The following is a 72,089-nucleotide window of genomic DNA, read 5'->3' as shown; positions in this document are numbered from 1 at the left end:
CCATTTTATCTGAGGCATAGTACAAACTCTTTACTTGAAAAGGGAGATGGGCCGAGTAAATCATTTCATCAGAGTCCAAGTGATTTCAAACAGTGATAGAACTAGTTCTTTGCTAAAATGTGTATTTTTGTCAATGTTGTTGAAGATCTTTTGTAAAAAACAGAAAGCCATAGACGGATATAGCACAGTATGGTGGAAGAACCCAGGATAGAGACAGGAAACCCTTCTAGAGCCACTCTGATGCTTTTATTTTATTTTATTTTATTTTATTTTATTTATTTCATTATTTTATTTTACTTTATTTTGTTAAATATAATTTATTGTCAAATTTGTTTCCATACAACACCCAGTGCTCATCCCAACAAGTGCCTTCCTCAGTGCCCATCACCTACTTTCCCCTCTCCCCCCTAACCCCCAACCAACCCTCAGTTTGTTCTCAATATTTGAGTCTCTTATGGTTTGCCTCTTTCCCTCTCTGTAACTTTTTTCCCCTTCCCCTCCCCATGGTCTTCTGTTAAGTTTCTCAAGATCCACATATGAGTGAAAACATATGATCTCTGTCTTTCTCTGCCTGACTTATTTCACTTAACATAATACCCTCCAGTTCCATCCACGTTGCTGCAAATGGCATTATTTCATTCATTCTCATTGCCAAGTAGTATTCCATTGTAAATATAAACCACATCTTCTTTATCCATTAATCAGTTAATGGACATTTAAGCTCTTTCCATAATTTGGCTATTGTTGAAAGTGCTGCTATAAACATTGGGGTACATGTGCCCCTATGAATCAGCACTCTTGTATCCCTTGGGTAAATTATTAGCAGTGCTATTGCTGGGTCATATGGTATTTTTAATTTCTTGAGTAACCTCCACCCTGTTTTCCATAGTGGCTGGGCCAGTTTGGATTGCCACCAAAAGTGCAAGAGGGTTCCCTTTTCTCCACATCCTCGCCAGCAAATGACATATTGGATAAAGGGCTAGTATCCAAAATCTATGAAGAACTCACCAAACTCCACACCCGAAAAACAAATAATCCAGTGAAGAAATGGGCAGAAGACATGAATAGATACTTTTCTAAAGAAGACATCCAGATGGTATTTTTTAATGAACATAAGCATTACCCCTTATGCCATCTGTAATCTCTCTCCCCCACCCCCATCTCCAGGCAGCCACTGATCTGCTCCCTGTCACTACAGATTAGTTGTCTTTTCTACAAGAGTCTATAGATGAACTCATATAATATGTAATTTTTTTGTCTGATTTCTTTCACTCAGCATACTTACTTGGAGATTCATCATGTTGTGTGCATTAATAATTCATTCCTTTTTATTAACTCTTGAGAAATAGAGGCACACGAATGATTTAGATGATGTAAAGAATCCATTCAGGAAAGCTTGTTCCAGAACCTGGTGTAAGCTTTGTGGAGATTTGGCCACATTGCCCTTCTGCATGCACTACATTCCCCAACAGCAAACAGGCCAACAACTTCACACATGTTACTCAGCACATGCCACATGCCAGGCATGAATGTGACACTATGGGAAACAATGGTGAACAAGTCACCACTCTACTGTCAAGGAGTCTTTAGTCTGGTGAGAGAGAATAAGCCTTCATGGTGAGACATTCAGACTTGGTGAGATCTAGAAGTATCTCCTGGATAAAAGGAAGATTAAATTACTTTACCTTTAGTGATAAGTATGTTTTATGACATTTTTATATTTTTGCACTAAAAAATAATGTGTTAGTTACTACTGTTATATACCAGATTTCTCCCAAAATTTAGCAGCTTAAAACAACCAACATCTGTTATCAGGCAGTTTCTGTGGGTCTCAAATCCAGAGGCAGCTTCTTGGGTGGTCCTTGCTCAAGGTCTCTGAGGAGGCTGAAATCAGGCTGTCGTACACTGCTGTAGTCACAGGAGAAGTCTCAAGTGATGGAGGATCTGCTACCAGGCTCGCCTATGTCATTGTTGATGGTTCCACTCTTCACTGGTTACTGGTCAGAGATATTTAGTTCCTTGTCACAGGAGCCTCTGCATTGGCTGAGTGATCTCCTGGCCTGGATCTGGATCCCCGCAGAGTGTGATCTGCAGAAGCCACAATCTTTCAATAACCTAATATTGGAAGTGACATTCCATCGCTACTGTCATATTGCATTGGCTGCAGAGATTGGTCAGTAAAAAAAATTTACCCCCCTGGTAAAATGAGAAAAGGACAGCATAACAGTGTGAATATAGGACGAGGCCATCTTGGGAGCTAGCTAGCATGAGATAACTTTGAACAGATGTGTTTACTTAGTCATCATACTTGGTTCTGGGGTGTATTCTGTATGAATGGAAGTTTGATGTGATTAAATCTGCCAAGAACATTGAAATACCACAATGGGTTTGAATAGGACAGATTGCTGGTAAAAGAGGGAATATTGTTGCCATACCATCACATTCATCCCCATTTATTTACATGTCACGGATTTGTTTCACTAAGACGGTCCCCCCAGTTACCATGGCAACAGTTTTCAGAGGTAAATTTCACTCAAGCACAAATGCCTTGTGAGAAACAAAATTAAGGAGACTTGGAACAAAGAACAGAACAACTGTCTTTATTTTTACCAATGGACCTGGACAATTTAAAATTAAGCAAAGGAGGTCAAAGAGAGAGTCTCCAAAAGAGCTTCTTTTTAAAAATGTTACAGAAACATTAAAAAAATTAGAATTGTGATAGAAAATACTCAAAACTTCCACAGTAAATGACATACAGAAATGTGAAAAAGAGCCTCAAGTGGGGTGGGGAATGGAGGAGTGGAAATGGAGGGTGGCAATAAGGACTCCAGAGACCTAAGAAGGAACTGGTCTCAGTCATATCTCCTAAATTAATTCTCTCCAGAATTTGGTTCTGGTGAAGTCTGTGGTTTCAGCTAAGTCAGTTGACCTCTCAGTGTCATGGACACCTTCCTTCCATCTTCTTCCCAAAGCTGTGTTGGACAATGTGAAACACACATCTGAGGCTCCCAAATGAAGGGATCCTTCCCTTGCAGAACCCCCAAGTGCCTCCCAGTACCCCCACATGCCCCAAGTGCCCTTTCCCTGCCTGTTCATTCCAGGTCAAATGAAAAAAGATCAACGCAGGCCAGGCAAAGCAGACTCGTTGGGAAACAATCTTGCCATGTGTGGGGTAATAGAAAATACATACTGGTATCTGTCCACAGTTCCTGGCACACGGCTCCTGAAACCCTTGCAATTTCATAAGTGATAAGAGCTCAGGAGCATTTTTTGACCCTGGGTCCTGACACAGAGCTTTTGAAAACCTTGTGATTTCATAGGCAATAGGAGTGTCTTTTGTTCTAATGAGGCAACTCTGGGTGAGGTCCTGGATGAAGGCTGGCCACAGGAAAGACCAAGCCATGATTAGGAGCTTGGAATTTTCAGCTCCACTCCCATTCTCATGAGAAGGGAGAAGGACTAAGGGCTGAAAATGGAGGTAATAATTGATCATGCCTACATGAAGCCTCCACAAAAGTCCCAAAAGGATGGGGTCCAGAGAGCTTTCAGGTGGTTGAACACATCAACTCTTGGAGGGTGACACATCCCAACTCCATGGGGACAGAAGCTCCTACATTCTTGCCCCTCCCAGACCTTGCCCTATATATCTCCTTATCTGGATGCTCATCTGTATCCTTCATCGGATCCTGTAATAAACTGGTAAAAGTAAGTAAGTGTTCTCCTGGGTTCAGTGAGCCACTCTAGCAAATTAATCAAATCCAAGGAAGAGGGACTTTAGAACCTTCAATTTATAGCTGGCCAGTATGAAGCACAAGTGATAATCTGGGCTTTCAACTGGCATCTGAAGTTGGGGAGAGGGCAGTCTTGTGGGACTGAGCTCTTGACCTGCAGGATGTGATCTCCAAGCAGATAGTGTTAGTACTAACTTGAATTGTAGGACACTCAACTGGTTTTGCAGAGAATTGGTGGATCTGTGGGAACCCCACCCCCACAGTGTAATGGCTCTTAAAATCAATACACCATGCATAAATCTTGAAACATATGTCTCAGGAAATTGAGGTAGGAACTTCTTCTCACTGTCTGCCCAGCGCTTTCCTGGAGCAGTTGACTCCTCTGCCACCTCTGAATGATGTTCTGTTATCAAGTAAGAAAGGGTAACTAACAACGTCTGACATACACATTAAAATTTCCAGGTATCATTATGAGTTTGGAAATTTCTCCTTGTAATTCTGTATATTTTGAGCCTATGTTTGAAAAGCATGTAAATGTGCCACATTTACATATTTTTGGAGGTTTTTTTTTACCATTAACTAATGATTGTCTTTATCCATATTAGTGCTCTTTTTATATCCTATTTTTTTCTGATATTACTTCTTCTGTATCACCTCCTTCTTAGTAATGGTATTTTTTTGACTATTAAATTTTAGGTGTGTTTCTTATAACATCAATTAACTGGACTTTGTATTTTATCCAAGTTAAGAGTCTCTGTTTTAAAATAGATAAGTTTAATGTGTTTATATTGATTGAATTATGAATATACTTATACTTATTCTACCATCTTCTTTTGTATCTTCTATTTACTGTATTTTCCCTCCTCTTTCTTTGTTCTCCTTTCCTGTCTTCTTATGGGTTTTCTTTATTCCATTTTTCTTCCATAATCTTTATTTATTTTATTTATTTTCTTAAATGGGAAATCTCTTTCTTTTAATGAAATGCTGACAAATAAATATAGAAGGAATGATAGAATTAGTAAAAACCATTTTAAACCACCACAGCAGAGATTGAGGCAAGAAAAAATCCTCCATGGATGCTAAATCTGGAAAGGAAATTTTGATAAGGAATGGGTTATTTATATGGTCTCAAAGTGTCTCCCCACAAGTTACTTATTAATTACAAAAGGACAGATTTTAGGAAGATGGTGGTGTAGGAGGACGCTGGACTCACCACGTCCTGCTGATCACTCAGATTCCACCTACACCTGTCTAAATAACCCAGAAAACCACCAGAAGACTAGCAGAATGGATTCTCTGGAGCCAAGCACAGACAAGAGGCCCACTGAAGAGGGTAGGAAGGGCGGAGAGGCGCGCGCTACACGGACTGGAGGGAGGGAGCCGGGGCAGAGGGGCAGCCCACTGGCCAAGCAGAGGCCCCACATCTGGCTTGCAAAAGCAGAGGAGCCGGACAGAGTGTGTTCAGACAGCAAGCAGGACTTAACATCTGGAAGGTTATAAGCTAACAGCTCTGCTCAGAGAGCAGGAGGGCTGGAGGACAACGGGAAGGAGAGTTGTTGCGCCCTGGACACAGAGCTCAGCTTGGCGGGGAACAAAGGCACTCGCCAGCACCATCACCCTCACCCATCCCCCAGCGAAAATCCCAAAGGGAACCAGTTCCTGCCAGGGAACTTGCTTGCACCTCGCAAACACCCAATGCTGTGCTTCTGCGGATCCATCCCTCTGGTGACAGGTCTGACTCCCTCCTGGTGTCGCAGGGCCCCTCCTGAAGTGGATCACTGATGGATAAGCGAGTTGAGCCTGCCCCTCCTGCCCCTGTGCACCTTTCTGATCCACCCCAGCTAATACACCAGATCCCCAGCACCACAAGCCTGGCAGTGCGCAAGTAGCCCAGACGGGCCATGCCACCCCACAGTGAATCCTGCCCCTAGGAGAGGGGAAGAGAAGGTACACACCAGTCTGACTGTGGCCCCAGCGGTGGGCTGAGGGCAGACATCAGGTCTGACTGCAGCCCCGCCCACCAACGAGGGTTATTCAAGACAGCACAGGGGAAGTGCCCTGCAGTTCCACACCACTCTAGGGACTATCCAAAATGACCAAACAGAAGAATTCCCCTCAAAAGAATCTCCAGGAAATAACAACAGCTAACGAACTGATCAAAAAGGATTTAAACAATAATAACAGAAAGTGAATTTAGAATAATAGTCATAAAATTAATCGCTGGGCTTGAGAACAGTATAGAGGATAGCAGAGAATCTATGGCTACAGAGATCAAGGGACTAAGGAACAGTCAGGAGGAGCTAAAAAATGCTATAAATGAACTGCAGAATAAAATGGAGATGACCACAGCTCGGAAGGAAGAGGCAGAGGAGAGAATAGGTGAACTAGAAGATAAAATTATGGAAAAAGAGGAAGCTGAGAAAAAGATAAAAAAAATCCAGGAGCATGAGGGGAAAATTAGAGAACTAAGTAACGCACTAAAGAGAAATAATCTACGCATAATTGGTATTCCAGAGGAGGAAGAGAGAGGGAAAGGTGCTGAAGGTGTACTTGAAAAAATAATAGCTGAGAACTTCCCTGATCTGGGGAAGGAAAAGGCATTGAAATCCAAGAGGCACAGAGAATTCCCTTCAGACGTAACTTGAATCCATCTTCTGCATGCCATATCATAGTGAAACTGGCAAAATACAAGGATAAAGAGAAAATTCTGAAAGCAGCTAGGGATAAACATGCTCTAACAAATAAAGGCAGACCGATAAGACTTGTGACGGATCTCTCTACTGAAACTTGGCAGGCCAGAAAGGAATGGCAGGCAATCTTCAATGTGATGAACAGAAAAAATATGCAGCCGAGAATCCTTTATCCAGCAAGTCTGTCATTTAGAATAGAAGGAGAGATAAAGGTCTTCCTAAACAAACAAAAGCTGAAGGAATTCATCACCATTAAACCAGCCCTACAAGAGATCCTAAGGGAGATCCTGTGAGACAAAGTACCAGAGACATCGCTACAAGCATGAAACCTACAGACATCACAATGACTCTAAACCCATATATTTCTATAATAACACTGAATGTAAATGGACTAAATGCGCCAACCAAAAGATATAGAGTATCAGAATGGATAAAAAACACAAGACCCATCTATTTGCTGTCTACAAGAGACTCATTTTAGACCTGAGGACACCTTCAGATTGAAAGTGAGGGGATGGAGAACTATTTATCATGCTACTGGAAGTCAAAAGAAAGCTGGAGTAGCCATACTTAGACAAACTAGCCTTTAAAACCTGTAACAAAAGATGAAGAAGGGCATTACATAATAATTACAGGGTCTATCCATCAGGAAGAGCTAACAATTATAAATGTCTATGCACTGAATACAGGAGCCCCCAAATATATAAAACAATTACTCACAAACATAAGCAACCTTATTGATAGGAATGTGGTAATTGCAGGGGACCTTAACACTCCACTTACAGAAATGGATAGATCATCTAGACACACGGTCAATAAAGAAACAAGGGCCCTGAATGAGACATTGGATCAGATGGACTTGACAGATATATTTAGAACTCTGCATCCCAAAGCAACAGAATAGACTTTCTTCTCGAGTGCACATGGAACATTCTCCAAGATAGATCACATACTGGGTCACAAAACAGCCCTTCATAAGTATACAAGAATTGAGATCATACCATGCATACTTTCAGACCACAATGCTATGAAGCTTGAAATCAACCACAGGAAAAAGTCTGGAAAACCTCCAAAAGCATGGAGGTTAAAGAACACCCTACTAACGAATGAGTGGGTCAACCAGGCAATTAGAGAAGAAATTAAAAAATATATGGAAGCAAATGAAAATGAAAATACAACAATCCAAATGCTTTGGGATGCAGCGAAGGCAGTCCTGAGAGGAAAATACATTGCAATCCAGACCTATCTCAAGAAACAAGAAAAATCCCAAATACAAAATCTAACAGCACACCCAAAGGAAATAGAAGCAGAACAGCAAAGACAGCCTAAACCCAGCAGAGGAAGAGAAATAATAAAGATCAGAGCAGAAATAAACAATATAGAATCTAAAAAAACTGTAAAGCAGATCAATGAAACCAAGAGTTGGTTTTTTAAAAAAATAAACAAAATTGATAAACCTCTAGCCAGGCTTCTCAAAAAGAAAAGGGAGATGACCCAAATAGATAAAATCATGAATGAAAATGGAATTATTACAACCAATCCCTCAGAGATACAACCCATTATCAGGGAATATTATGAAAAATTATATGCCAACAAATTGGACAACCTGGAAGAAACGGACAAATTCCTAAATACCCACACACTTCCAAAACTCAATCATGAGGAAATAGAAAGCTTGAACAGACCCATAACCAGCAAAGAAATTGAATTGGTTATCAAAAATCTTCCAACAAATAAGAGTCCAGGACCTGATGGCTTCCCAGGGGAGTTCTACCAGACGCTTAAAGCAGAGATAATACCTATCCTTCTCAAGCTATTCCAAAAAATAGAAAGGGAAGGAAAACTTCCAGACTCATTCTATGAAGCCAGTATTACTTTGATTCCTAAACCAGACAGAGACCCAGTAAAAAAAGAGAACTACAGGCCAATATCCCTGATGAATATGGATGCAAAAATTCTCAATAAGATACTAGCAAATGGAATTCAACAGCATATAAAAAGAATTATTCACCATGATCAAGTGGGATTCATTCCTGAGATGCAGGGCTGGTTCAATATTCGCAAATCAATCAACATGATACATCACATTAATAAAAGAAAAGATAAGAACCATATGAGCCTGTCAATCAATGCAGAAAAGGCATTTGACAAAATTCAGCAACCTTTCTTAATAAAAACCCTTGAGAAAGTCGGGATAGAAGGAACATACTTAAACATCATAAAAGCCATTTATGAAAGGCCCACAGCTAACATCATCCTCAATGGGGAAAAACTGAGAGCTTTTTCCCTGAGATCAGGAACACGACAAGGATGCCCACTCTCACCGCTGCTGTTTAACATAGTGCTGGAAGTTCTAGCATCAGCAATCAGACAACAAAAGGAAATCAAAGGCATCAAAATTGGCAAAGATGAAGTCAAGCTTTCACTTTTTGCAGATGACATGATACTATACATGGAAAACTCGATAGACTCCACCAAAAGTCTGCTTGAACTGATACATGAATTTAGCAAAGTTGCAGTATACAAAATCAATGTACAGAAATCAGTTGCATTCTTATACATTAATAATGAAGCAACAGAAAGACAAATAAAGAAACTGATCCCATTCACAATTGCACCAAGAAGCATAAAATACCTAGGGATAAACCTAACCAAAGATGTAAAAGATCTGTTTGCTGAAAATTATAGAAAGTTTATGAAGGAAATTGAAGAAGATATAAAGAAATGGAAAAACATCCCATGCTCATGGATTGGAAGAATAAATATTGTCAAAATGTCAATACTACCCAAAACTATCTACACATTCAATGCAATCCCAATCAAAATTGCACCAGCATTCTTCTCGAAGCTAAAACAAGCAATCCTAAAATTTGTATGGAACCACAAAAGTCCCCAAATAGCCAAAGTAATTTTGAAGAAGAAGACCAAAGCAGGAGGCATCACAATCCCAGACTTTAGCCTCTACTACAAAGCTGTAATCATCAAGACAGCATGGTATTGGCACAAAAACAGACTCATAGACCAATGGAATAGAATAGAAACCCCAGAACTAGACCCACAAACCTATGGCCTACTCATCTTTGACAAAGCATGAAAGAACATCCAATGGAAAAAAGACAGTCTCTTTAACAAATGGTGCTGGGAGAACTGGACAGCAACATGCAGAGGGTTGAAACTAGACCACTTTCTCACACCATTCACAAAAATAAACTCAAAATGGATAAAGGACCTGAATGTGAGACAGGAAACCATCAAAACCCTAGAGGAGAAAGCAGGAAAAGACCTCTCTGACCTCATCTGTAGCAATTTCTTACTTGACACATCCCCAAAGGCAAGGGAATTAAAAGCAAAAATGAACTATTGGGACCTCAGGAAGATAAAAAGCTGCTGCACAGCAAAGGAAACAATCAACAAAACTAAAAGGCAACCGATGGAATTGGAAAAGATATTTGCAAATGATATATTCGATAAAGGGCTATCCAAAGTCTATAAAGAACTTACCAAACTCAACACCCTAGAAACAAATAATCCAGTGAAGAAATGGGCAGAAGACTGAATAGACACTTTTCCAAAGAAGAATCTACATGGCCAAGAGACACATGGAAAGCTGCTCAACGTCACTCATCATCAGGGAAATACAAATCAATACCACACTGAGATACCACCTCACACCAGTCAGAATGGCTAAAATTAACAACTCAGGAAACAACAGATGCTGGCCAGGATGTGGAGAAAAAGCAATCCTATTGCACTTTTGGTGGGAATGCAAACTGGCCCAGCCACTATGGAAAATAGTGTGGAGGTTCCTCAAAAAATTAAAAATAGAACTAACCTACAACCCAGCAATAGCACTACTAGGAATTTATCCAAAGGATACAGGAGTGCTGATTCATAGGAGCACATGTACCCCAATGTTTATAGCAGTGCTTTCAACAGTAGTCAAATTGTGGAAAGAGCCTAAATGTCCATCAACTGATGAATAGATAAAAAAGATGTGGTTTGTACATACAATGGAATACTACTTGGCAATGAGAAAGAATGAAATCATGCCATTTGCAGCAATGTAGATGGAACTGGAAGGTATTATACCAAATGAAATAAGTCAGTCAGAGAAAGACAGAGATCCTATGTGGATCTTGAGAAACTTAACAAAAGACCATGGGGGAAGGAAGGAGGAAAAATAGTTACAAACAGACAGGGAAGGAAGCAAACCATAAGAGACTCTTAAATATAGACAACAAACTGAGGATTGATGGGGGTGGGGGAGAGGGGAAAATGGGTGATGGACATTGAGGAGGGCATTTGTTTGGATGAGCACTGGGTGTTGTATGGAAGCAATGAATCATGGGAATATACCCCAAATACTAAGAGCATACTTCTTCCATAATTTTTAAAGTTAAACACTCAATTTGTATTCTTCTTTTGATTATCTTATTTTTGATATGCATTTATAATTTATATTTTAAAAAGGCAAAAAGCTAATCAGTATGTTTGTCTTATTCTTCAAAAAGTCAAGGACATCTAACCTTTCTTCCATTTCCTACATTATTATTATCTAGTATTAAAGCTTCACCATGTTTTTAATTGTCTCTCCAGAGTAAGTTATGATTAAAATTTTAAAAGCTACTTTTTTCTAGTTCTACTAGCAGGTCATTCTAATATTTTTGCTCAACATTGCTTCTTACATCCTACTCTAGTTCACTTTTCTTCTTGCTAAAGCACTGCCTTCATGGGTCTTTGAGCAAGAGACCAGTAGGTAGTAAAATCTCATAGATGTTGTTCATCAGAAAATGTATTTATTTTAGTTTCTCACTTGAATGAGAGATTTGCTAATCATAAAAATCTAGGTTTTCAGTTATTCTTTTCTATCACTTTGAAGATATCATTCTGTGCTCTTCTGACATTTGTCACTGTTAATGAGGAATCTGAATACTATTCCTTTGTAGATAATCTGTACTTTTCCTTCAGTAATCTGTATTGCCTGCAGTAATTTTTAAGATATTTCTTTGCCTTGTTTCTGTGTTATTTTGTTTTTGTAAATTAATCTATTTTTTTGTATATTTGTTTTACTTGAGATATGGCACAGTTTCAATATAAAAAGTCAACCAAATTACATTATTAGAGATATCTGATGAACCTGGAGTTGCAAAATCATAGAATTAAGTTGTCTAAGCACATAAATTTAGAGGCATGTTTTAAAAAACATAAACACACAGCTACAAAAAGATAGCCTATAACACAGAGCAGAATCCTAAGCAGATAGGAGAGTTTGCTGTCCATTTAATCATGAAAAAGTTTCTGCTCTTTACCTTTCTATGATTTTGTTTGCTCATGCTGAAGGGTGCAAAGAAGAGGACTGAGGTAATCTTGTGGTTGCAAAGGAAATGGCTAGATATATATTTAATTAATACAAGGCTGCTGAACAGGAAGGATCAGTTATAATGATAATTTTTAGAAGGTTACAAATAAGGAAAATGACAAGGCAAGAATAAACCCTCTAGTGCCTGATTTATAGGAAGTATCATTAGGAACTCATGGTTTTCAATATAAAGATAGGTAGGTAGGTAGGTAGGTAGATAATAGAACTCATGATCTTCAATATAAAGATAGATAATAGATGATTATGATAGACAGATGATAGATAGATACAAATATGTGTCTATGTATGGGTTAGTATAAAAAATACATTTATTTTCTAGTCCTGTTTGCTTAAAGGGTCTAGAAACTATGATACACCAATAGCAATGAACGCACATAGTGCCCAGATCTTCATTTCTAAATACCAGTCTTCAATAAAAGGAACCAAATATCCATGAAGGACTGACTGATTCCAGGGCTAGGATAGGATAAACGCAATAAAAAGTGCCAAGGACATATTGCAGTACCAGAAAGTGAGGAAATGTTCAAAAAGGATGGAGCTTGTCAAAAGGGCATGGAGAAACCAATTGCCAAAGCTGACACAATTTTAGCAATAAAATAAATAGCAAGAGCATTAGTTATAACCTACAGAATAAAGTCAATATTTATGAGTCCATATTAATAAATACGTAGTTGAGTAAATAAATATTATGGGGAGAAAAGACAGCTCTTCCTTACAGAAAAATTCCAATTAGTAAAGGTACAAAGAATGAAGAAAGTAGAAAATGGCCATTAGAAATCACAGAAATAGTTATTGCAGACAAGATCCTCTGATGGGTGTCAACATTAGTGAGCCAAAGTTTGAGGAGAAATGGGATATTTGCATAGTCTCAAAGTATCTCCCCCAAGATAGTATTAATTATAAAGGGAAAGATAGTAACTCTAGAGTGGAGAAACCCAGCTGACATTATTTTAACCAAGTGCTCAAGGTCAACAGCAGTAGTAAGAGATAGCGACATAATTTTTCCCTTAATATCATGCGCTGAGAAGGGCACATCACTTCTGTGATATTCTTACCAAAAAGGTAAAATCTTAATCGAATTATCAGACAACACCAACCTGAGGGGATATGCGGCAAAAATAACTGACTGGTATTCTTCAAAGTGAAAGATTATAAAAGATAAGGAAAGACTGAGGAATCACCAGAGATTGGAGGAGACCAAGGAGCCATGATGTCTAACACAAGATGGGAGTTTCAAGTGGATCTTGGACTGGAAAGAAAAAAAAAAACACTAATGGGAAAATAGGAACAAAATCTATAGTTTTGTACCATGTTATACCAACACTGCTTCCTTAATTTTGCTCTTTGAGCACTAGTTACATGAGATATTAACAGTAGGGGAATTTCAGTGAAGAGTTTATAGGAATTCTCTGAATTGTTTTTGAAACTTTTCTGTAGGTCTTAAATTATTTCAAACTGAGACGTTTTGGCTTTCTAAATGGAGGCAGAAGTTGTAGTTGTGAAGAAACTTAGAGCATTGGGGACAAACTAATCGCAGGGATTTGGGCTGCTGGTGAGAGTACCCTGTGCCTGTAATCTTCTCTTCCTGGAGCTGTGCACACAGGGGACAGTCCTTGAGCCAGGGGACAGGAGTGGGGAGTTGCAAAGAGAAAAGCACTGGTTAACACAGAAGGTGCAAGAGAGCTGCGTTTGGGGTGTTAAATCCCAACATGAAAATGTAGATGTGTAATAAAGTCCCACGACCTCAAACAGGCCAGAGAAGAGAGCAATAAAAGAAGGAAGAAAAGGAGAAAAGCACGTTCAAGGGGAGCCAGAGCTAAGTGATTTGGGGCAGCTCTTCAAAGGTGGAAGAAGGTAGGAAGACAAAGGCATACCTGAGAAAATATGATTAAACCACTTGGTAATTCTTCAATTATGTATAATAATGTAGGAAGTTTGAGGTAACTGTCCGTATTTTAGCATTCAGTTTTTTTAAAAAAAATCCTGCTCTAAATTGAATTCTATATTTTTATTTAACAGCATAAAATGTTCATGTTTCATTATTGCACTAAAACCTTCTGCTTTTAGTTTATAATAAAAATATGATTGAACTGAAAAGCACATGAGGCTTAGTTAACTGTCCCTCCTTGATGAGCCACGGCCTCCTCACCATTCACCTGGTGGGGGCTTATCCTAAGATCTGGCAAAACATCACAGAAAATGAGCCATTGTATGCAGGTGTGTGTTCTTTTTTTTAAGTTTATTTATTTATTTTGAAAGAGAAAGATCAAGCAAGCAGGGGAGAGTCAGAGGGAGCCAGAGAGATAGAATCCCAAGCAGGCTCCACACTGGCAGTGCAGAGCTCGATGCGGAGCCCAGATTCACAAACCATGAGATCATGACCAAAGCTGAGATCTACAGTCAAATGCTTAACCAACTGAGCCATGCAGGTGCCCATATGCAGGTTGGTTTTGTAAACCTGCAGCTTTAAAAAGGCATCCAACAGTACAGACCAGAAGCCTGAGCAAAAAAGAGTTTGCTGTTTATGTAGTCAAGGAAAAAAATTTCTGCTCTTCCCTCTCTACAATTTTGTTTGTTCACACTGAGGGTAACAGAATCCTGAGAAAATAAGCAGCAGAGAGTTCAATCATATCTTAAGAGCATTAGCAGCCTGAAAGGATGGGGCCTCACCTAGAATTTCCCTACTTTACCAAGGATTCTTGGGGCAGGCTCTTCAACCCCCTGAAATCCTATAGAAGATCTCCTCCCAAAGTAAGACATGTATACATGTAGACAGCAGGTCCTCCTCATGATTCCAGAAAAGAATGGTCCCTCCACCCAATGGAGAGAGCACCCAAGGATAGAAAAAAATGTCTTTTTTTTTCATAGAAATGTCTCATAAACATTGTAGAAATGTCTCATCTTTTTTCCCCTAGAATAAAATAAGTAATTCATGGGTCCGTGAGATGCAGATAGTCTTCTGGTGACTTTGGAAGAGTGGAATCTTATGAGAAAAACCTTTTAGTCCTTCATCCATCAAGGTTTAAATACTGCCTGTGCCATGCCCAGCACTGAGACAACTTCTTAGGAGAGTAACTAGATAGTTTTGTTCACCAGAAATACTGAGTAAGAATTTCTTAGAGGAAAGTTTTCAGTGTTAATGAAGGCCAATGCGCAAGAAAGCCAGCAGCAGAATTCCTGAAGGGACCCTGCAGTAAGGGTGAGTTGAAGGCAAGATGGAAGAAAAACAGGAAGTGGGTGGAGACAGCATGGCAGTGTGAAACCAGGAGATGGGAGAAGGAGAAAGATCTAGTGGCTGCTCCCAGTATGGAACTTTGGAGGGGAATAACATATAAAGGTTTCTGAGAAGCTTACTCTATGGTACACTCTGGTACACTGTGCAAACCCCTAGAAGGAGCCTCATTAAAACAACAAGTCTACTGCATTTCTTTATTATTCCTCTGGGCTAAAGTTCTTTGTTTTTTGTTTTTGTTTTTTACATATATATATATATATATTTTTTTTTTCTTTTTTTGGAGAGAGAGAGACAGAGACAGAGCATGAGTGGGGGAGGGACAGAAAGAGAGGCAAACACAGAATCAGAAGCAGGCTCCAGGCTCTGAGCTGTCAGCACAGAGCCTGATGTGAGGCTTGAACCCATGAACCGTGAGATCACCACCTGATCTGAAGTAGGACACTTAACTGACTGAACCACCCAGATGTCCCTGGGCTTATGGTTTTTAGTTGCAATCCATATGGAGACTGGGCCTGGGTGGCCCTGGCAATTTACTAGGGCTCCAAATGATGGATTCTGAGATTTCTTCCAAATCTAATAGTCAATTATTGTATGCTTTCTAGAAAACAAAGCTAAGACCACACAAGCAGACAAAGTGAAGAACGAAGACTTTATCTGAATGTTTAAAGTCACTCAAATTCTGCTTTGAAAAGGGGGGGGGTGCATTCAACAGTCTGGATTAGAACAGTAGCCCATCTCTACATCATGATGTCATCAGTCTCTCACTTTGTTCTTTTGCTATTTTTATGAATAGACATTATATATTTTTTTCCTTTGGCTTGGCCGTTAGCAGGAGATGATGGAAGCTTGTGAACTGAGCCTTTAAGGCATCTGTCAGGTCCTCCTAGGGAACCTGGATTCCTTCCCGCAGAGGCTTTCTTCCCCCCCACCATGTCTATTGACGCTTAGTAGGAACCAGACCTTGTCTCCCCATTTCCCCGTCCAATGGGCTATGGCACTTCTCCCTTCTTTTTTTTTTCTTCTTTTTCTTTTGTTGAAAATCACTTCTCAGGCTGTTAAACATGAGAGAGACTAATCTTTCCACTTTTTGTATTTTTGGCCATTTTCCCTCAACTTAGAGATAAGTTCACACCCTGTACTGTGATTACATGCTGAGTCATTCATTCCTGCCACCCTCTCCTTCCCAGACTTTATAAGATTCATGTTGCAGAGGAACATCATGGAGCCAGAGTAGGCTGGATGAGTTCATAAACCTTCCCAGCAATGTTTTCCCAGAAGTTGCTTCAATGAAATGTGAGAAATGCTGAAAACATTTAAGGCCACAGAGCAGGCAGACTTTCTGCAATCCGGTCCCCATATAACTTTCTAGTCTTATTCCCCACTATGCATCCACTTTGTCAATATCTATTAAGCCATTGTCGGTGCTGGGAATTGAGCTACATGCTGAGGCTATAGGCGAACAAGAACTAAATCCCTGCCTTCATGAGGCTCATAGTCTAGTGGGAGAAAGGAATATTCGACACTGAATTGCACAAATAATCCATTTTAGCTGGGAAAAGTGCTGTAGGTATTGTCGGTACAATTAAAAACTGTATCTGGTTTTTGTCTCAGTTCCTGGCACAGAGTTGCAGAAAGTTTTAGTATTTCCTGGGTGACAGGAGTGTCCTTGTTATGCTACTGAGGTAACCTTGGTGGCTCCTAGAGAGCTTCAGGATGGGACCGGTCACCAGAAAGACCAACCACGTGATTTGGAAGTTGGAATGTTTAGCTGCCCAACCCTCAGGGAAGGGAATGGGGCTGGACATTGAGTTCAGTTGCCTGGCCAAAGATTTAATCAGCAATACCTATGTAATGACACCCCAATGGACGTGAAGGCAGCGAGGCTCCGTGGAGCTTCCTGGTTGGTGAATACACTGATGTGCTTTGAGGGTGATATGCCCGGATTCCACAGAGAGGGCATGGAAGTTCTGTGTTCCCCCCTTCCCCCATCCTTGCCCTGTGCTGGTCCTGATTTGTATCCCTTACAATAAAATCATAATCATACAGATAGCACTTTCCTGAGTTTTGTGGGTCTCTCTAGGAAATTATCAAACCTAAAGGGAGGTGTGGGAACCCCTGAATTTGTAGTCAAGCCAGAAAAAAAGAATGTAGGTGGCCTGGGAACCCCCAAAGTGCAGCTCCCATGTAAAGTGAGGATAGTCCTGATGAGACTGTGCCTTTTGATGTGTGCAATTTGACGCTGACACCAGGTAGTTAAACTGAGCTGCAGAACACCCACTTGGCATTGGAGAATTGGCATCAGAGTACAGCAGCACGTGACAAGAGGAATGGGCCTGCTGAAAGGGTCCAGGAATGCTTGAGTCATGGCACTTAAGCTGAGACCCATGGATGTGTTGAAGAGGTGAGGGGAATACTTAGTCTTTGGTGCTCACTCATTTGGCTCTTGCATCTGGAATTCCTCCTCCCCCGTCCCTCCAGATCTGACTCAGAGTCACCTTCCATATGCTTCTCCCTGCCCCGCTTGAGCCTCAAAGCTCCCACCCTCATGTCAGCTGCCACAGCCCTCCTTGTCTGCTTCACACCTTTGGGACTGATGGGATGTTGTTCTTTTGCTGATGTGTCTGTTTTGTTCAGAGTCTAAGCAACTTGGATTCAAAGGCCATGCTCTCGGGCGCCTGGGTGGCGCAGTCGGTTAAGCGTCCGACTTCAGCCAGGTCACGATCTCACGGTCTGTGAGTTCGAGCCCCGCGTCGGGCTCTGGGCTGATGGCTCAGAGCCTGGAGCCTGTTTCCGATTCTGAGTCTCCCTCTCTCTCTGCCCCTCCCCCGTTCATGCTCTGTCTCTCTCTGTCCCAAAAATAAACGTTGAAAAAAAAAATTAAAAAAAAAAAAAAAACAAAGGCCATGCTCTCCACACAGTAATAATGATAATGGTTAGGGGGTCTGGATAGTTCAGTCAACTGAGTGTCTGACTTCAGCTCATGTCATGATCTCACGGCTCATGGGTTCCATCCCCGGATTGGGCTCTGTGCTGACAGCTCACAGCCTGGAGCCTGCTTCAGATTCTGTGTCTCCCTCTCTCTCAGACATTCCCCCACTCATGCTCTATCTCTCTCTCCTTCAAGAATAAATAAACATTTTAAAAAGTTTTAAATAATAATATATGTATGTATAGTCTTATATATTGCTAACGTATATTGAGTAGGTAATTTGTACCAGCCTCTATACTAAACTCTCCCAAGGAATGCCTCATTTAAACAGCATAACAAATTTATGAGGTAGACATTAGTGTTCCCATTTCAGAAATAAGGAAACTGAGGCCGGAAGAGGCTGAATGATGTGACCAGGTTTCCATAACTAGTAAGAAGGGAGCTGAGCTACTAGGACCTCTGCACACTTGTCTCATCCTTGCGGTACTTTTCTTGATGATAATAAAACCTGCGTGAAGGCAGTTGATGAAAATCTAAAACTTTCTATAATTGTGGTAATTGCTACAAGATGGTAATTATGGGGTGCTAATGCAAGAGCTCCTTAGCCTATATGGTGCCTTCGTGTGAATTAAAAAGATATGTCCCTCTAAGTGGGCCCAGGGCTTGACTGGCAGGACTTGTGAAGTGAAGAGGCACCTTACCTTTGGGAGGCTGCCTGCCTCTGCTCACCAGGCCATAGAATGCTGAATGTTAGCCCCAGTCAGGCACTCAGCTGCCTGCCTTGGAGCAGAGCATTGGTTCTCCAGAGCATGGAGGCATCTCCAGCCCAGACAAGCCAAAGTGTGGGGGCGGGGACAGCAGAGTGAAGGAGCCAATAGCATGTCTCTAGGATCGGAGCTAGGCTCAGAGCCAAATCTCATTCCCTGTGTGACCTGGAGTGAACCAATTCACTACTGAGCTCATTTTCTTCATCTAAAAATTAAAAGGAAGGAAAAAATGGTAATGATGGTGATGATAATGATGGTGGTGGTGGTGATGATGAGATGGCTTTATTTTGACGATTAAATGAGAAAATACTTGTAAGGCCCATGGCACAGGACACATTCTTAATAAACGTGAGTTCTTACTTTCAGTAAGCCAAGACCTGAAGGATCAATGACACCTGAAGGATCCCTAGGAGAAGAATGGGACAGTGCAAAAGGGACTCTAAGGAGCTGAGTGTGGACTGCTCTCACCCACGTGTTTGCTATAAGCTGTCCCTTGATCTGGTACATGGTCTTCTGGCACTTCTGGGAGCTGCTTGCCTCGCCCAGACACCAGCTCTTCCAGGAAAGGATGGAGCTACAGCACTGTTGTCCTGTCTTCCAGCGACTGCTGGGAAATTCATCCCTCTCCCTCTCCACCCCAACACGAGGACAGCCAGTGAATTCTGAGGTCTGAAGTGGATGGATTAAGTGCCATGGATTACTGGATTAAGCTGGTTGAGCACAACTGTCTGCTAGTGGCCAAAATGGCAGGGACCAAGTAGTAACAAGGAAAGCCTACTCCCAACCACCTGGCCGGTTCCTCTGGCCATAGTCAGAACTCTGTCCAGGCTCCTGAATTAAAACAAAGACAAAAAGAGACTTCAATAACACATCTGCTGAGTGTGTGTGTGTGTGTGTGTGTGTGCATGTTAAAAGAAATGGCAAGGTCAGAGGTGAGGTGGGAGCCATTTTTTTTAGTCACATTCTCCCCCAGCTGTTTCAGGAGTTACCACCTCTGGAGAAATAGTGCACTCACAACCCAGCATGCAGGGTGACTGCAGCCCATAGCTGAATTAGCCCTTCAGATTCTCCCATTTCTCCTTTCATGCACATGGTTATGGAAACAGAATCTATAAGTAACTGCTCCTTAAGGATTTCTCTATGCCACCTGGAGGGCTAAAGCCCCAGGAGACCTAGCCTCTCAGATCAAGAGAATGTGAGTTTGGAAGTATATATAGAACCCTGGGTTGAAAACTTGATTTTATTCAGATACAACAATCCATAGGTTCCCAGAGAAGAAAAATATGCTCTATTACAGCTTCTTTTTTTTAGTTTATTTATTTATGTTGAGAGAGAGAGAGCACATGTACAGGCAAGGGAGGGGCAGAGAGAGAGGGAGAGAGAATCCCAAGCAGGCTCTGTGCTGACAGCACAGAGCCTGACACTGGGCTTGATCTCATGAACCATGAAATCATGACTTGAACCGAAATCAAGAGTCAGATGCTTAACCGACTGAGCCACACAGGTGCCCCTGCTCTATTACAGTTTCTGAGACCAGGATGGATCCTAGAACTTCACTTCCCTCTCCGGAATCATGACAGACTTCTGCCATGATTTGAGGAGGTGTTGTCGATGTTTGCCCTTTATGAGAAGCAGTGAGCAGATTGCTATAGTAGTCTGGAAAAGAGATGATGGTGAATGGGACTAGCCAGTGGCAGGTGGCAGTGGTAAAGAAGAGAGGTGAATGGATGTGAGATCTAATTTGGAAGTAGAATCTATAGGATTTCTTGATGGCATGAGTGTGGGGTAGGAAAATGTTGGGGCTGTGTCAAGAATGGTTCCCAAGTTTCTGGATGGGTAGATCAAAGTGCCGTTCACCAAGATGGAGATTGCTTGGGGGAAAGTAGGTTTGGAGAAAGAAGAAAGAAAGAAAGGATAAAGAAAGAAAGAAGAAAGAAAGAAAGAAAGAAAGAGTGTGAAGCAAGTTCATCAGCTGAGAAAGAATGTGGAGAGGTGAGGTTTTGGAAAACATGAAGGTAGGAAATAATCATTTTGGAGAGTGGAAAGTTCAGCTTAGCGGAAAAAATAGTAAGACTACAGGGCAGTGCTAGGTATTCATTTGGGAGAATGATTATGAATTTATAGTGATGTGAGTCTGCTCTGCTGTCTCCAGAAACATCTTACTGAAGTAAGAGGACTGAATGAGTTAATTCACATAAAGTGCTTAGAACTGTGTGGGGCTCACAGTGAGCACTCAGTGTGTGTTAGGCTGTTATTATTGTAATATTCACAGCAGCAGTGGTGGCAATCAGAGTAGTAGTAGTGCATCAGTTCAGGCAGGGAGAAGGCAGATGGTTGTGCACCCAAGCTTATGTGAAGAGGAGAGGGAGAAGCCAGGGAGTTGAGAATGTTTGCAAGAAACCAGTGATAATGATGGGCCATGGAAGAGGGACTGAATGAAAGCGTTGATAGACTGGAAGAGCTCCAAAGTAAAAAAAAAAATTCACAAATAGAAAAATTCATCTTAAAATTTATATGGAATCTTAAGGGACCCTGAATAGTAACGATAATATTGAAGAACAAAAGAAAAAAGAAAAAAGAAAAAAGGTAGAAGTTTCATACTTCCTAATTTCAAAATTTGCACAGCTACAATAACCAAAATAATATGGTGCTGGCATAGAGACAGACACATAGATTAATGGAAAAGAGAGTCCAGGAATAAACCTCACATATATGGCCAAATGACTTTTGGCAAGTGTACCAAGACCATCCAATGGGGAAAGGACAATTTTTCCAACAAATAGGTCTGAGACAACTAGATATTCACATGCAAAAGAATGAGGTTGAGCCCTTACCTTATACTATATATAAAAATCAACTCAAAATATTTCAGTGATCTAAAAATAAGAGCTAAACTCTAAAACTCTAAAACTCATAGAGCAAAAGCTTCAGGACATTGGATCTGGCAATCATTTCTTGGATATGACACTAAAAGCACAGGCAACTAAAGTAAACAGATAACTTGGACTTGATCAAAATTTTAAAACTTTGTGCATCAAGGAACACAGTCAACAGAATGAAGAGGCAACCCACAAAAGGGGCAAAAATATTTGCAGATCATATACCTGATGAGGGATTCATATCCAGAATATATATGTTTAAAAACCCTACAACCCAACAACAAAAAAACCTGCTTGAAAAATTGGCAAAGGACTTGAATAGATATTTCTCCAAAGAATGTATACAAACAAATGGCCCGTAAACACATAAAGACATAGATGTTCAGCGCCATTGGCCAGTAGGGAAATGCAAATCAAAACCGTAATGAGAGACTGCTTCACACCCATGAGGGTCGCTATTATAAACAAACAAACAAACATGTAAGTAAGTAAATAAGTAAGTAAAGAAATAAAAATAACAAGTGCTTGTGAGGATGTAGAGAAACCGAAATTCTCGTGCATTAGTGGTAGGAATGTAAAATGGTACAGCAGTTATGGGAAACATTTTGGTAGCTCTTCAAAAAGCCGAACTATATGACCCAGCAGTGCCATCTTTGGATATATGCCCAAAATAACTGAAAGCAGGGACTCAAAAAGGTATTTGTATAGTCATGTTCATAGCAGCATTATTCACAGTAGCCAAAAAGGTAGAAAAAACCCATCAACATATGATGGATGATCATATCCATCGACATGTGAATAGATAAACAAAATGTGGTCCAAACATGTAGTAGAATATGATTGAGTCCTAAAAAGGAAAAGCAGTCTGACAAGTGCTATGACACAGACGAATCTTAACGACATTGTGCTGAATGAACTAAGCCAGTCAAAAAAGGACAAATACTGTATGATTGCACCTATAGAATAGTCAAACTCACAGAGAGAGGAAATAAAATGGTGTGTGCCAGGGGCTAGGAGGAGGGGGTGGGAGTGGGGAGATAGTATTCAATGGGGACAGAGTTTCAGAAGATGAAAAAGTTCTGGAGATGGATGTGGTGATTGGATGCACTACAATGTGACTGTACTTAGCGCCATAGCACTGTGCACCTGAAATGGTTTAAATGGTAAATTTTATGTTGTGTATGTTTTACCACAAATTTTTTTAAAAATGAGAATCAGTGAGCCAGCGAGCTAGAAAGAACAGGAAGTTGTGGCCAGAGACTGACGTGTTTGGTTTTATTATTTTGAAGCTGGTAATTATATCATTAAAGTCTAGAGTGTGGCCATGACAGTGGGTGGCTTAGGGGGAGCAGGATGAGATGTTACTGGGAGGAAAGAGATCAAGGAGCTAAGGCTGCAAAGTCACCATCCCTGTGACTGAGGAGAGGGACTTTGAACAGTGCTGCCCCCTGGAGGTCAGGCATGACTGGGGATAGAGAGGCACCAGCCTCCTTCACAACAGGAGGGAGCTTTTGGTCAGCCTGGGATAAGGTGCAAAGTTTGGAACGCCCGGGCTATAGGAAAATGAGCATTCTCCACTGCAGTGGGTGCAGGGAAAGGGGTTCTGGGGCAGAACCAGGGCTCTGCTGGGTGAGGTGAAGTCGGGCAGGGAAGGGGTGCAGGGGCCCTGAGAGCCTGCTCCGGCCATCTGGATGGGGTATCTCGGAAAATCTCAGCCACCTCATCAGCAGTAAGAGTCCATATCTGTCTTAGGATTGAGCTCCATGTCCTTGGCTCTGTTGGTTTCCAATTTCATGCACTCCAGGCTGGGAGGAGAATTTGTGCCAAAGATCTGTTTCATGAACACATTTTACAACAAACGATCAAGAATGCAAACACATAAGAAATCTTGGCAGAGCTATCACCAGTTGAAGATCAAATATAATCTGGCCCCAGGAGCCGTGGCCCAGAGACAGGGTCTAAGCACATTTCTCCTCCCTATCCAGAAAGTATAGGCAAAGTCGCTTTTCACACCAGCAGACAGCTGCATCCTGAAGTCAGCGTAAGTCATCACTGAACAAACCCTTCTTTCCATACACGAATGAAATCATCAAGAGGCCTTGTCTCCCCTGCCAAACGCTGTTCACATAGCCTCTTGTTTACTAGTAAACCCGCACTGCACACGCCAATTCGTCATCTTCAATAATTAATCCAGCACATATGAATAATTAAGGCTCAGTTGAGACCTATAGCTGAGAAATCCTACAGTCATTAGGCTTTCTCACGCAGTGTAATGGAAGGAACCAAGAATTCTTTGACAAAGGTACAGTGACAGAGTAGGAAATACTCATGCAGGTGGCCAGTCCCACAGGGAGCCAGATGAGGCATCAACCACCTGCTGCCCAGCCCTGAGGCAAAGTTACACAATCTCACCCCCTTATCATTTTACAGCCCAGTCCTTCTGGAGCTGGTGTTTCCTTGTGCTGTGTGAGACTTCAGGCTTCCTCGATCCCTGTGGTGGCAAAATTTTCTAAATTCCAGAACATTCATTCTTTGTGAGGGGAGAAAATTTTACTAGCGTTTTAATAATAAGAAGATGGCACCCCTCCCCCCCCCGCCTGCCGGTGGCTCAGTCGGTTAAGCATCCAACTGTTGATCTTGGGTCAGGTGCTGATCTCACAGTTCATTAGATCAAGTCCTGTGTTGGGCTCTGCACTGACAGTGTGGAGTCTCCTTGGGATTCTCTCCTTCTCTTTCTCCCTGCCCCTCCCTAATTATCTATCTCTCTCAAAATGACTAAATAAACATTTTTTTAAAAATAAGGAGAAGATAGGCATTCACAGTTCTTAGAAAAAAGAGAGTACTGGGGGAAAGGCAGCCAGTCCCACAGGGTAGCGGGCCAACACTGTGCAAGACACTTCATATTCACCGTAGCCTTTCACTCGTCCTCTTGAACAATTTTGGGGAAAAGCTGGTAAACAAAAGTGTGCCCAAACACTCAGGGTCAAGATCCTTCCTACTCAGGGGCTGTGCTCTTACCATTCCCTCTCTGGAGCTATTCTTTCCTACCACCACCCCCTCACTAATCTTCCCTCCTCATTTCAGTTTACCTGTCACTCCCTCAGGAAAGCCCACTCAGACCCTTGGGCCACACCAGCTTCCTTGATTTACATAAGCTCCTGCTCAACTCTGCTTCCCTGTTGTGATTAAACACTGCCTGATGTGTCCCTGTGTCCCTGTTCCTCCTGCTAGAATGCAAGCTGCCTCAGGGTGAGGGTCTTCTGTCCTTTTATGCTTGCAGCCCTGGGGTCTGGTCCAGCTGTAATGCCCTTCACATACTTACAGGATGACTCAGCCCAGGTAGGAATGAAGATTTAAACACGCATGGTTCGGATTCCAAAGCTCAGGTGCTTTTGACCACACCAAATGGCAGCAGAAGCGGGGGAGGGGAGGAAGGACTTTAGTGCTCATGTTCACAGCTATAATATGTAAGTGGCTTAATATAAACTAAAATCGTAGTGTCCTCCTGAACACTTGTAGAAGCTGCCAGCTGGAGGTGGCAGTGGTAGAGCAAGGGCTTGCCTAACGCACTTGCCCCAGGGTCAAGTCCAATCATCGGAATATGGCTACTCACAGTCCTGAGGCAACACCTGGCACTTCATCACAGTGTGCTAAGACAATTCAGGGTCCATGCCCAACACTATTTCAGTGTCCGCCTCTGGGTGCTATTGTGATACTGAATCCCCTATTCGTCCCCTGTGCACGGAGACCAAGCCCTGAAGCCCCACCCTCTATCCGCCCTTTGGTTTGAGATTTTGATCCCCTGGTAAAACTTTTAATACCCAGAGGAGGGATGACTCCCTATACTTTAGTCAAGCTTTGGTGCTCCAGGAGAAATAAGCAGTCTGGGAGCTGTGAGAGGCTGTATGTGAGGACATGTGTGGGGGACTCAGGGCCAGACAACAGATACATGATTGACATGGGGAGAGAGATTGCAGATCTACATGGTGCCCAACACCTTTCCTCTCTGAGTTTGCATAGTGATAACAAAAGATGGTCAAAGCAAAACACAGAGTCCTTCACCCTTTGTCTTCACCCTATTTTCCTCTTGTTCCTTGAGCATATTCCTCAGATGCATGCTGAATGTTTTCAGCTGAATTATCCATGAAAACATCAGACATGAGTCCGTTGGGTGATCTGTCCAGTTCACAGTCACCAGCATGGAGCATGAGATGCCCATGAGAAGGCAGCATTTGTACCAACCTCAAAGCCAACAGGTCCCTGTGCCCACTTCCTCAGTTTCCCCCTGCCACAGCTGTAGATATACAAACTGCGAGTCATTTAATCCTTCTGGTACTCACTTAGAAATAGAAATTTGTATATATAAATATGAACAGTGTGCTTCATCTTTAAGAAAGCAAACAGAAGTTGTTCTAGACCAAATTCCAATATACATTGCTTCCAAAATAGATGCATAGAGCAGAATCTATTTATCTATTGCCCACATATTATTTCCTAGACCCTAGAGTTTCACATTCCTTATTTCATTAAAATTCTTTAACAAATCTATGAAGAAATTACCATTGTCCATGTTTCCAGCTGGGTATACTCAGACTCAGAGAGGTCATGCAGCCAGCTGAATTTATGGCCATTCAGTGGTGTGGTGAGATTTGAACCAGGTCTATCTGGCTCCAAGGACTGTACTACAACTATGATGTTATACTGCTGGCTTTGTAAGTTATCACAGCAACTTTGAACCTTGTCCTTAATACATAACTATAAAAGAAGAATTATAGTTACTATTTCCCCACTAAAGGGTAACAATTATGAACTACGATGACCTAACAAGAGACTGGCACTTGAACCCAGTCTACTTAGGATAATCAGAGAGGGAAAGTGATAAATTATGGTTTACAGAAAAGGTTTGGTGGAAAAAGCTAGGTCATAGGAAGAAGAGGTGATACCTACCACCAACAATCAGGCCACCCCAAACCCACCGACACCAGCCTAATCTTGGCCCTGCTTGGTATTGATTTTCAAAATTAATTTTTTTAAGTTTATTTATTTTGAAAGAGAGAGAGAGCACATGTGCGAGTGAGGGAGGGACAGAGAGAGAGTGAGAGAGAGAGAATCCCAAGCAGGCTTCCCACTGTCAAGCCCATGAACAGTGAGATCATGACCTGAGCCAAAATCCGACTGAGCCACCCTGGTGCCCCAAAATTAATTTTCAAGATGATAATAAACTGTGAAATCTAATCAAGCTCTTAGATTTTTAGAAAATATTGGAGAAAATAAAACTTCTTAGGAGTTCTCCATTTAATTCATCACCAAAACTCATTTTTATCTCACTGTGACAGAGCCAGCAACACAGAATGGATTGTGTGGGTTCTAGGCAGTGTATTTGGGGGCTTTGGGGGGAAGGTTTTAAACAAAACATGCCAAGTGATAAATCTTGAGTGGAAGTCAGAAGCCCCACTCATGGTGGTCCAATGCTCTGCTGTTGGTGGATGATGGGACCGTGGGCCACAGGGTTGTGGCCACAGCTGAACTGCAGAAGCAGGGTGCCTTGGCAGGAGATGGGCAGGCTGTCAGAGCTCCACACAGGACAAATTGGATTCAGGTGCCCCTCAGGCACCTGGATACTTCAGCAAACCCAGACTAAAGTCCTGCCTTTCCGGCAAGCAGATGCGCCAGGGGCTGGATCAAAGGCAGCAGCTCCTGAGCACCCAGACCACAGCCCACCTGCTGGTGGGGAGTAGTTTGGAGTACCCAGCTGCTACCTGCTGTAAGAGTTGGGACCTTTGGAATCCAAACTTGTATGTCGCTTCTAGTGATCCAAACAGCTAAGTAACCCATCATCCACAGCCCAGGAGAGCACACCCAGGGTCTTTGTCATCCTCAGGTGCCAGTCACAAGGATTTTCCTGTAGCAGATAAGCCAGACACAGAGAAAGTATGGTTTATGCTTCCTCATTCTTTCTTCTTATTTTCTTTGTGGTGAGCGAGAGTAGAAATTCCTTCTGGTGAGGGACACGTACAAGCCAGGGCCCATGCTCCCACCCCCACCAGGACTACTGAAGATCAAGTTGAACCAGATTCCCAGAGAGAATAAATAACTCCCCAGGGCACTGTGGGTGTTTGGGGAGAAAGTATTAACCCATTCCGGCCATAATGACATGCTCTCACGACATGCCACCACTTAGCGCCTCCCTGTATGCAAGGCATCTTTCTAGGGCTGGGATGATGAGGTGAGCAAGACACACTGGGTCACCGGTCTCACTCAATCAGATCCCAGGCGCCCTGAAGGAATTCCCGAGATTTTCAAAGTGCTCAGCTCTTGTCTGCATGCCGATCTCATACCAGCGGAGTCTAGTTCTAAAGAAAGAAGTTCCTGGGCTTGTGACTCTAACTCGCAAATCCTAGCTCAGAGTGCAGACCAGACTCAAGCATAAAGACCACACAGGCTGTGGACACTGTGCACCCGGCCCCACACTCAGAGGTAGATTGAAAGCTCAAACTGTTCTGTGAGTTGACTAGTATCTTGAAACTAAGCAGAGGTTGAAGGAGTCGGGGCCCATCTACAATGGTTAAAGAGCACCTTCAAATGCCCTACCAGGCAGTTAGTCAGTACACACCTTCTCACTATCCTTGCTTTTCTGGAATTCTTTTTCTTTCTTGTTCTTCTTTTTCTTCTTACTTATCTCCTCCTTCTTCTCCCTTTCCTCCTTCCTACTATGTTTTGTTTCATGTTTTCACAGGCTAGCTGCTGTCTACTCAAGACTTAGCATCTTAGACACTTCTGGACACTTAATGTGTTGAGCAGTGCCTGAGACATAATAGATGCTCAACAAATGTTCCTTCTCTTCCTCCTCTTCCCACTCCCTGTCAAGGGACTTCCGTGGTTTCCCAGGCCTGGATGTGGATGACAACAGTCATGTCACACCAACCCTCATGCCTCAGGGGTTGGGAAGTCATTGTCAGCTGTTTGCCTAAATTCTCAGAGGACTAATTTCATGGATTTTATTGCAGGCTTCTTTCTCCCAAACAGGGGGCTCCTGGGCTGACTTAATCAAGTCAACACCATTCATAATATGAAAAGAAGTAAATTGGGTGGAGAAGTGTCAATCAGACTATTCTCAATGAGTCAAAATTTCAAGTCACTGGGGAACTTTTAATCTAATCATCCAGCCATTCCAGTCCATTTCTGAAAGCCCTATCATGAATGTTGTTTCCATTTAAACACATTATCAGCTGAAATCAGCAAAATCTTTCTGGGTTGCATGGGATGCCTGAGGGATACCTGGTCATTAAGCTCCTTTTGAGTGAAGGAAAACAAACTGTTCATAAAATAAAACTTTATTTTCAAAACCACAAAAATGAGGTGCATCCCACATTGGGTAGCAGCCTTCCTCCCTGGGTCTCACTCCCACTAAATCTATGTCTTTTCAGAAGAAATAAACTCCAGAGCGAAAAAGCTCATATTCTAGACCTGAAACTGCTTTAGAGTCCAGGGCTTGGAGACCATAACTCATGTGTCTTCCAGCCTAGCACAGTACCTGGCTTTATTGATAATAGGGACAAGACTGACCCCAAATACTTAGAGAATTAAGATTGGGCCTTTAAGGGATATATGGATTCATTGCAGTAATGGCTCCAACTTGTTCAAACCTCCTTGTACCCATATTGTTGGTAGTGTCTTTCCACATGGACCTGAGTCCATGGACCTGAGGCTTAAGCCAATGGACCGTAACAAATGTTATGGAAACAGCCTTGAAAAACACTTGCACATTGGGGCTTCCCTTCTTTCTTCCTATGAAATCCTGAGTTCCCATGTGAAAAAGCTTGACTTGACCAGCTGGAGGAGGAGAGAACACATGGAGCAGGAATGATGAGCCATCCCAGGAGCTCTCCTACACCAGCTCTCCTGCAGAGAGCCCAGCCAAGATTGGCCAAGAGGGGTCCCAACCAGCAGAACTACCCAGTGAATCCCAGGACATGGTGCTGATCCACAGAACTGGAAGCTAAATAAATAGCAGTTCAATCCCTAAGTGTGGAGCTTGTGTTATGCAGCAAAAGCTAAGTGATACAAAGGCTAATTTCCTTCATTGAAAAATGAAACAAACAAAAAACTCCTACATATCTTTCACATGTAAAAATACTTCTACAGCCAATAAGGCTTTATTCAACAAATATTCATTCTTATTCATGAGAAATTTTATATGCTTAGGTATACTTTTGCTTCTTACTGTGGCAATGGCAAAATTTTTGAAGCAATCTCACTTTCCATCAATAGAGGCCTAGTTATATTCACATGAATTGTTGGTGGGTGTACAAACTGGTCTAGCTCCTGAGGAAGACGATTTGACAATGTCTACCAAATTATAAATTAATGTACCCTGTAACCCAGATCTCTTGCTTTGGAGGGATTACTCTACAGATATACCTAGATGTGTATTGTAAAAAGGTTCTTCTTTGCAATATTGTTTGTAATAACTGAAGAATATTGGAAACAATGCACACATCTGTCTGCGGACAACTGGTTAGATAGAGTACTTCCACAATGAAATGTTGTGCAGATGTCAGCCAAGGATGAAGAAGCTCTTTCAGAATTGATAGATAAAGACGCTCGGGGTATCTTTTTAAGTAAAAAAGCAAGATGTAGAGAAGTGTGCATAGTATGCTACCTTTTGTGTAAAAAAAGTGGAGAGTACAAAAAAAAAAATGGGTAAATGTATGCTTATATTCATATAAAAACTCTTGGTCGACAGATGAGGAACAATGAAAGTGGTTACCCAGCTGGGGGTAGAGGGTTGGGGGAAATGGTATATGGGAGAGACAGGAAGGAAAATTTTCATTGGTTACCTTTTTATTCCAGTCAGGTTTTTTCCCTCATTATTCCACCAAAACTGCTCTTGTTAAGGTCAACAATGACTTCCACTATGCCAAAATCCAAATTCTTTTCTCCATTGTCACCGTACTTAGTTATCAGGAGCATTGAACACACTTGATCTGTTTCTTTTCCTGAAATACCATCTCTGCTTAGCTTCTGGACTCCACATTCTCTCAGTTTCTCTCTTACCTCACTGGCCCTTCTGATTCTTGTTTTCTCTTTTCTTCTTTTCTCTCAGTGTTGAAGGGCCCCAGGGAATAATCTTCAGAACTCTTTTCTGTCTACACCCACTCTTATGGTGATCAAATCCAGTCCCATGGCTTTAGTTTGTCTTTTATTTTGGTAATTTCCAAATATCCACCCTCAGATCTGCTCTCTTTCCTGAACTTCAAAGCCAAGTAATAGTGATAGTCATTTCAAATTTAACATGTCCAAATTATTTCCTGCTCTTCCTTTCCAAAACCTGCTCTGCCTTTGGCATTTCGGTTGAGGGAAACCAAATGATCTGGTGCTTGGGCTCAAAATCTTGTAGTTACCCTCTCATACCCAGTGACCAACCCAACCACGGTTCCTTACTTCCAGTGTTACCACCATGGTCTACAATCATCTCCTCCTGGATTACTGAAACACCTCCTGACTAATCTCCCTACTTCTACTCTGCCCCCTCAGTCCTATTCTCTACCCAGCAGCCAGAATGACCCTTATATACATCATATCTTATTATTCCTCCTTTCAAATTCTCCCTGGGGTTTAATCACACAGTAAAGCCAATGCCTTACTGTGGCCTATAAGATCACCCCCAATATGTGCATACGTTAAAGAGCCAGGTGCATACATTAAAATGTATATACATTCATATATACTTCTGGAGTATACCCAAGAAACTGGTCATAATCATTGTCCCTAGGGTAGCTAGGGCATAAGGACAAGCAGGAACTTGCTTTTCAAAGAGCACCACTTTGTATTATTTTGAATTTTGTATCATGTGCAAACAATATCTACTCAGAACATAAAGTCAAATAAGATTGCCATTGAGAGTTACATTCCAAAATTAACACTTAATTGATTAGAATTAAGATATGCAAATTCTCCTTTAATAGGAAAAATGGATCCCAAGACTTGACTGCAAGACATGTCTGAATATATTCAAGTGTCTGAAGAAAAAATGTGTCTCAGAGAAGAAGTGCATTGCAGAAGCAAATCTGTTCAGTGCCTACCAAGCACCATCCATTGGAAAAATCTTGATCCACCCAACCAACTCTGAGTTTTTGGTCCAGTAGGAAGCCATAATTGTTCCATCCAAAAGAACATAAAGGATGAAAATTTATATGCCCCCACCTCCCACCAACAAACTCTTCCTGGAGAAGTGTTTCCCTGCTGAGCAAGGATGCTGCAGGGCCAAGAAGAGGGTCTACCCTCCCATAATCCTCATCTGAATATTTGAGTCAGATAGGCAAGGCCATCCTGACTTTGGAGATGTTACTGCTTGTAACATTGGTGAGGTCATCTCTATTGTCTTTTCATTCAACTCTTGGGTTTCCAATAATTCATTGCTTGTCCATGACAAATTTTCACTTGCCTGCAGAGAGATGAGAAAAAAAACGTCACTTTTAAAAACTGTGAATCTGTTGACTCTGTGTGGTGTCAAAATGCCTTCCATAAAACTCTAGAGTCTTGGTATCACTGTTATTTCTAGTGGCATTTAATATAATTAATCTCTCTTCTAATTTCCATATTCATGAACAAGCTTTAGATCATTATTCAACTTTTCTCACTTGCCAGAAGTGAAGGCACTGGCCAGCCATAACTTCTAAGGATTCTGGTTCCTGGATCAGTTGTCTCTGATGTAAATAAATAAATGACCAGGCACTTTGGTGTTTAGACATCTGTCTCAAGATTGTTTAACGTGAATATGCCCACAGAAAAAATTTGCTCTTGGGATTTACTGTCTTAACCAAGGGCAGCCCCTAGCTTATGGCAAATTCACAATCATCTGTCAATTCCTACCACTCCTATCCTCACCCCCACCCCCAAAACAGACAGGAGCAAATGAGAGAAATGCTAACACTGTGCCCAACAATCTAATAAAATTAAGCATGTCTAAGATTTGATACACTGCACACCTGCCAAGTCAGTTAGCTGTTCACACTCTCTGATTAGGAGCAAAATTTATCAAGTTTGAGCAGACTATTGAATTCTGAGGTGCTTCAAGACACATTGTTATTGACCATGAATGCTAAGTTATATAGACTTCAGAAGACTTCTTTAGTTATTGTCTAAAAAAATAGGTATATTCATATTTGTTTGGTATTTTCATAAGGAAATATTAGAAGCCTGCCCTAGAAACTAATCGGTATTAGGGAAGATAGGATAGAGGCAGGAATAGGAATGATACTTTCTGTGCAAAACCCTTTAAATCATTTTGAGTTTTGCACCACAGGAATATATTACCTATTCAAATAAAGAAAAAGTAACATCTATGGGGTGCCTGGGTGGCTCAGTTGGTTGAGCATATGACTTTTGATTTCAGCTCAGGTCATGATCTCACGGTCATGAGATCAAGCTCTGTATTGGGCTCTGTGCTGATGACATGGAGCCTGCTTGGGATTCTCTGTCTCCCTCTCTCTCTGCCCTTTCCCTGCTCATTCTCTCTCTCTCTCTCTCTCCCTCTCTATCTCTCAGAATAAATAAATAAGTTTAAAAAAAGATTTAAGAAAAAGTAATGTCTATATCTATATGGAGACCTGTACCTGTTGGAAGATTTTGCATGAGGCACAGTGTCATGCCGCAAGTTTGGTTTTCTCTGTGTCCTCATCAGGGGATAAAATCAGATCCCTCTGTAGACCAAGGACTCATAGGGATTAATATGTGTAAAACAGCATCTTCTAGTTTCTGTATTTGATGCTTAGACATCTTGAGGTCTTGCTCATATTGGAGGGGCTGCCCCTCCGCGGATTAGACAAGTCCTAGAGATAGTGAACAACTTGCCTTTGAGTATATGAAAACCAACCAATGCAGAGTCCACACCCTCACCACCTCCTTTATGGGCTTTCATACTTTGGGTCACTGTCCACCTGCCATAATCTCCTCAAGGCCAGGTATCCTACAAGTAGGGACAGCCCTGTGCCCCAGAGCCCACTGAAATTATTCAACCTAGCCAATCCTAAAGCTGCTTACCCTGCCTCTGTTTCTGTCTGTAGAAATAACGAAAAGGCTCTTGCCCCCAGGCCCTCCCTTCTCTGTTTCCTGACCAGCTCTAGTGTCTCTCCGTGTGGTGCTACATAGTGTTGTGCCTCCCTCCTTTTGGGATCTGTGAGTAACAAACTATCTTTTCAATGGCAATCATCTGATCTGGTGGCCTTGCCATACCTGTATAACCATAAAATCTACATTTTAATTTTTTTTCTTTTTTCTTTTTTCTTTTTTTGAGAGAGAGAGAGAGAGAGAGAGCAGGGGAGGGGCAGAAAGAGTATCCTACACCAGCAGCACTGAGCCTGATGCGGAGCTCAAACCCATGAACCTTGAGATCATGACGTGAGCCAAAACCAAGAGTTCGACTCTTAACCAACTGAGCCACCCATGCACCTTCCCTTCCTCTCTCCCCCTGCTGTAAAATCTACATTTTAAAACAGTAGGACCCTAGAGTAGAATACTGACCTGCAGCCGATACATTAGTGCACCCGACATGGGTCAGAAACTTAACCTGCAATAAAAATGCTTGTAATTTGACAGAATGCCCTCTTAAATGAAGACCAAGAGTGCATTCTATCCCCAGCAGGAGAATGCAGCCAAGGTTAGGACACATTGCTCAGGGCAGTTTGGCTGCCAACACCCCTGCATATATTGCTATTAATGAATGTTCTATCTGTGAGAACTGTGTGGTTATTAATCAGCCCCCAGTCTGCTCAATTACCAGGTAGCTTGTGCTTGTCTGCTGTCCCACAGCAAGGACGCGTCCTGCTCAGCATGTCAACTCTGCAGGCTCGTCAGAGGGCAGACCTAGATCATGTCCTCATTGTGCATCTTCCCTTCAAGCAAACCTCCTCCGTGAAATACAGCATCTAATTTACGACACAAAGAGCAGATGACCACCCCCACCCCCACCCCCGCCTATAAATAGCCTTTGCTGAAGGTTCCTATTGAATAGGAAACTTAGGTAACTTTCATTTGATTTGCTAAGAAATTGTTTTAACTGCATACCCCCTCGCAGGGGCCTCTCTAGCAGAGTAAATGAACTTCTTGACAGTAGTCCTCAGGATTCAGTAATAAAGGGCAGTATCCAGGCCACCCCTGCCAAGGGCCTCCTGGCTACCAGGGCAGCACAAGGGACATGTCACAGAAGAAATAAGATGAGAGGCAGGTTGTTCTAAAAGCATTCTCTGGAGAAACATGTGAGGGCAAGAGTGCAAACTTCCCACATGAACTTGAACTCCTCTGGTGTTGATTCTCTGAACTGATGGTTTAGAAGCTCAAAGTTCCTTATTCTTTTACTTGGAAAAGTTTCTCATCACTGTTGTTTTTTGTAGCCCTTCAAAACTGGAATATTTCATATGAAAAGTCCCAATTTCCAGCTCCTACTGAAAAACTGGGAGAACTGGCCACACTGGTCTCACACTACTGGCTGGAACAGTCCGCTAAACTGAGCGGTGGGAATGGGTCCCTTTCTACAGTGCACAAGCTGTGCATTTGCTCCAGTACCCACTGCTCCACACTGACCTTCCCACAGTGAGGCTGAGTGCCAGCAACCAGTTACCATGCCACTTAAAGAACTATTTATCTGTACTTCTGACTGTTTCAAATGTGGGAACATGAAGAATAAGCCTACATTGTGTTTTTTCGGGGGGGGGGGGAAGGAAACCAGAGAATATTCTGATGTGCTTCATAGAAAAACAAATATGCCAACAGCTGACTCTTAGTTGAGAAATCTTACGGTGTGTTGACTGGAAATAGTGAAGCTTCTTCAGTGAAGGCAGATAGGGAGCTTCTGGAACCAACCTTGGGACCTGATGGGGAAATACAGTCCAAGTCAGCTGAGAACCACAGGCAGCTGCCTGACAGTGGCTGGACAGAAAGGAGAAGCACTTCTGGGTAACAGGGATAATGAGGATCAACAACCGAAATCTAGGTGGTGATTAACTAAATGTGGTGATTGATTTCCAGTCTTAACTGCCAGGCAAGCAGCCCTATCCTTGGAAAGAATGCACTTCACCCTGCAAGATAAGAAAGGCAACTGGTCAACCGCCATCAGCCACCCAACAGCCTATTTGAAAGCAGGGTATATTAAACCAAATGCAGCTGGAAGGCAGAAGGGACATGTAGGTGCCATGGAAATCCCATATGCTATGCACTTGGGTCACGGAGGAGGTTTCCTGGGACTGCCAAAAGGAACATGGAGAAGGTGGACAACCTGAAGTAAAAAAAAAAACCAAACAAAAAAACAACCACACACACACACACACACACACACGCACACACACACAAAACAAGCTGTTTGCTCACATTTCAGTTTGGACAGATTATTCCTAGGGTGAGAACTGAACACATTTCCTGCAGAACAATGAGACCAGAGTGCCCCGTGGCCAGCTCTGAGACTGCACGGAATAAAAAGAGACAAACCTTGACACACCAAACATCTTAAATCCACGAGTAGAGTAATACACTTTATTTAATTAAAATAGATTAAAAAACAGACTGTGTAAAAGAATTAGGATTCTCAATAATTTACTAGTATTTACATTAGCAAATGTTGGTCGTTAGTAGACACCATGAGGAGAGGAGCACACAGAACCCAGACCCGCCCACCCAGGGGCAAAGGGGAGACTTAGCGCTTTCCTGTTGATCCCCCCCCCCCCCCCCCCGCAGGTCAATATGGCATGACATCACTGAGAGCTTGGTATACAGCAGGAGAGGTGAACCTCCCACAGTCCGCGGTCCAGGGGTTACGGCACTGTTACCCCACACTGCAGGGCTGAAGAGGGGCTGCCAGGCCAGGCAGGAACTCTCTTCCTCTTGAGGAGAATCAGCACTTCTCAGTATCCGCTCACGGGCACCTGCTCAGCAACGGCTTCCCCTGTCTCCACAGCCAATATGTGCCATTCACAATGACTCTTCTGTGAAGAGCCCCTTTGGCTGACACAAAACCCACAGTTTCCAGATAGAAGATGAAAAACAGAAACGAAAGCCACACATCCGGGTTCCCAGGGAAATCCTGGATTACCTAACATTCCCCGTGTATGTCGTTCAGAACTTGGCAACCCAACACAATCTCACAGGCAATGTTTTGTGCGCTTGTTGTATGAAGGAATGGTGGGGAGTGAGGGTGGCCGGGTGGCCTTGGGCCCCCAGCACCCAGAGGAAGGCTCCTCTCCAGGAAGCCGTCATGGAGAAAGGAGGAACCTGGCCGGGCCCTGGGTGTCTACCCTGGCACCCACATGTCCTGCAGGCACTTGTGGGTCTCCCACACAAGGGTGAGGAGCGAGTCCCAGGGGTGCAGAGACAGGCTGGTGGTGTCAGGTGCAGAGAGAAGAGCCCTCAGAAGCAGCAGGCTGTGCAGGACTCTGGTGACCTGGCTGACCTGCGAGTCAGCCCTCACTCCAGGAAACCCTGCTGCTACACTGGCAGGACACCTGGGCCTCCTGGGCACTATCCCCACAGAGGCACCACCTGGCCCAGGCCTGGGGCAGCGGCTCTGCCCACTGCAGCCAGTGCCGAACCAGCAGTCAAGGGTTGGGGAACAGTGGGGGCCCAATAGAGACTCAGTCCAAAATGTCTGTCTCAAAGGGGACCAGGTGGTAATAGGATAGGTTGGTGACATAAGCCGCTGGGTCATCGCCATCCTCCAGCTCTGAGGTAAACTCACTGCCATTCTCAAACCTGAAATGGAAAAGTCCAGAGGTGAGGGCTGGGACTGGCTCACTGACTCCCCACCACCACTGAAGAGGAGAAATAAAGGGCAGAAGGTCATTGGCAAGAGGGCGCTTCAGGGTCAATGCCAAACACTGTGAGAGGGCCTGTCCACAATGCTCTTCAGGATGCACAGGTGCATCAGACCAACAGGCACAGTCCTTTCAATGCATGAAGTATGGGGAAGAACCATGATTACAAATTAATTAGGTGAAATGGACCCTTCTCTAAAGACTGTGATAGCTCTGCTTTTTACTGCCTTAGAGACTGCTATCTGTATTCATTAGCCAATATTTACTGAGGCATTCATTCATTCACAGAGTGATTATTTTTCTCTATCTAGGGATCCATTCTGTGTCTGGGGACACAGCACTTAGCCAGGCAGGGAGTGGGTCTGTGGGTCTGTGGGAACACAGACAACAGCAAAGATGAGTGAGAGAAGCCACTGTGGTCACAAGCTCACAACCTAACCACATCCCTGGGACACGTGCACAGGGGACTACGGGGACTGAGAGCAGCGGTCCAGAGAGGTGTGGGCAGGGCAGGGGGCAGGGGAGGTTCATGGAGGGAGGGCTCCTCCTAGAGGGGGCCTTCATCTGACTGGGGGGTGTACCTGGGGGGAGGGGAGGCAGGTGAATGTGTACGCCAAATTTAAGGTGACTAACACCTTCCTGACATTCCCCCATGAATTGAAACCATTTCCAATCCCTGTCTAACCCAGACAAGGCCTCCTAAGCTAGAAAAAAAAGACTCCAATTTAAAAAAAAAAAAATGCCTAAAAGAGAAAGAAGCACCTGAAGGACACTCTCCCCAGGAAGGGAAACAGAGAAGTTGCTTGGGCTGTTTCCACTTTCCTAGGCTAAGGATCAGTCCCAAAAAGCGGGGCAGGGCAGAGGTGGGCTGATGCAGGCTCCCCCTCGGCTCTCCCAGGAAAGCGGGGGCCACAGTGCACACTGTGTCCCTATGCTGATTCCCGGCACTAAGCAGTACAGCTGTAAGAGCTCCGCTGTACCTGGAAAGGTTTGGCCTAACCAGGAAGGGTACGAACCGAGCAAAGGAGACCGCAAGGGGAGTCTGCTTGGCTGCACCGGCCAGGGGGCCAGGGGGCTGCATGGGGTGCAGAGAAGGAGCCCAGCCCGTGCCTGCAGAGCACACTGGGCTGAATCCCGCAGATTCAGAGGTGGGGCTCCCAGGGAAGCAGACTTCCTCTCAGTGGAAGCTGAAATTTAAAAGTGTTGGAGGAGGTTCGAAATTGGACAGAAAAGGCCACAGAAGCATGTCTTCCTTTAATTCCAGAGTGAGGGGTGTGTGTGTGGATGCGTGGGGCCTCCCCACACCCGCAGGGGAAGGGCTGGGGGCTCAGCTACTCCTCCCCACACTGCCCGCCCAGGTGGTAGCTCCAGGCTGCAGAGAAAGAGATGTAGCATGGACACAAGTGTGCACAGCCAGCCAGGCAGCATGTCTGGTGGAGGGAAGACCAACTCTCCAACTTTATTACAGGATGTGAAGTCTCTTCCGGAAAACCAGCACTGGAATGAATTAAAAGAGGACTTGGGTGTAGGGGAAGGCTCAAGCCAGGGGAGGGACAGGACCAAGATACAGCCCTGTGGGGACAACTTCTCACCCTTCCTACACTGTCTGCCCTCAGATCAGGTGACCCTGAAAACCCAGGCAGGGAGGGGAGGCTGGGAGGCTGGGGAAGGTGAGTGACCAGGAGCAGATACCTCTGCTCCTATCCTGTGAGGACAGGGGGGTGGGGGCTGCCTCATCCCTGAGTGAGTTTCCTGGGAGCCCGGGCACCACTCCAGTCAGCTAGGATGGTCACCAGGCAGAGGCCCCACTGTCACGCTGACTCACATCTGTGCTAGGCATATCCTGTCCCCCATTCCCTGAGTGCAGTGGGGTCTCTGTCCTGTCTGCTTGGCTTTACAGCACTGGTCCTACTGGCAGGCTCAACAGCACCAAATTCCCAGTGTCAGGGCCAAATGGTAACTCCCAGGTACCACTGAGGATGGCTGTGGCAGGGAAGCACAGCCCTGTTACTCAAACGTCATCTCTGCGACCTCCTGTCCCATCATCACCCCCCTCCCCTGCTGCAGCCCTGTGCAGTGTTAAAACAGGCTGCTCTTGAGTGACTCCAGCAGCAGACCGTTAGCTCAGCTGTGCTGCTCTACATTAGGCACCTAGAGAAAATCCTGGCAAGCCCGAGTCAGGAATTTCCTCTAAATGCTCCCCTGAGCCATTTGGAGGCAGACGTTTCTTTGTTAAGCTTTTCTGGGATCACAGAGGTTTTTCTTGCTGGCTTCCTGCCAGCTGGGCATCCTGGAGCCAGGGGGCCACATACTGGGGGTGTGTCATGCTTGTCCATGCAAAGCCACGGGGGGGGGGGGGGTCACATGACGACCCTTGCTTTCTCTCTGCGTGCCTCTCCTTGGCAAAACTATCCACAGGTTCAACTTGCTTGTCAAATCTGGCCAGGTGCAGAGATGGCATCCTGAGGCCTCCTGACGATGGAAATGGTCCCCCCTGGGAATACTGTGGGGCCAGAGCCAGGGCCCTGCAGGGTGATGAGGGAGGGTCTCCACCTGTTTCTCCTCCACCAAGACAAGCTCTCTCCAGAAGCTCCTCCTGTGAAGGTAAAGGGCCTCTCCTTCCTGTCACCCACTTAATACACAGCCATCTTGTTCCCCCATGATGCCAGCCCCATGCCAGCACGGAGGACCCTTGGGTCAAGAACTAATGAGCTACCTATATACACATACAGTGGGTGCGATGCCATGTGGTGTCATGGCAAGGCATGCAGAAGAGACAATGGCACTTCAGAAAAGGGCCACCCCTTGCAGCCTCACCAGCATATCCTTTTAAACAAGTATTTCATGACATCACCATTGTGAGGGATCCCTGTGCATCCACCTAAGAGACACCTGGGAAAGTGGGTGCTGCTGGCCAGAGCCAGTTCCATGGGCTGGACAGGGCTCCTGCTGTGCTCTGCGACACAGGAAGAGTCCAGTAGAGGAGGCTCCAGTCACCTGTACATCCTGGGGTCATGCTCTGTTCTGCATTCAGCTGGTCTGAGTATGTCTCGGCACATGAGTTTTCCTAGTTCATTTTTATTTGCAGCTCAGTTGGGTGAGTCAGGATGTAGGACCCCAAGGCCCCTTGATCCCGGGATGAGCTGCCCATGTACCCACAGGGAGACCCTGAGCACCCAGAGCTGCCTTCAGGGGCTCCTGGGCCAAATGTCTCACAGTCACCATCTGAGATCTTTCAGTGACCCTGTGAGAGCAGAGTGGGCCCCACTTTGAAGAAAAGAAGCCAGAAGAGGTTAAATAGCTTTCTGAAGCTCACACAACCAGGAAGAGCCCTGGGATTGGCCTTGACAGTCAACAGAAGCCAAGTTGTGATGTCCCCTCAAGCTGCCTCCCAAGGACTCCCAAGGACATGACCTGGAAGTGAACCAACGATGAAGGTGCCCCTTAGGGACCCCAGGGTTGGGCTTTCCTAGAGCACTTATCATGGTCAAAGTTCCCCATTATTAGGGGAAAGAAGAACAGGGAAGGCAGTGGTGTCTTTGGTGGTCCCACCTTCACTAATCAGACTCCACTAATCAGCAGGCCCAGCAGGGCCAGGCCTTAGCCTGTGAGCCACACAGAGGCCACCTCAGAGTCAGGAGAACCGCCAGCCCTGCAATGTAAGACCATGCAGGTGACACTCCTTCCCATCCCAGGAGACCAGACCCTTTGAATGAAGAGGCTTATGGCCCCTATAGCCCCTCAGGGCCCAGCACAAATATGAGCCTGGCAACTTCTCCTCAATGCCCCCTCACAACCAGCCACTTGGTCCCACAAAGTTTATGAATCAAGCTCTCACCATCCTCTAGAAGAGGCAAACACTTAGGATAAGTATCCAAATACAGATAGGATGGCTCAATGTTTCTGGCCACATCTACTTCCTCTAGAGCTCTGTCTGGGGAGAGAAAACCAGTCCCTGGCACCAGCTGACCATTCAGGCAGCCCTTCTATAAAACTATATTCAAATCAATGTACTTACAAATGCTCTGTGGGATCCACACCCAGGTGTTGGTCTTTTCCGTTTGGTATACTGTGGTCAATAACAATTGTTTCTGTATTTGCTAAGCAAAATCCATTGGACCTCATGATTTCTGAAAAATGAAAGCAACAAAGTAAATATTCAGGAGAGGCCAGAATTTGAAGTTTTGAGCTTATACCAATCTCCCTATTTCCCCCTCCATCTACTGCCCCAGATTCTCCCCCATGCTCTGAGAGAATGTTCTGCACCCCAGAGGCCCATTCTGGAGCTCTACCACACAGATTCAGGAGCTGATGCCAACCTCCACAGAAACCACACCTGTGGACCCCATGCAAGCCAAAAGCCACATCACTCCCCCGAGAAAGATGCTGTGGTTGCACAGCACCCTCCCCAAATGCCTTCCCCATTGGTTTACAGCTGGGGTAGAAAGACTACTGAGCTCACATCTATTGGTCTGGCACACACTGCCATGAGGCTCTGCACAGGGTATCCAGTCTCCCCCGTGCCTGAGACGGGGATAACACTGTCTACCACTCTGGGTTGCTGGGAGGGTCAAATGAGATAAGTATGCATTTTATTTATCTACATATATATTTTTAAGTTTATTTATTTATTTTGAGACAGAGAGAGACAGAGAGCGTGCGCGCAGGGTAAGGGCAGAGAGAAGGCAGAGAGAGAGAATCCCAAGTAGGCTCCACACTGTCAGCACAGAGCCCAATGTGGGGCCCAAACTCACTAACCGTGAGATCACGACCTGAACCAAAATCAAGAGTTGGACGCTTAACTGACTGAGCCACCCAGGTGCCCTGAGATCAGTATGCACTTTAAACCAATGGGCAAATTCAGTTTTTTACTTTATATAATTCTATAAACAAACTGATTTTTTCTTTACCTGTAAGCACAAATCTTGGTAATTTAAAAAGGCCAACAAAGAATACATCTTCATATGCCTATGTTGGCTGTATGGGGACAGCTTCCAAGGATGGAAGGCTGGTGCTTACCGAGCACTGGGAGAGGAAAGAAAAGGGATGCGTGAATGTGTGGTAGCTGAAACAGCACTGGCTTGGGGCCTGGACACCGCACCTCAGCCCAACAATGAGTTCCATGGTCTTGGGACTCAGTATCCTCAACTGGAAAGTTTCAGAATACTGCTGGGTGATCTCCAAGGATCCTTTCTGCTCTGAACTCCCATGAACTTCCAGATTCCATCACGTCATCTGGTCCATTTAAGTATGAGGAGCCAATGTGGCTTGATTCACTTGTAATATCTGGTGTAGCTTTTATTTACCTTTCCCCAGGAATGTGTTTCTTGTCACTTCAGTAGATTAAACATACTCCAAGAATATATCTGGTAGCCATTACCAGTTCTCCTTGTTGTTGTAGTTCTCCATCTCTCTGTGAGGCTGGCTTAGCCCCTAACCTCAGCTCTTAGCTAAGCTCCATGTTTATGGCCCTTGTCTGTCTTCTCAAATCAGGCCCTCTATTTACCTCATCTTAAAAAACATGCTTAAGGGGTGCCTGGGTGGCTCACTTGGTTAAGCGCCCAACTCTTGACAGCAAAGCTCAGGTCATGATCTCATGGTTCGTGAGTTCGAGCCCATGGTGGGCTCTGTGCTGACAGTGTGGAGCCTGCTTGGGATTCTGTCTCCCTCTCTCTCTGCCCCATCCCTGCTTGTGCTCTATCTCTCTCTCTCAAAATAAATAAAAATAAACTTAAAAAAAAAGGCTTAAAATAGACTCAAAATTTCTGGGGCATTCTCAAATTCAAAGGATTATCCTCTCCCCATTCAAGGTCTAACACATAGAAACACACACAGCTCTAAATAGCTTTCCTCTCCTACTGGCCCAGCCCAGCCAACAAGAACATTCCTCACTATCCACAGTCTCAGTGGGCATCTGATGCAATTGTTTGGGGGATTGTTTCCTTATATTTTTTTCTTATATCTTGTTATAATTTAGGTTATTTTATTCCCATGTGTGGATTTGCTTTTTTCATAAGTATAATTACAACTTCCTGTTTATTTTTAATCTTTCTAGGTATTTGGTTCACAGTTCTTCAAAGTTTTCTCCATACAAAGAGAATTAGGGAAACCACACAAAAATGAACAAAGAAAAACAGAAGGTTTCCTCCTTACCCCACAGGACTAAAATGACTCTTCCTCAACCAGATTTGCCAAGTAATTGCTAAAATTTCCTCCTGACTTTCTGCAGAAGTGACAGGTCCAGTGCCTTTGGTCTTTTGAAACACCAGCCCAGTTAATCACACTCTGGGTGACATCAGCACATTGCTCTTCCTGCCCACCCCACCCCTCTGGATTGAAGCCCACCTGCCTTCCCTGTGCAAGAACAAGCATGGAGAGCCTAAAGTCACGAGAAGGAGCATCAAAATCCAAGGAGAAGTCAGTGCGTGGAGCCTCTGGGAACAACAGCATTTCTATGTGAGAGAAGATGTTTACCAAAGTCTCAGTGAACAGACTCTGAAGATGACTAACTTTTAACAGGAAAGATTAAGATTCCCTCGCCGCTCAAATAAAAATCTATGGCCGCACAGAACCACTTTCTTTATTGTGTTTTCCTAACTGACTCAAATCTGTCTCAGAAGCACATAAAACCTCAGCCAGCTAATAGCTTCCAGCCCCTCTGCCACCCCTTTGCTAAGGGAATTTGGAGGGGAAAACCCTACGAGTGAAAACGAATGTACGTGCAGCAGAACATTTCTGAACATGTTTCTGAAGAGTTACCTTGCTTGGGAACTTTTGAACTTCCTAATTTTTCTTAAATATGAAATTTGGAACTCTAAAACATGGAATCTTTGCCAGCCCCCCAAAACAGATTTGTAACAAATCATCCCTTAACTGCTTATGCAAAGAAACCTCTGTACATAGTCATGTGGTTTAATTTTTTACAAGGCAAGCTGGAAACTAGTTCTGCTACTTGTGCATGAGGAGCAGGTTACTTCTTGCTCGGTTTCTTCATCTGCAAAATGGGAATAATGGTGCCCATCCTAAAAGACCTAGGTGGAGATGACATGAGATGGTATTTGTAAAGAATCTAACAAATATGGAGGGCTTGAAAAATGGTAATGATGGTATCATTATTGCTAATGTCAAGCAAATAAAAAGAACCAAAGAAAATGTTATTATTACAGAAAAGTGCTAACCTCTGAAGGCGATCTTCAAACATACTTAAAATGTGAATTTCTTAGAAGTCAGCTTAGTACCTATAGCAAAAATCACTGGCCAATGTAATTGCCTTAATCACATAATTGACTAATTCCATGAAGCCGTTCACTTTCAAGCTACTTTTCTGCATTCATATTTTTTTTCACATGAAGAGTTCTGCTTTGCCATTTCTTAACTTTTTATTTTGAGCTAATTTTAGAATTACAGAAAAGTTACAAGAATAGTACAGAGTTCTCATGGAGCTCCCCCCAGCTTCTCCTGATGTTAATATTCTACATAACTATGGTGCTGTGAAGAAAGCTGGATATAACTAAATACTTCCCTTACTTGAGTGTCACAGGCTTTTTCACTAATGTCCCTCTTTTTTTTCTGTTCGAGACCCAATCCAGGATCCCTTATTGCCTTCAGTTGCTGTGTCCCAGTTTTGTATGACCTCTGATGGTCCCTCGATCTCTCCTCTCATCTCTCATGAAAGTAACACTTTGGGCAGGACTGGTGAGGTATTTTATCGAAGGTCCCTGGATTTGCCTGATGCTTTTGCGATGTGACCCAGGTGGTGCGTTCCAGGCAGGAATCCTGCAGGGTGACCCTGTGTCCCCTCCATGCATCCTGCCAGGGGGTGTCTGATGTCAACAAGCCTTTTTTCCAGGAGGATGTTCATCAGGATCACTTGCATAAGAAGTTTCTGCCACATTTACTCTTTCTCTTTGTAGTTAATAAATAACCCAGGGGAGATGCATTGAGAGTGTGTAAAACCTTAAACTTTGCCCTACTATCTTAACAGGAAAGATAGGGTCTTTACTGCAACAATTATACTTGACCCTTGAATGACACAAATTTGAACTACATGGGTCCACTAATATGTGGATTTGGTTTTGGATAAATACAGTACAGTACTGTACATGTATTTTCCTTATGATTTCCTTATTAATGTTTTCTTTCCTCTAGTTTACTTTTATAAGAATATAGTGTGTAATACATATAACATACAAAATATATGCTATCAACTGTTTATGTTATTGGTAAGGCTTCTGGTCAACAATGGGCTACCAGTAGTTAAATTTTGGGGGAGTCAAAGTTATACACAGATTTTCAACTGTGGGGAGTAGGTGCCCCAACCCCCATGTTGGTCAAGGGTCAACTGTACTACTGTGGTGTTTGCCCAGTGGCAACTTCTCTATATTTTTATCTGTAGCCATGTTTTCATATGTCCCCTAGGCCATCATTCCTTCAGTTCAGTAATTCATACATTCCTTTTTTCAGCAGACATTCCTTTTTTCAGCTCAGTCCTGAAAGCATTCATAGTGTAGCCACCCTCCATCTAAATCCTCTCTCCCGTTATATTTTCAGTGTAGTCCAGCAATAGAACAAAATCCAAAGCACCACCTTTTTATTAATTGGCTAATCGGATTAACCTTTTAAGGTAAAAGTTAGAGTTGAGATTGTACAGATGTTTGGTTAATGAAATATGAAATTATAGGTCATTTCCAGGCCCCCCAAACCTGAATAATTAGATTTTTATGGCTTATGTTGATTAGTCCAAGTAGCCAGATCTCAGCTGGGGTTTATGCTTAAAAGCACAGACACAGCCACAGTGTAGAAAAGAACATTTAGGGTTTTTTTATTCCATAAACATTTAGATTAACATAGGATGAAGAATGTTTAAGGCTGTACTGGCCCAAAGCATTGCTGAAGGGGCCACAGAGTTTCCTGACTGCCTTGCCTGGGCCCCAGGATGTGGCATGGTTCCCACACTGCTAGCGCCTGGCACCATCTAGTGGAGCCCCGACCACAAGGCGGTCCCAATAGGAGAAAGAAGAGGCTGTGTGCCTGCCTACCCATAAAGGGAAGCAAGCCTCTGACAGCCTAGGTCAAGTGCCTGTCCCCCATGGTGCCACCTCCATAAATGCCACATCCACAGCATAAAAAGACATTAAGAAATGAGACAGGGGAGGAGGAAGAAGGGTGCAGTGAGTCGCAGGAGGCAAGGACATTTTCACGATTGAGTGCAATTTAGTGGGTTTTTACCACTGAATGGAATTTAGCAGGATGTGACAGACAGGCAGAGTTTGTGTGAACAGAGGGAAGACAGGGGCCCACAGCCCTGCAAAGCCCCACTGAGGGGAGGCTGAGGGTCTGGAGCAAAGCGTTCTATGGTGACAGGATCAGACTCTGGCATGCCTGGAATGACTAGGGCACTTGGCCTTTACCATGAGTGTAAGGTCTTGAGAAAATGGGTGAGCCCAGGAAGTCAGAGTTATGACTGACCTCAGTATTCAGGGTGTGTCCTGGGGCATGTTCCCAGGCTGGCCATGCTCTCCAGAGCCTGAGGCTCCTCGAATCCATAAACACCCACACAGGGGAACCAGCCAGCATAATATGGCTTACCCCTGTGCAGGCTAGTTCCCAAAAGGGCTGTTTGTGTTACTGTAAGTAGAAGTTTCACTGAAAAGTATTTTTGAATTTACTATAGTTCATTGTCTTACTGGATTGGTTTCCTCCCTCTGTGAATAATGAAAGTACATCTTACTTCCTGGGGAATGCCCCCTCACTGCCTGCACATGTACACACTAATTTATGGTGAGAAGCACTCACTCAGACAGAGTGAGGGCTGGCTACTCCTGGAGCAAAGATGGGAAGCCTGGGAAGCTTCCAAGGGAGAAGCCCCAGACTTGGTGCCCAATAGATCAGAGCTGATGAACAGGATAAAATCCCCAGGAGTCAGAGAATCTTAGCCCTGGAGGGGTGGAGAGGCTTCTCACAGCCTGCTAACCCTGAGAGGGATACCTCTGATAGGCCCCCTGGCCTTTGCACGGAGTGTAAGTCTTTCAGCACAGACTTACAATAGATGTTTACAGACTTCATTGTTAGGCAGGCACAGTTGTTACAAAGCGTTCTGTGTGGAGCCAAAATTGTTCCAGTTTCTTCCACCTACTGCCGTGTCCCTGCAGGCTGAAACCTGTCCTGAGTCCTCGCAAATAGACCCAGAGAATGTAGTTCAAATCTCACCTGGGACACTACAGTTACCCCTGTTAATTTTCACCTCATTACTCTCAGCCCTTTAGGGTAAACATGGGTCCTGTGTTTATCCAAGCCACAGGTACAAACAGGACACAGAGACAAAGGGAGTGTTCCAGCTTGCTGCACTCCAGGAATGAATCAGAAGCAACTCCATGCAGCTCAGCCACCAACACAAGGTCTGAAAGGGTTCTGTGGCTCTCTGTTGTCCTATTTGCTCAAAACAGAAAGAAATAAGGCAAAACAGAGATACCAGTTCTGGGACTTTTCTGCTCAGGGCTAAAGAACAGACACTTGCCCACAGTCCCGGTGACAGCAAGTAAAGCCCAACATGACTGACAGGTTCCCGGAGTCCTGGTTGTGCCCTGCAGGACTGGGGTCCGTAGACACCCAACCAAGATAAGTGACTGCCATTTCTCTTATAAAGGAGTTTCTGGGTGCCAGGTGCCAGCTAAGGAGAGATGCCCAAACAACCCTGCTCTTTTAAGAACACACAGGAAGACATCAAAAGCACCAGACCCCAACAAACCCAGGCCTAACAGCCATCCTGCTTACATGTAGCCATATCCAAACGTGTTTTCCACTCCAGGGCCCCAGGACTTGTCCATCCTGTCCACACTGCCACCGCACACAACTAGGAATCTCAACCCTGCTGTGTGACACATAGCTCAGTAAGGACACTTTTCTACCAAAGATATCAGCTGCCACCATCCTGATTTGTCCTATGTCTCCCCATCACCATGAACCCCCCATGCCTTCTTATGAGCTAGCTCTGGGCTCAGATGTGCTCTCATCTGTGGACTCTTCTTCATCAACTTCCTGAGCCTTCCTCCTCCACTGCTCCTCCTTCTCTCCTCCATCCTCCATTCAGAAATAGATCCACTGCCTGGGGGAGCCCCGTAGCTGAGGCTCCCGGGACAGAGCTCTTTTCCCCACAAAATGCCCCTCAGCAGCCTTCACCACAATCGTACTGCAAAAATAAAACTCTACTGTCCTAGCAACAGGTGTGACCTAGATTCAGAAAGCTACCCAACAGGGTGAAGTCCAGGCCTGCCCTCCCTTTCCATCCACCCCACAGCTGAGCCAGCCAGCAGCTCCTCCCAGCTGACCATTCGCTCTTCCTGCTGCTGGGACATCTGCCTGTTCGGGGCTATAGAAGGCATGGCCCGGCATCAAGACTGGTGATACCCAAACTGGCTTCCCTCTTTGTCCTGGGTGCCCTAAAACCAAATTCATTGCCACCTTACAGAAACTATCTTATTTTAGCATGCTAGGCTCCCGATTACAGTAGTTTGCTTCAAAAACCCTTATTAATGTTTTCATATCTTTTTTTTAAAGTTTCTTTATTTTGATAGAAAGAGAGAGTGAGTAAGTAGGGGAGGGGCAGAGACAGGGAGAGAGAGAATCCCAAGCAGGCTCTGCACTCTCAGTGTGGAGGCTGACTCGGGGCTCAAACCCATGAACCGTGAGATCATAACCTGATCCGAAACCAGGAGTCAGACACTTAACCAGCTGAGCCACCCTCTCGGGCCTCTCGTTATGCTATTTCTTAGGTAAGTTCCAATTTACATGCCATGTCACTCACTTTGGAAACAGGAAAAGTGTAAATGCAGGTCAGTAGGTAGAAAACGCAGTGTGTCATGAAAATCAGGCCACAGCTACACCCACTATCTTCCCCCTTCTGCTGCACTGTCTTTCTGGATCCCATAGAAGGGGGTGCCCACCACACAGACACTGAACTGGAAGGGCTTCTGGGAAACCACACCCATCAACAGCAGCACCTGCCCCCCGCCATGCCTTCCCTGTAGCTCTTACCTGATATTTTCACTGGGCTTTGAAAGCTGGGTTGAATTTTATGGACATTGTCATTTTTTAACACCTGATCCAAAGGAGATCTTTCAAAGAAGGTGAGCACAACTTCTGACCTAGAATACTGGGAGTAAGTACATTAATTACTACAACTTCATCCTCCGTCATGGCAGCCTCACCTGATGTTAACATCCCCGCACTGTTCAGATGCTCTGCGGGACTGACCACACTGATGAGGCTTCAATAATGGCACACTCTTCATTTACTTTGGGCCCCATGTGGCAAAAATGCAAGGCCCCAGGGACAGATAGGATGGGGTTAATGGAAACGCTGGTGAGTTTTTCTGAGCGCTTGGTATGTGCCAGTGTTCCGCACACAGGTCCCTTCACTGTACAATAAACTGCGGTGTGTCGACTTTCCCTGTTCACAGGTGAGGAAACGGATGCTATGGTAGTCAAGTGGTGACTGCCTGACTAGAGTCCAGGTTCTTCCTCACGACCCCACATGAAGCTTGCAAACTTCATCTACTAACACTCTTCTTGGCTCCCATACACCCTCTTCCAAAACACCCGCTGCAAGACGAGTGGGCTTCTGAGTGGAGGCAAGAGAGCAAAGACCACGACAATGGAAGGACCTTGTCTCTTCCTACTCAATGCCTCCTTGGCCCTTCATTCCCGCTTCTTCCCCAAGGAGAAAACAATGGAGCCATAACACCCCACAGAAATCTTCCTTTCCCCTGGCTATTCCTACCCCCCCAGGGAGGGGGCAGCTGGCCAGATGTGTCCTGACCTCCCACCTCCAGCCCAGCCCAGATGCTACTTACTTTGCACGGCATGCTTATGATGGTTTTCAGCAACTTCTCCACTTCATTGAGCCTGGTCTCTATATCATGCGCATCCTTTATGGCGACCAGTCCTAGAATTGAGACAGAAATGCCTTAAAGCCAAAAAATCAGACCAGGAACTGTGCCCCTAAGTTAAATACAGAACAACAGGCATCCCATGACAAGGATGCCCTGCGCCATCCTCCATAAAAGATGTCTGGGATTGTTTCCTTAGTCCTACCCTGAAAGCCCTCCCCTAAACCTCATTTTGAGTTTCAGTGACCCATTGAATGATTTACACATGTGCCGAAGTGGACAATGTCCATCCAAAAGAAGTCAGGCAGGCTGGGGACAGTGGAATGAGTGGGGAAGGTAGGTGTAAGCCACATATCAAAGTCTCCTCTGAATGGGACAGTCTGGGCCAGCCCTGTAAACACCCTGGACAAGGCCACAGCTTGGCTGGGGACCACTCAGCCCCTGCCAGCGTGGTGGCCACAGCCAGGGGAGGCTCCCCAGGACCTGCCTACCCCCAACCACACAGTGGAAGGACTTGCCCTGCCAGCCTCAGCTGACCTCACTGCAGGGCATATGTAAATGAAGCCCATATTTAGGCAAGTCATTTAAATGCTGGGTTTGGAAGGGAAAAATCAGACCTTTAACCAGAAAAACCCAAAGTGGGTATGACTCACAGCACTTTTCAGGAATCTGAACATCTATCCTTGTTACACTTACCAGAAGTCCCAAGGGGCTGTTAGAAAGTATAGTCCTTTGTTTGTAAAATACTACAGCTGGCAGCCTGGAGGTCCGGGGTACGTTTCCCTCTCCCCAGGAACAGTAAAGGACACAAACCTTCCCCTTTCAGTTTCTCCACATCGGGGTCCTAGAGACAGGGGAATAGGAGATTCCCATGGGCACTGGCCTCTTCTCCATACTTCGTGTGACCCAGCATGACTGTCCCTGAGTCACAGCCAAACCAGACGCCAGAACCCCAGAACTGTTGTCACTTGCTGAATCTAAGTTTTTCATTTCTGGTTTGGTTTTGCTCTGCAGGAGACAGGTTCTTTTTTTTGTTTTGTTTTGCTTTGTTTTTTATTTTTTTAAGTTTATTCATTTTGAAAGAGTGAGTGGGGGAGGGGCAGAGAGAGAGGGAGAGAGAATCCCAATCAGGCTCTTTGCCGTGTGGGGCCCAAACTCACAAACCACGAGATCATGACCTGAGCCGAAACCCAAGAGTCAAGCGCTTAACCAACTGAGCCAACTGAGCCACCCAGGTGCCCCAAAAGGGTTGTTTGTTTTTCAGGCAAGTCATTGACTAAGACTACATCATGATAAAATTAATTTCCTGAACTATATGATTAAAATAAGACGACCAGAACATACATTTCTTGGAGCCAGGGACACCCCCAAACATGAGTGAGGACATTTCTGAAAGCCTGGGTGGTAGCAGGGGGATCCCTCACATCAGCCTGAGTCAGGGACAACTTGTAGTCAAGGCTGAGAATTGTTCTCTCAACTTCCTAAAGTACAGGCCACCTTGGGTATCAGAGGGGCCGTCTGGCCCTGCCTACCTCCTCAGCCATGCAGGCCCAGGTGGCCAGCCTGTAGCTGTTCAGGGAGGAGTCCCAGAGGTGGGTGGGCTGTGACTCGCCTGCTGAGAAACCTACAGCCTCTGTCCACTCAAACACACACCCCAGTATGACATCCCAGCAGTCACTAGAGAAAGGGACCGGGCCTTCTCCCCTTCTCCTTGGGTTACCAGGCCCTACCACACCACCCTTCATATTGTGGGAAGCAGGGAAAAGAAAGAAAATAGTGCCAGATTCTCAGGATGCTTCTCCCCTAGGCCCTAAATTCCCTGCTTAGAAACACACACACACACACACACACACACACACACACACACACACACACTGTGCCACCGCCCTTGGAACCAAAATGCTTTCATCTTCTGCTTACCACAGGGGAGTTTACACAGGAAAAGAGGGCCAATGCAAAACCCACTGCAAAACTGTTTTTAAAGAGAGGACAATTAAATAAATCATCTCCACCGAATGCTTCTGTACCCTAAGATGATCAAAACTATTACTAAATTACAACTTTGATTACCTCTAGAACATAAGTTTTAAATCACTCAAGTTTATGACACAGTAGCTGTATTTTAATATTCTGTACGTACATTTGTAGGAAGATTAGCCTCTCATAAAATCAATGCATGCAACATACTCAAACCCATTTTATAGAATATAAATCATAATTTAACAATCTTAAGTTAGCACAGAGGTTTATAATTCTTGTATTTTTGCCTTAATGACATAGTTTTGGTTACATCTTTGATTTAATTAATGTTCAGCCCCTGGTTGGGTCTATGACCTCAAAGGGTAAGATTTAGTCAGATAAATACATTCTTTTCTATACTGATTTTTTTAAGCATGGTCGGGTTTAGCAAATAAAACATAGGACACCTAAATAGGAATTTCAGATAAGCAGTGAATAATACAATAGTATGGATAGACTTCTACTGAAAAATTATTGGCTGTTTATCTGAAATTCAAAGTTAACTGGGGGTTCTGTATTTTATCTGGCAATTCTCTCTTCCTGGTAGAGTATTCCATTTTCCAGAATGAAGTGGAGAAAGGCAGGAAATACCAGAAGAGGCCTCTGGAAGCATCTGATGAAGAACCTGATGAAGATACTGGAAAAAGTATGGGTATCTGAGCTCAATGCACAGACCCTCCATGACCAACCCCACCCCACCTGCCCAGCTCTGTGTCCTGCCATCCCCATACTCTCATGCCCATTGAGAAGGTCCATGCTACCCAAACCCCTTGACCTTCCCCCACCACAGTATTTGCTACTTGGCATTGTGACTGCTCCTGGACCTCTGGGTCTCCCCAAGCCCACTGTGCAAAACTGAGGGTAGGACGTGCCTGTGGCTCATCTCACCATTATCATCACTGAGCACAGGGCCTGATACAAGCAGGGGATCCATGTTTGTTAGCCGTTTGCTGACTGAGTAAAGTTGCATAAGAGAGCACAGAAGTCTAGTATTAGTGAACACAAGTCAAGCATGCATTATCTTCCAAGCGTGTGCTCTGTCTTGCCCACGGGGCAGTGACCCTAATTCTTGCTTCTCAGCACCACACTCAGCCAGACCCCAGCTAGAACCTCCTGCCAGCTGGCTCTAGGTCACAGGCCTCACAGGAGAGCTGCCTGAGAGCAAAGGGGCATACCGTGTGAGTCACCGGCCAGTCTGGCTCGATTTTATTTGTGAAAGTGTGTGGAACCACACTGCTTCCTTTGACCCGTCTTTATGTTTCCGAATGGCGGCCAGATGGTCTTCCTTGGAAATGTAAACATGTTTCCAAACAAAAGGAGGCTGAGGAAATTTAACCAGGGAAAGGAAGATGCTGGAATCCCTCACTGCAAGAACAGAAAGGACAGATGATTACTTTTTAAGCTCTGGGCCTTTTGCTGGGGGCACATTTTATCATTTGCTTCTCTCTCAGGGCTTCCCGGAGACAATCACGTTGGCAATCTGGATCAGCTCCCTCAAGGTGCCATCCCCCTCTCTCTGAAGAAATGTATCCACGGGGTGACAACTAGCACTGGCCTCTTCCCCAGCAGGGGCCTCAGCTAATAAAAGGCAGAAATTGATGAAATGATGGATCTAGCAGAATGTGGTGAAAGCCGTCTAACAGCCACTACCAGAGCTAAGAGCACAGCAAGTCTCCCAACACCCCAAACGTGGGCATGAAGGACTCACCACTCTCCAAGCAGCCCCTGACTGCCTGGCCAGACATCTGCATTTTCCTTCTGTCCTGGGCCCTGGACATCACCCTTCTGGACTGGTTTTTTTTTTTTTTTTCAATGTTTATTTATTTTGGGGACAGAGAGAGACAGAGCGTGAACGGGGGAGGGGCAGAGAGAGAGAGAGACACAGAATCGGAAACAGGCTCCAGGCTCTGAGCCATCAGCCCAGAGCCTGACACGGGGCTCGAACTCACGGACCGCGAGATCGTGACCTGGCTGAAGTCAGACGCTTAACCGACTGCGCCACCCAGGTGCCCCCCTTCTGGACTGTTTTAAAAGTGCCTCCCATTGAACAATGGGTACCTGAAATGCTTTAGGAAAATATTTTTAAGAAGACACACCCCAAATGGTCACAGTGCAAAAATGAAATAAATATTTATTTTAAAATTTCTAATTGTTGGGGTACCTGGGTGGCCCATTCGGTTAAGCATATGACTCCTGGTTTCAGCTTGGGTCATGATCTCACGGTTTCGTGAGTTTGAGCCCCACAACAGGTTCCATGCTGACAGTGCAGAGCCTGCTTGGGATTCTCTCTCTCTCCCTCTCTCTCTCAAAATAAATAAATTAATTTTAAAAAATTTAAAATTTCTAATTGTTTCATAGTCACTGGGTTCCTTTCAGGTTTGTTTCATAACTGGTGGAAACCTTAGACACCTGCTGGCCACACCCGAAATTATAAATTCTCAAAATGCTACAAGCGCTGATGAGTGAAGTAGTAAAGAGAACCCCATGTGGGTCATTGCATTACTTTTCTGTGGCAGGTGGCCAAGAACTGAGCCCATCCCAAACAGACTAATTCTATGCATTGGGGTTGTCTTCTACCCTAACGGTTGTGTTTTTCCTTTGTGATGCAACAGCTTTGGTTTTTAATGGCTGCTAAAGCTTCTCCAGATAGCAACTGTTTACAGTGAATAACAATTTTAAAACTTATTTCAAAAATATGTTTAAATACAACAATGTAAATACTTTTAGGTTTTTATTCCAAATATTGTGGATGAAATGATAATTCTGTGGAGATATTGTTTGGCTCCGTTGTACTATCTGAGATGGTAATAACAAAAACTGCAGGCGGGCCAACGGCTGTGATTTTGCACAGCCGGATGGAAAAACTTTATCATCTATTGGTACTGAGAATGTCATTCCAGAACTGGCCAGCAGAGGGGGCCAGCACTCTGTGGAACCCACGGGATTTAATCCAGTGAGGATAGAAGGATAATCGTCCACCTGCATGTTTTAGTTGTTAGGAAGTTGACTCAGAAAACTTCACAGCCCCTGGCAATTTTTCTAATTTCTGATAAAGCATAATCACTTAATAAAACCTCAATTTGTAAAATTACAATCTACACAGTTTGTGACGTGGAGATTTTAACCAGATTATCCTAAAATAGAGATTTGAATCCGAAAGACCGATAATATGATTATATGTAAATTACAGTGCGCCAATTTAACATACATTTGGTGGCCAAAAATCAGCCTACAGCAGCCAGGGTGCCCTTTATTTCTAAACTAGTTTGGCACTGAAAATTGAGAACAGAAAATGTGATTCTGTCACTTTTCAGGATTAACCTCTTCATGCAATCATAAACACCTGACTTATTCTTGGAACCCAAACTGAACATTTCAGGGTCAGCACAAAGACTTATCAGTAAGAGCTAATGTAAACAAACCAGTTTCCTAACCTCAGAAACGTGGGTCCAAAGTCCCACTGTTTCAGTAAGTGGAGGCTTTGGGATGAACTCCTCTGATAACTGAGCCAGGCTTCCCCAGGGGGCTGGGCTTCAGAGGTCGGAATCTAACCTGAGTGCCGTCTTCCATCATTTCAGAAATAAAGACAAGGTGTCTCTTGGGTCAATTGGGAAGGAAGAATGTCCTTTTCAAAGCACATTAAGAAGTGCCCATTACCCTAAGAACACAAGTCTCTTAGAGGAGATTCTCAGAATACAGCCCTACGGAAATTTTCTGTAAAGTGACCTTTCAAACTGACTCAAATAATAAATTACATTTAAAGAGGTCCTTTTCCATTTAAAAAATGTGTCCATGAACACACTGTACAGCAAGGCAGATTGCTCAGGTGAGGTGAGGAATGCACAGTCATCCTGGGAGCATAGGGATAGGTATTCTTTAAAGGTTGCGTATGAGTTTTAGAAGCAAAATATTATAAATCTTCTAAGGGAAATTTTCAGTGCTGATTTCCTAAGTGCCTGTTTTCTAGGTAGGTACTCAACATTCAAGAAGTGGCAAGTAAATAATGATTTGCTTGACAGCGTGACCCAGGTGGTTATTCTGTGCGTACTTAAGCATCTCAGTGGAAGTTCTAATTCCCTGGGAGCCCGTGGTTACTCTATGCAGGTCTCCTTGTTCCCATGTGTGGGGTATTGCACAGCATTTCTGGAAGGACAGAAACCCTGTCTGTCCCTCGTTCCCGGCTGACGGTGGTACCTCCCTCCCTCTTACAGGCTGCTCTAGTTCAGTGATGCTCACACCTGCTGTAAGAGGGGGAATCCTGATGGGCATTAATTTCTTCCCTGCATCTTTCCAAGAATGAAAAGCAGGGGACAGAAAGGAGGGGGAGGACACAGAGAGGCAGAGAAGAAATAGCACTTCCCTGAGGATCGAAGAAGGGGCTGAGAGAAGAAGACCCTCCTTCCTCTGCTTCTTCTTGCACCTGGGAGGTGCTCCCTTGAGTGACACATCCTTTTACCAGCACAAGAGAGTGAGTGCTTGACTTAAACGTACTGGTCTCTACTGTGCCCTTTCCCAATCCCTCCTTCCCTGGGCCTCTTCATTATTCTCTCCCAATAAAAGCACAGTTCCCTTCCTGAACTTCACACTTCATGAGTTTAAGATCCACTCACTCGGCCAGTCTGTCTTCAACCAACAAAGGTATTCAGGGCACCCCATCCCATGCCACACTCACAAAACAGGAAGCATGTATTTACCCACACATGCTGAAGTACTGACTGGCCGGGCACCCTGTCAGGTGGGGGTGCCATGGCACCCCTAGATCCCCAGAGTTTTCCTGAGAGCCAGGAGAACGGAGCTGTGGCAAACACTGGACGCAAAGAGTAGGGTGTCACATGGGGGGCTGGGAAGACTCCCAGCAGGGAGACCACCCTCTCTAGGCGAGGAAGCCTGAAGGGTGAGCAGATACAGGAGGCAGGGAGGGAGGACGGGAACAGGGAATGGGGTCAGGAAGTGTAGAGACCCTAAGGAGGCTGGAAGGCGAGGACTGAGACAAGTAGGCCCTTACAAACTGCATTAAGGGTTTGCCCTGTGGCAGGCAATGGGGAGCCGTGGCCTCCTATGCAGGCTCTGGTCCCAACTCTACCCACTTGGCAGTTCTACTTCTTACGGTTAATACATATACCTGCCCTAGGAGTCCACCCTAATCTGCCCCCTGTGAAACTGCCCCCTGGAGCACAGTCCCCAAGCATGACCCACGTCAAACACCAAATTCTAGTTTCTGGATAAGCAAAGCCACAGACCTGGTCTGTAAGCATCCCACTGAGGGGCAGGGGCTATCACCAGGGGCTATCACCATCCCTGCCTCCTAGGGACATGAGGATGAAGAGCCACACCTGGAGAGGATGCTGTCAGAGGCAGCAGGCCGGGCAATGATACTCGCACTTGCCCATCTGGTTGACTCTCGGTGAGGGAAGGCTGTGTGTTTGAGAGCAAAGGGCAGAAGCTTCAGGGACACATGGTCCTGAGTCCAAAGCAGCTCTCCAGTGTCCACCAAGGTGCTGGGTACTTTGTGGCTGTCACTGCTTCGGTACTCCAGCAGTCCTGCCTGTGGATATCATTACTGCTCTTTCATCAGTCAGGCATTGGGGCTTGAAGAACCAAGCAGCTTGCCTGAAGTCACCCAGCAAGTAGCAGGTGACAGAGCCAGAGTCTGAATCTTCACCCATCTGGTTCCAAAGCCAATGCCTTCAACCACTCAGCCTGATCCTCTTCCATGGTGACACTGCTGTATCCATAGGTGAGTCACTATGACCCTGACCCCTCCCACCTGGACCCTCTGTCCCCAGGTGGGTCCTCAATCTTGCAGGGCCTTGGGGATTTTCTCCTGAAGGACACAGGAGGGGTTTCTGGTGGGATTCAGATTCTGTAGGTAAAAGCTTTAATCACATGTTATTCCTTCCCTCTTCCCTCTCTACCCTCTGTCCAACTGCTGTGCATCGTATTTTTCCTGCTGATTCTAAGTTATGTACCTGCAAAGGGTGATTAAGATGTTTTGTTCTTAAGACAAATATGAAAACTTGCCAGTGTAAATCAGCCAAAGAGCTAAGTGGCTCTGTCCACGGTCATGACTCAATTTAGGGGGTGGGGTGAGGAGGGTGGACTGGAGGAGTCTGTCTGGAGAATACGATCATCCCTGCACATGGGTCTGTGCCGGGCGTGACACATCTGTGCTCTCACCATTTAAGGGAGGCTGCAGCCTGGCCAGGAAAGGATGGGGCATGGACACCTTCACTCTCACGTCATCCCTGCCCCACCCATCAATCAAAGAGAGGATGCAGATGAAGCGGCCCCGGGGAGCTTCCCAGACCCGTTCCAGGACACAGGGTCCATGTTTCAGTGATGACGACCAAAAGTGTCCAGTGGATGCCTACTGTCACCCAAAAACGTAAACGTGAACACAAACACCAATAAAAAGCTATTTCCATGGATTCAGTGGACCAGCAACCAACTACTGATGAGGACTCACTTCAGTTTACTGTCTCTCCCACTCCCTCCCAAGGACACACAAAGAGTGGGCCATGGCCAACATCTGTCGGGGAGGCCATGAGGGTAAAATGCATATTGGGTTCATACTCCTAGCCTGTCCTCACTCTCCCAAATCCCAACCCCCTCCACACGGAGCTTCAGTGAGAAGTGGCAAACTGATCAAATTATTATTTTTTTTTATTTTTTAAATATTTATTTTGAGAGAGAGAGAGACAGAGACAGAGACAGAGTGTGAGTGGAGGAGGGGCAGAGAGAGAGGGAGACCACAGAATCCAAAGCAGGCTCCAGGCTCTGAGCTGTCAATATAGAGCCCATCATGGGGCTCGAACTCATGAGCTGTGAGATCATGACCCAAGCTGAAGTCAGATGCTTAACCAACTGAGCCACCCAGGCACCCCAATCAAATGCCCATTATTTCAGTAACTTTGCGTGGCACTGTCACCATCCACTAGCACTTTGAATCTTCCTTTTACTTGACTCTTCACAACACAGAAACATCTTTCACCATTTGGAAAAGTGTCTGTAAAAACAGACAGCAGAGACACAGGAGGCCCAGACTTGTTTTAAAAGGGAAGGGGACCTGTGTCTCCAGGGGACTAGTTCAAGGGCAGCCAAGATGCCACCAGTAGGTTCACAATGCTGTGTGCTCAAGAAGCAGGCCAAATTTCTCCCTGGAAATTGGGCGGAAAGTCACCGTGACCTAGAAGCAAGCTACCTAACCACCTGTGTAAGTTTCTGGCTGGCTCCTTCTCCAGCTGAGAGGTTAGGTCAGGTCACCGGGGGCCCACAGCAGTCTGAGATCCGATGGGATAAGATCACAGGACCAAGAACCAAATTCAGCCACGTGGCCACTTAAAGAGAAAGGAGAGGGCCCTGGAGCAGTGGAAAAGGAAATCACAGTGGAGGCTGGGTGGCAGCAAGGGTGCACATTTGGGGAAGAAAGAGAAAACAGAAGGCAGAGAGGAGAGAACAAGTTACAAGGAGGCGGAGGTCCTGGTGCTGGGCTAGGGCGGCACAGCATACCCCGGGGGCCCGGGAAAAGCACACCAGCCCCGGCGCCCTATACATAGAAGAGATTCAAAAACACACCTGTGAATCAAAAACACCCCAAATCCCTGTGAGAAGTGAAGTTGCCCCAGTCAGAAGGGGCAGGATGCTCTAAAGTGAAGCCATGCATGGGGCCTGGGGAGCTGTGTCAGACCCACACCACTGAGAACCACGCTGCAAGGGTCCACTGGGCTAGGCAGAGGTGGGCTTTCTGTCTCTGGTCTGCTGCCTGGGACCCGTGTGGCCTCTAACCTTTTTTCAGCCACTTTCACTAAGAAAGTAAAGTCAGTGGCTTTGCCGCTGCATCAGGTGGTAATCTCTCCTTTAGCTTCAGGGTAGCACAGACCTTCACCCCCGCAGTCCACATGAGAATAAGCATGCAGGCTTAGGGCCTGGGGGCACAGTCAGGCTTGTGCGAGCTGGGCAAGTGGATCCACGGCCAGCCCTTTCTGCTGCTGTCCTGGATGCCTTAACTCCATTCCTCAGATCTCAAACTGAAGAATAGACCATCTGCAATATGCAGGTTGATTAACGTCCTTGGTGATACAAGTGAATACGGGCCTGTATGCTAGCAGCACAGCCAGGCCCTCAATGATGGGCTTTATTTAGAGAAAATGCTCAAATACCACACTCAAGCTGGGCCCCAACACCAGCCCTCCTGCAGGCTCCCCCATTCCAGGAAATGGCTATTCTACTTCTCACACTGAATGCTGTGGTGTGGCCCTGACCCTCCCGTACCCCCCACCTCTGGTCTCTCAGTAAATCTCATATCTCTCCCTTCCACACACATCAGTGTTTGACTACTTCTTACACCTGCTCTGTTGCACCTGGCAGGATGCCCTAGCACCTGTCTCCCATCTCCTTGACTCCCCCTTGCCCACCTCCAGTCTTTCCCAGCGGCCAGAGTATTCCCAGATCTGCCCATTCCCTCCTCTCTGGTCACCTACTCTCCACATCCTACTCTCCACTCCAGCCATGAGGGCTGCCTCCTCACTTCTTGAAGCCATCAGGCATATGCTGGCCTCAGGGCCTTTGCACTTGTTCTCACCTCTGTCTGGAATGCTTTCTTCCCCAGGTATTGACAAAATGGCTTGTTCCCTCCCTTCCTTCAGGTCTCGACTCAAAGTTCATTTCCTTTGAGATTTTCTGGAGAACCTTATCTGAAAGTTAACTCTTCCCCTTAGAGGTCATAGGCCCTTTCCTTGCTTACTTTTTTCTTCTGAATACTTATTACTATCTAACATATTATTTATTTGTCTTTCTTGTTTATTATTAGATTTATCCCAACAAAAGAATGAGAGTCATGAAGGCAGGGATTTTTTTTTTGTCTCTTTTGATCACTGCTGTGTCCCCACCACCTAGACTAATTCCTGGCACATGGTAGGTACTCAGTGGATACTCACTGAATGGATGAATGTGAAATCAAAATGTTGACTTCACAGTAGTCAGGAATCAAAGATCACCTGATTATTTTGGAAATAGAATTTCTTGCTGCAGTGGTGACCAGATGACTTCACAAAGCCTGATATTGGTGCTATTAAAAAAACAAAAATCAGAATAGTCCAAGAACCCCAAATGGTCAATCAGAGATTCTACATGCTGATGTTTTAACATGTTAAACCTTCCCAGATGTAAGGGATGTAATAGGCAGGAAACCTTGGCCACGGTCAGGAAACTCTGAACCACACAAGTATTATGCAGAGGGAATTCAACTTAAAGACCCAGCCCCACTGGGTAGAAGGTGTAGAAAAGGCAAAAGGAACCCCTTGGTCACCCAGAGATAATATCCACAGGAAGCAGCTGGCTCCATCTTCTCAGGCTGGGGCCCAAGAAAGGATGGGGTGGTCAGCCCTGCCCAAAGAGGAGGCCAGGAAGGTAAATTAGTGAGCACTATGCCTCTACCCATGCAGGGCTTTAAGTATCTCTGCGCATGTGTGTCTGTGAAATATTCAAGGCCCACGGACGGTTGCCGAGCTTAACACCACAGTGCATGTGCACAAGGGAGAAAAAAGCACATTCTCTCCACATAAACATTTTCCTCCACTGCAGTACTTGGGGGACTAAGAAAAAGGGCTCAACATCCCTTTAATTGCATGCAGATTCAAAAATGCAAGTAGGGGCCAAGGCTTTCACACCCCATGAGGGTGTTCAGTCAGACATTTATAAGAGCTACCAGCCGGCTGCCAGCGTGAGCTCCGAAACCCAGATTTCCTCACAAAGCTTTTTAATAAGAGTAGAGAGCCCAGATCTAGCCCAGCCCAGAACTATTTCAATAAATTTCAAGCGAGGGAATCTGATGGGGAATTATACTGAGAAAACCTGGCATTTCTAATAGAATACATGCACCTGGTTACCTTTTGTATTTACAGTTTGTATATCCAGACAATGTTTTTATGCAAATAATAAACCTGCATAAAAATAAGGTAGAATCTTCTCTTACGTTACTGTTATGTGTTTTATTCCGTGAACAATTTCCCTGGACTTAAAAGGATCTAAGAAAGGAAAAGGGGTTCCCCTGGGATTGCGCCCCAAAACTCAGGCAGTGCAGGAGGGGGTCAGTACCAGCTTGCCCCCAGGCAGAGAATCTAGGACCGGAACAAAGAATTAAGGTCACGCCTTCCTCTGGTCCCAGTGCCCCATCTCCTCCCCTCCAGGGGGTGCCAGCCCAGCCCTGGCAGGAGGTCTCCACTGGACAGGACTCTAGCCCAGGAGGTAGTGCCAACAGTTCCAGTATAAAGCCAACCACTGGTCCCCATCCTGATCACCCCCACCGCCCCTACCTCTACCAGCAGCCTGGCTAACACCCAGTTCTAGTCCCCCTCAGATACCTGAGCAGCCATCCTGTCCCTCTGGATCTTCTTTTCTCCCTGATAATCACTTTCTTCCTAAACCTTTCTCACTTGTAGATGCTCCACTCTTCAGACGCACGCTATGTGTCTCTGCATCACGAACCCAGAACGGATCCAGAGCGTGAGTGCAGAGAGGACAGAGCCTGGCTGCGTGTGTAAAGCAAGTCTGGTGCCTCACACTCACCCCCACCTCTGCTCCAGGCAAGGTGTTTTCACTACCATATCCTGGGGCCTCCCAGCTGGCTACAACCCTTGCCAGAAGTGCTGACGCTGAGGGTAACAGTAACAACTAGAGTATAGGAAGGACTAACTATTGCTGGACACTATACTATGCATTGTAATTCTCACCAAAAAAAAAAAAAAAAAAAAAAAAAAAAAAAAGGAAAAGAAAAAGACAAGAATAGGAAAAGTACTATGCTACGGGGTGGGGGGGGGGGGGGAACAATTCCAGCCAATCTACCTGCTTGGGGTCACACGCCTGAGCTGTGTCACCTGACCAGAGTGAGACCTAGAGCAGGGGTGGACGGGGTGTGTCGGGGGGAGCACAGAGGGGAGGGCCAGCTCTCTGCCAGCTCTCAGGGGCTCTCATGTGTTAATGGTCAGCCTTATCCAGCAAGGACGTAAGTCAACAATAAACTGCTGTTCCTGCATCTAAGCTTTCCTGATTCAGGCATTCATTTGGTAAATCAAAAAATACAACAACATCCACACCCAAATAGCAAATCCCAAAAACTCTGCCATGCTGAAACAATACAAAGCTATCTCCATATCCGAAATCAATGTGAGAATCTGGGGGGCAAAGAGAAGCCTGAAAGGCAGGCCGTCTGGCTCAGGGCCTTCAAACTTGCTGGCTTTGGGAGCCTTTCCAAAGGATGTGTCATGAGAACTGAGCTAATTATCCATATAATTCACACACTGGGGTGGGGGGGGTGGGGATTGACCGGGGAAGTAGAGGTTATCATAAGACCTCAGGCAGACAGACCAGCAGCTAAGGAGACTCCTCCCGGCCACCCTCTGCTTCAGTAAAATGCCCCCACAGGAGCCCCCAGGTATGTTTAGAAGACTGTGGACAGGACGACCTCTGGGTGATGTGTGACCATTCTCAGCGCAGCAGGTGGTCACAAGCGGTGGTGGAGGAAGGTTGCTCAGAGCCCTACAGTCTTCCCTGGCCCCCTCTCCCCCAGCCCCTCCTACTTCTAGGCTCGCTCGCTCAGGCGCTTCCTTCCCTCTGGCGGCCGGCCGCCTCTCCTACTGCCTCCCAAGTGCAGCCCCTGGAAGGGCGTCAGCCTGGCAGAAGGAAGCCGCGGCAGTTCTCTGAGAACTCAAATCTCCAAGGGCCAGGGCAGTCACAAGGCCAGGGAGGAGGCTGCCGCGGTTAATCAAACCCAAATGTTGGACCCACCCCTGGGGTGGGGACCGGGCTCTCCCTAGTAGTCGCCAGAAAGGAGGCCTCTCCGGAGGAGTGACAGAAGGCTGCGTGGCACCTCGCACCCAGGCTCCTCCGTCACCGGAGGAGACCGGAGACACAGCCCCTTCCAGCGGAGCCCTCGGAGGGGCGGCTGCCAGAGCCGACGCGACCCCAGCCGGACACTGTGGTTAACTCTTCCCAAATGTTTCACCGACTCTCTCCTGTCCCCTTCCGGGCGAGGCGGGGGTCGCAGCCCGCCCTCCCGGGGGTTGGGAGGTGGGGAGGCCGCCAGTCCGGAGCAGGGGCTGGGTTCACCCCAACACTGGCCGCTGCACTGGTACTGGTCAGTGACTCGTCCCTGGGGACAGTCAGGGCGCCTGTCTTGCCAATCTCGGCCCGGAGCCCCCAGGGCTCCACGGGCTGACTCCTTGTCCTCCGACCACTGCTGCCTCGGGCGCCCTTCATTTGGGAGCGGAGGATCTGAGCGTCCCCTGTCCCGTGCCAGGGATGGAGGGGAAAGCCGCAATCTCGGTTTAAGTAACTTCCCCTCCTCCCTTCATTGCGCTGTAAGACGACCATGCAACCACATCTCCGGCTAAGATCCCATCCGAGGCGACCCCCGGCCCCACCCCGGTGCCCGCGGCCCCCGAACCTTGCCGCAGCGGCGCGCGCGCTAGCTCGGGCCGGTCCTCGGGGAAGGCGTCGCGGAGGCGCTGCCAGAGGCGGCCCAGGTCTGCGAAGCTGCGGTGCAGGTAGAGCACGCTGCGGTCCGACCACTCGGTGCGGATCTCGAAGAACTCCTCCTCGTCGCCGCGCCGGCTGACGATGAGCCTGCGGATGCCGTTCACCCAGCAGCCACGCACGAACATGTTCACGAGCGAGGTGCCCTCAAACACCGCCGAGGCCATGCCGCGGGCCGCGCATGCCCCCGCCTCCGGGGGCGCCCTCGGCCCCCGCCCGCCCGCCCGCCTGCCGGGCCGGGGTCGGTCCGAGGTCTCCGGAGCCGGGATCGGGCCGCCGTGTGCCTGCGGTCTGCCCGGGATTGAGGTCTATCCGGGGCCAGGGTCCGTCCGATGTCTGTCCGGAGCTGGGATCGGGCCGGGGTCTGCCTGTGGTCCGCTCGGACCCGGGATGGGGCCGGAGTCCGCCGGCCGTCCGAGGTCTGTCCGGAGCCGCGGTCCGTCTGGCGGCTGTCAAGGGCCGGAGTCCGTCGTAACCCCGGTCTGTCTGGGGTCAGCCCCCGGCCTCTGCGCGCACTCCAGGGGAAGCGCGGCGGCGAGTCGGTCGGGCCCGGCCGAGTTTCGGCTTTATAAGGCACTTCCCATCGCGGGCGGCGCGGTCGTCAACGTCGAGGCCGCCGCCGCCTTCCTCCCGCCTCCGGGTGAGCGGACGCGCCGCGGGCCGCGGGCCGCGAGCGGAGGGGGTGGCCTGGCCCGCCGCGCCCCGCGCCGCCCACGCGAAGCCCGCGCTGCTGGGGCCGCCGGCACCCTGGCGGCCGGGAGCCGGGCCGAAACCCGAGCGCCGGGCCCCTCCCCCGCGCCCCCCGCCCGGGCCTGGACCCGGACCGCCCCCGCCGCTTCCTTCCCCTCCCGGCCCCTGAGCCGCCGGCCGGTGACTGGACGAGAAGCTGGGAAGGGAGGGCGGGGACGGGCCTGCACTCCCGGGGCTCGCGGTGCAGACTTTCTTCTCTTCCGTTTCTCGGTCCTGGGGAACTCGTGGGTGGGGGGCTGCGCGCCCCACCCGGCCGGCGACCGGGAAGGAAACTGCACGTGTGCCGGGGCCGGGACGAGGGCTGGGCGGAGCGCGGGCGAGGCTGCGGTGCCAGAGGTCCGGTCGCGCCGGGCGTCGGGACTGTTGGCCTCGCCCTAGTCCCTGAGCCGTCGCCCACCCTCCCCAGGCAGGGCCGGGAGCCGAGGTCTAGGGCAGAGACCCGCCTGCCCCGCGTTCTCCCCGCGCCCGGCGTCCCCTCCCCGTGCCCAGCGTCTCCACCCCGCCCCGAGTCCGCTCCCCGCCCCGCGTCCCCCCGCGCATTCCAGTCGTGCTGCAGCAGCCCGGACGCCTGCTGCAGACCAGGACGCGGCGGGATGGACAGACTGAGAAGGGGCGTCTCTTAAGATCTCGTCCGGCCAGCCAGCGAAGCGGTCGCCCCCAAAAGGAAGAGAAGACCCCAAATCTTTTTAAGAAGTGGGACAAACTGGTGGTGGGAAAGACGTTTCCTCTGAAAGAGCCTCCCCCGGAGCCTGGTAGCCCTTTGTGAGACTGGGATTTCGGAAGTCTAAGTGGGTTAACTGCCCACATTGAAAACTGGGATCTATAGCAGCCTTGATTTCTTAGGCTGTTCCTCATTGGTAGATAATTTCAAGCGATAGTTTAAGAATTGGAAATTGGGTCCTGAAGTGTCTCAAGTGACTTCACATAGCTCTAGGCAGGGGTGGGAGAGACCGGGTTGGCCCTTCAGCACTTTGCAGAGTTCTAGAAAGTATCGAAAGGCCAGCTAGTGCACAAAAACTGTAGAGGTTGAGGGCGGGTTGCTGGTCACTTGACTGAGTCCAGACCCAGACGTGTCCTCCTTCCCACCCCCATCACCACCACCAGGTTTTATTCAGACTGCTCCAGTGACTTGTAGGTATCCTATCTTCATGGTTCACCATCTAGGTTTATCTGAAACCACCCCCCACCCCCGCCTGGTCCCCTGTGCTGGTCATAGTCCCCGTTTGCTGTGCAAACTGGGAGGAGAAGGGGTTTTCCACAATTTGGCATGGCCTCCTGGCACTGTGGTGGCAATCAGTAAGTGTGGTGTGATTGATAGGCTGACCCCAGGGAGTCTGCTCTGTGCACCCAGGGGCCTGAGGGCAGAGGCTGAAGGAGTGGAGCAGGGCTGAGTTTGACCTCCCTCAACAAAGCCCCACTGAGCCCCCCAATTCTCCCCCCCCCGTCCCCCCCCCTACGGTCACCCTCCCAGGACACACACCCTTTTTCTCTTACTGCCACTGGGCTGAACAGCCATCCCTAGTACTTTAAAGGCCAGAATTAAGGTGCTTTTAAGCATTCTGTAAAATCTTGCCTAGGAACAGGTCTTTGGGCCCCTGTTGCTAGGGAGACCTAACTTTGTAAAGTTGCCCCTCAGTCTGTGGCGGGCATTCCTGGTCACTAAAGAGAAGAAAGTGTTTTCCTATCAGTGATATTTGTTTCAAGAGACCTGGAAGGAGAGAAAACCAGGGCTAACTAAAAAGTAATGACTGCCCCAAAGCCACTAGTAATTACAGAACTTCAGATTAAAACAATGAACTACCATTTTTTAATACATTGCATTGATACAGATTTCTAAAAATCTGTTAAGAAACTTATCCAATATCTAGAAAGAAGGCCAAGAGAATAGTCACCCTCTCAATCTATGTCCTTTCATAGTTATTGGGCATTGTTTTAAAGCCCAAGAATTACTTAATTTTCTAGCAGAATGCACCATTGTTTGATGTTGCTATTTACTATTAATGAAAGGCTAAGACTGCAAAGTTATATATTAACTTGTAGATTTGTGCTTGGTAGAGATGCAGATAATTTTCGCCCCAGAGAAAAGATAACTTCACAGGTTATAATTTATTGCCCTGTAGGACATTGACCATTTTTTAAAATTTTATTTATTTGAGACAGACGCAGAGAGAGAGCATGCACGTGTGCATGTGAATGCAGGGTAGGGGCAGAGAGAGAGAGGGAAAGAATTGCAAGCAGGCTCTGTGCTGACAGAGCTCATGCGGGGCTTAATCAGGCTTGATCCCAGCAACCATGAGATCATAAACTGAGCAGAAATTAAGAGTCGGCTGAACAGAAATCAAGAGTCAGATGCTTAACCTACTGAGCCAACCAGGCACCCTGGACATTAACCATCTTTATGTCTAGTCTAGCAATATTGTTTTAATATATTTTAAGGATTGTATAAACCTGTTTCTTCAAATGGTCTTCGAATCAACTTTTTCATCTTACAAATTTTCTCATTAATTGATGAAGTAAAAAAAAATTTGACATATGTGCATGCCATATTTGTAGAAACATTTGAGAGTTGTATTTAACTTTTGAAAAGTATACTTGGACACGTCTGACAATAAGGATTTTTGCAAGATTATGGACAGACACGTACCCTCATACACTAATTTGGTTGCATCAGATGGGACAGGCTCTTTGGCAGGCACTTTAGCAGTAGTTGTTAAAATTGAAAATGTGTGTAACTTTTCATCCAACAACACCTGGGATTCTATCCTAAAGAAGTATTTACACGTGGGCAGCAAAAGAAAGGTACAAAGACACTCATTGTTGCAGTGTTTGTCACAGTAAGAAATTGGAAAGGGCTTCAACATTCATCAAAAGTGGAATGAATAAATTAGTGACACATGATAGAATACAATACAGCTCCAAAAAAATGGATCAGTTATAAAAGTATGATAGATCCCAGAAACAAAATGTCAGTGGAAACGACTGATGGGTATAGTGTAGTAATAAAGATATGTATGACAAAGCAATTCTAAATTTAGAAAGATACTGCCAAATTCATAAAGCTACCTTTGGGGTGGTGAATGAGTCCAGATAGGAGGGTGTCAGAGGGATATTGGCTTTATCTATACTGTTCTTATGTATATTTCTGAATTAGAGGAATTCACATACCATGTAATTTTTTAAAATGTTTATTTATTTATTTATTTATTGAAGGGGAGGAGGGGCAGAGAGATAGGAGACACAGAATCCCAAGTAGGCTCCAGACTCCGGGCTGTCAGCACAGAGCCTGACGCAGGGCTCGAGCTCACGAACTGTGAGATCATGACCTGAGCCGAAGTCAGATGCTCAACTGATTGAGCCACACAGGCGCCCCATATACTGTGTAATTTTAAAAAATTTTTTTTCAACGTTTATTTATTTTTTGGGACAGAGAGAGACAGAGCATGAACGGGGGAGGGGCAGAGAGAGAGGGAGACACAGAATCGGAAGCAGGTTCCAGGCTCTGAGCCATCAGCCCAGAGCCCGACGCGGGGCTCGAACTCACAGACCGCGAGATCGTGACCTGGCTGAAGTCGGACGCTCAACCGACTGCGCCACCCAGGCGCCCCTGTGTAATTTTTAAAAAGGCTAGGGTGCTGTGGGAGGCTGGTAGTACATAGCCATGAGCGTTCCCCAGTGCTAGCGTCTCGGTGGTGGGAAAAATTGCTAATGAGATTTCCGTCTTAGTGTTTTTTTGTTAGTTAAATATCATCATCTGATGGTGATGAATGGATCTCTGAAATAAGTACTAGCACTTCTGAGTTCTTGTCCTGTCGAGCCACTGACTGATTCCAGCTGTTTTACCTCAAACCCACCTAAACTTTCTTGGCCTGGATATGCCTTTCTGTGAATTAGGAATTGTAAACAAGAATTTGGAAAAGCCCATGCCTGTTACTAGGACAGATAACATGGTAGGTGGCAGAAAGTGAGCCATGAACACCTTTGAGGCCCGTAGTATATAAATGTTAGGACCAGATACACAGGAGGTAGGGTGGTTTCAGGCTGTAAATCAAGCCGATTAGCCAGCTCAGTGCCTGAGCCTGCATAATAGCGTGTGAAAGTGGAGAACAAAGAGGAGCTCTCTGGCTCACCTTGTCCATCTCTCAAGCCTGGTGCAGAGTTACACAGGTGCAACGCAGGAAGAGCCCTGCTCTGGGTAAGAGCCATGGAAACCAGATACTTCAATTGGATTCATAATAGCAAATGAGCTTCAAGGCCTTTACTTTTGAAGGGAGGTTGGTTTCTCTGTTTATTTTTCTTCTCTTGTTGTTTTGTTTTGGCTTTGTCGTTGTTGGTGGTGTTTTGTTTTGCTTTAAGTTCTACCCTTTCTCTCCAGGCCTCACTGTTAAGAGGAAGACAATGCAAAGGTTGATAGTCACTTCTCCAGGTCACCCTGTGTCCCCCCTCCTGTGTCTGACAACACAACACTATAGGAAGCAGGGGCTGATGCCAGGCAGTGAGCCGGGGATGGGGGAGGTAGTCCTGGCCCCAGGGGCAGCCCTAACCTCACAGCTTCCACCATTTGTAACCCCTCTCCTAACACTCTACCTCCACCAATATGCAGAATGACTACCTGTGCTTAGTATGCATTTGATAAACTATTTGTATGAGCACCAGGAATTACTTTTGAGTCCCACCTCACCAGTTCCAGACATGGTAAGGTAATTCAATGAGCATCCTAGAAACCACAGCTCTTCGTTTTTCTTCCAAAGAAGAGCAGTGAGAGGCCCACAGCTGTGAACACCTGTGGCACATTAACGAATCTGAGCCTCCCAACAGCCCCTGGGGATGGGGGGATGGGGCGGAGGATAATTGTCCCTTAGCAGGTGAGGACACTGAAGGCTCCAAGAGGATCTAAAGTGGTTCCAACCCATGGCAAGCCCCAGACTGAGGGCCTCCCTGCTCATCCCACCAGCCCCATCTGGTCTTGCTCCAGCCACACTGGCTGTCTCCACTGTCTCCAGGTGGCAGGCGCCTTCACCCAGAGCCCACTTATGGGCCTGACAGCCTTCCCCATTCCCATACCACTTGCATGGACTGCTGATTCCCACTCATACTTTAGACCAGTGCTCCTCAAACCCTCATGTGCTTGTGGGTCTCCAGGAAGCTTGGTGAACAGCAGATCGTGTTTCATTAGGTCTGGATGGGCCCGAGAGTCTGTATCTCTGACAGGTTCCTAGGAGATGTTGATGCTCATGGCCTGCAGTCCACTCTGGGTAGCAACAACCAGAGAAAGTGACTCTGGAATATGCCAAGAGACACCATTATACAATCTCATAATGCCTTCATTCATTCATAATTGTACCTAAGTGTTAATCGTGTTTTCCTGGAGAGAAATGTAATCTCCATGAGGTCAGGGACTAACTATACCTGTCTTGTTCATATTTGTATGCCTCATGCCCAAAACAGGGCCTGGTGCCTGATGAATGCTTACTGAATAACTGCAGAATGGCTGAATGAGCCAGAGAGCCAACACTGTTCTCCTGTCAAAATGACATCCCTTGATTTCCAACAATTAGACATTGGGGAAGTTTCATAATTTATCATCCAACCCCAGGCATTGAACCATTTTAAAAAGGGACAGACTAAAATGTTCACGATGACTGTTTCTCAGTGATGGGTTTTTATTTTCTTTTGTGCACTTTTGTATTTTCCAGATTTCATGCAATAATCAGGCATGACTGCAGTAAATCGAAGGTAATTTAAAAGTTCAAGTTCATCTAAGCAGATTCTTTCTCATACTATCTACATGGTCACTTCTCCTTTGTCACTAAGGATATTCAGCTAGCTGTGTAGTCAATCACTTGTGCTCCTAATGTCTCTGTTTCCTGACTACGAAGTAAGATCAGGCTGTAGATGACCACTGAGACTCACTCACCCATCAATTCTCCCTGAATCTGTCTTATTATCCATATAATCCCTCTCGTCCTTCTTATCCCCAAGGGATCCTAACCCTATTCCTATTGTGGGAAAGGAAAAATTCTTCCTCTATCTTTCAAATTCTTCTAGCTGGATGAAGAATTAAATTTACATAAGACAAATTGGCAGGAGAAAAAACCCAAAGTTTTATTAAATGTGCATGAAGGCCCAACAGTGAAATTAAGAACTAAGGAGATGACCAAACAGGCAGTTTTCATACTTTTTAGACAAAGAGACTGTAAATCTACAGGGAGTTGACAGAATGAATAAAACTTAACTTTGAGAGCTTCATTCAGTAAGAAATTCTAGGGGCACCTGGATGGCTCAGTCTGTTAAACATCCAACTTCAGCTCAGGTCACAATCTCATCATGGTTCCTGAGTTCAAGCCTTGCATCCTGCTCTGTGCTGACAGTGTGGAGCCTGCTTGGGATTCTGTCTGTCTCCCCCTCTCGTTCTGTCCCTCCCCGCCTCTCTCTCTCTCTCTCTCTCTCTCTCTCTCTCAAAATAAATAAATAAAACTTAAAAAAAAATTC

General features: G+C 45.7%; 1 protein-coding gene across 1 annotated transcript; it reads right to left on the bottom strand.

Annotated features, from left to right (window-relative positions):
- Positions 1 to 36,113: 36,113 nt before the first annotated feature.
- On the bottom strand, positions 36,114 to 65,017 carry PXDC1 (PX domain containing 1). The gene is made up of 5 exons (XM_047859428.1): positions 64,762 to 65,017; positions 50,265 to 50,356; positions 49,448 to 49,565; positions 41,433 to 41,544; positions 36,114 to 37,352 (listed from the first exon to the last, which is right to left on the bottom strand). The coding sequence occupies exons 1-5, from the start codon at positions 65,015 to 65,017 to the stop codon at positions 37,235 to 37,237; spliced, it is 696 nt and encodes a 231-aa protein (XP_047715384.1). The 3' UTR covers positions 36,114 to 37,234.
- Between the last annotated feature and the right edge of the window lie 7,072 nt (positions 65,018 to 72,089).

Source organism: Prionailurus viverrinus, chromosome B2 (assembly GCF_022837055.1).
Source record: "Prionailurus viverrinus isolate Anna chromosome B2, UM_Priviv_1.0, whole genome shotgun sequence".
Taxonomy (NCBI): Eukaryota; Metazoa; Chordata; class Mammalia; order Carnivora; family Felidae; genus Prionailurus; species Prionailurus viverrinus.
Note: the sequence above shows the minus strand (reverse complement) of the source record. Positions and strands in the feature narration are given on the sequence as shown.

What these genes read in the sequence shown, in the direction of transcription:
- PXDC1 (XM_047859428.1), bottom strand. Translation starts at nt 65,017, where the DNA reads ATGGCCTCGGCGGTGTTTGAGGGCACCTCGCTCGTGAACATGTTCGTG. An exon ending in AAGCCCAGTGAAAATATCAG is followed by an intron (nt 41,545 to 49,447) that starts GTAAGAGCTACA and finishes TTCATTTTTCAG; the next exon opens with AAATCATGAGGTCCAATGGA. An exon ending in GTGGATCCCACAGAGCATTT is followed by an intron (nt 37,353 to 41,432) that starts GTAAGTACATTG and finishes TTTCCATTTCAG; the next exon opens with GTTTGAGAATGGCAGTGAGT.